Consider the following 72,089-nt stretch of genomic DNA (forward strand, 5'->3'; position numbering starts at 1 on the left):
AAATCTATGCCTGCGAGCAACTGGTTGCACTTTCAGGTCGAGGAGCAGGGCCATCGAGAGCTCCGCAGCGTGTTACAGTGTTCTACGTCATCATTTGTTGCCAGGAAGGTCCCTTGACCCTCCACAATCAGACCCAACCTAGGAACAGGAGCCGTAACAGTTCTTTCGCATTCAGTTTTTGACCAGTCTTGTCCCAATATTACTGCAAAGGGGGTCTCCGGCATCACCAGAACCAGCAACCGTTTAGGAGTTCCTTCCCAGGTTATGCAGCATTTCGCGGACTTATACCACCTGGTCTCCCCATGAACGCACCTTACGCTCATCTGATGAGCGACCCACTGTTGCAGTAAAACATAACGGCGAGCAACAATGGTAATGTTGCTCCTGGAGTCAAATAATGCCACCACCAAGTGCCCATTCAATAACACCACTCCCGTATTTGAGACCACCAGAGGGTTCGACAGCACACAATACCTCTCTCCTTTGGCCCAGCTGCAGTCCACTGCTTCCTCATTGAGAGGACAGGTGGGAAGTAGATGTCCCAGCTCACTACACTTAAAACAGCACGGCGGCATAGGTACCTGATCTCGCGGTTTGGCCAGAGCCTCCATGACGCGGTGAGTGGGTTCAGGGGTGGCGACCCGTCCCTGCCGGATCCTATGAGCTGGCTTCTCCGACCCCCCGAGTTGGTTGACTACCATTTGTCTCTCTAAAACCTCCAGAAGGCCGTTCATGTCCTGGAAGGGGTGCCTCCGGACCTCCTGGGCAAAGTAATCGGGCATCGCATAAATCAACCCCTCACATGCCACTTGCTCGACCACTTGGCAAGCCTGGTGTATATCTGGCCGTAGCCAGCGCCCCAGTTTGCCCCAGTATTCAAAAGCTTGGGCCCTAGGCGGGAGTACGGGGTAGAATTTCCAGTGCCTCCACGCCCTCTCCTGCTGGCCGGAGGTCACACCATATCGCCTACATATCTCGGCCCTCAGTAGGTCATTTTGGGCAGCATCCTCCTCGGGAAGGTCATGATAGGCCCGCTGCGCTGACCCCTTTAGGTAGGGAGCAAAGATGGACACCCACTCTGCCCACAGTCATTGGTTCTGTGTGGCGGTCTTCTCAAAAATGGAGAGGTATGCCTCTATGTCATCCACCTCAGTAAGAGCAATGATCGGAGGTGGAGGAGGTCTTGCGGGCTCCGTCCTTACTGCTTCCACTGCTTCCAGATGCCTCTTTGTGTTCTTGAGCTCCGTCTTCGTAGCCACCTGCTCAATCTTGATGGCTTGTAGTTCGTTGGCCAAGGTGTTTAGGGCAGTATTCAGATCCTGTCCTTCACTCATTCTCTCAGACTTCAATCCTGCTGACTACACCACTGTAAAGTGTACTGAAAGAATAGGCAGACACACTCATAAGGTTTTGGGGTGGTAGCCCCGTATACTGTAAACAATTATAGGTCAATTTGTTTTTCATAAAACACAAAAGACATTGAAGGTAGGGAAGACGGACAGTTTATAGGGGAGGACCGGAAATTAAACTGTGGGATGCTGGGTAAAGCGTGGTGCATTGTGGTAGGCTGATGTCATCAATGGGGAAGCAGAGGGAAGAAAGGAACCCGGAAGTGTTGTCTCTGTTTGAGTCATCCGGGTTGTTTTACAGCGGCGGCGTGTTTGTCTTTCTGAAGAAACAAAGAGTGAAAAGTAAGTATGCCGTTGTTGTCCCCCGACAGGACTTGTCGCGATGCAAATCGGGTCCTTAAGCTGCTCCCCAAGCGCTTGTGCATGATAATATATATATATATATATATAGTTTTACATATATTTTTTAAGTATAGATCTGTATATTCAAACAGTAATGACTATAATGAAATATCCAGAGCAAAAAAAGAATCTTGAAAAGTGAAAAATGTAAAGTTTTCTGTATTAGACAACTGAAAAAATATGGTAATAAAAAGAAATTTGCAATATGGGTTACCAAAAAATAAATTTCATATTAGCTGATATTGGAGTGGAGATGGCTTCATCATCTCTACTCTACAAGGCATGTAATGCAAATATTAACTACAATGAAAAATAAATGGAGCTGGCCTTTCCATGCAACATAGGATCATAAATAACTAAAGAAAAATCAATCTCAATGACTACAATCATCAACTGTATCATTCTGGCAGAAAGGCTTAATGTATGTCTTTGATTAGTTCACCATCAAATGAATGTATAGTGAGTGCTCTCAGCCTTGGCTTGCTCATTGCTTCATAAAAAAAAGTTACTGTAATTCTTTTCTGCTTCTAAATTGTAACTCATAATTAACTTTAATCCTTTAATTTTAAAAAGATTCTGAAATAATGTCTGTGCCATTTTGCATTAGGAAATGCAATAATGATAATTATGTCCCTTCTGTTTATTTCTACATTTACATCATTCATATAAAATAAATAAAACAAGTTAGTAAATAACCTAATTTAATTTTTGATGTATTGTTATAGCTTGTAAGTAGTTGTAGTTTAGCTACATTTACATGAATGGATCAACACGAGTTGGATTGACATCTCTAGTGTTTATACATGTACAGTGTTTGGTTCCACAAGATCAACGCCATCTGTAAACTGTGCCAAATGAAAGTCACCCAAGCCCTTGTACACTGAATGAACTCATCTTTCTTTATTTTAATGCTCACAAAAATTCTAAGCAACACATACATCAAAAGACTGTAATAAAAACAGTATAGGCCAATACATAAATATATGTGCAGAAGTCTTCAGCCACTCAAGAAAATGGTTTTCAAAGCTGGTCATCTGGGTAATAACTGTTGATTTGTTCATGAAAACAATATACAGTGCCTATAAAAAGCATTCATCCCTCAGAGGTTTTCACATTTAATTATTATAGGACATTGAATTACAGTGGATTTAGTTTGGCTCTTTGACACTGATCAACAAGAAAAAAAACTATTTAATGTCAAAGTGAAAACAGATATCTGCAAGGAAATCAAAACAACTACGAATTTAAAATACAAAATCATTTTTCACATAAAAATTCACCGTCATCAAGTCAATATTTAGTAGCTGCATCTTTGGCAGCCATGACACATGTAGTCATTTTCCCCTAGTCTTCTTTGAAAAACTGCTGAAGCTCGGTCAGGATGCATTTAGATTATGAGTGAACAGCCTTTTTTAAGTCCAGCCACACATTCTCAAATAACTTCGGACTTGGACTCTGACTTGGCCACACCAGAACATTAACATTGTTGTTTTGAAGCCATTGCTGGGTAGCTTTGGCTACACTTGGTACCATTATCTTGTTTGAAAACAAATCTTCTCTCAAGGTGCAGGTTTCTTGCAAACTACTTTAGGTTTTCCTTCAGGAATTCCTTGTATTTTTTTTTTTGACATTCATTTTACCTTCTACAAGTGATCAGTAAACTACATGGAGTTCTCTTCCTGTGAGTTTAGCAAAATCATGGAAACTTCACCAAACAAACGCATTGAATTAAATAGGGAAGGATGAACTGAACTAGTTTTGGGTGAATTATAATGGTGCAGTGTTTTTTAGTGTTCCTGATGGTTAAGGCAATTATGCTGAAAAGATTATTGAGCAAACAATATGACCTAACCTGTGAGGCAGCAGTGCTAACCACTGCGCTACTGTGCCTCAAGAATTAAAATACAGTAATCCCTCCTCGATCGCGGGGGTTGCGTTCCAGAACCCCCCCGCGTTAGATGAAAATCCGCGAAGTAGAAACCATATGTTTGAATGGTTATTTTTATATACTTTAAGCTCTTATAAACTCTGCCACACTGTTAACATTATTGGAGCCCTCTAGACATGAAATAACACCCTTTAGTCAAAAGTTTAAACTGTGCTTCATGACAAGACAGAGATGTCAGTTCTTTCTCACAATTAAAAAAATGCAAACATATCTTCCTCTTCAAGGTGCGCGTCAGGAGCGGAGATTGTCAGAGAGAGCGAGTAAATCAATAGGGCTGTTGTGCTTTTAAGTATGCAAGCACCGCGATAAAGCGGCGCAATGAAGGGATCAATGTGAAGGTAGCCTTTCAGCATTTTTTTACAGGCGCGTCCGTATCTTCTAAGCAAACAGCCACTGTGCAAACAGCCCCTCTGCTCACACCCCCTCCGTCAGGAACAGATAATGGGGCCAATCATACGCCTCCCTGATGGTATTTCATGATGAATAAGTATCTGCCTGTATTTCTCAGAGAGAGTGAGACACAGAGAAAAGCAAACAATGAAAAATCAATACTGGCTGTTAGAGCTTTTAAGTGTGCGAAGCAGCGCACGGGAAGCATATCGTATAACATCGAGGAGTTTTATTTAATATGCAATGTGTGCTCTGATTGGGTAGCTTCTCAGCCATCCGCCAATAGCATCCCTTGTATGAAATCAACTGGGCAAACAAACTGAGGAAGCATGTAACATAAACTGAAAGACCCATTGTCCGCAGAAATCCGCGAACCAGCGAAAAATCCGTGATATACATTTAGATATGCTTACATTTAAAATCCGCGATGGAGTGAAGCCTCAAAAGTCGAAGAGCGATATAGCGAGGGATCACTGTAAACAACATTTTGAAATTGCTATATGCTTAGACATAAATTTGCAGTAATTTACTGTATGTGTTTTTTGGATTAAAAGGTCCAAATATATTTTGAGTATAATGGTATGCAAACAGACAGTTCTGCATGATTGATTTTAAAATTATTTATGATTCAGTACTGTTTTTTAAGGTTTAACATTTCTGATTTACCCCTGTTTACACAAGATGTGAATGTTGTTCTTTCGGTTGTATCCATATTGACAAGATGGAAAATCACATAAAGGCACAATGGTGCAATTTCACAAAAGAAAGATATATTTACACCTCTGAAAATTGTATATTTATAATAATTCTTAAAGGTATATATATATATATATATATATATATATATTTTATATCCATCCATCCATTATCCAACCCGCTATATCCTAACTACAGGGTCATGGGGGTCTGCTTCTGCTGGAGCCAATCCCAGCCAACAGCAGGAAACAAACCCCGGGCAGGGTGCCAGCCCAACGCAGGGCACGCACACACCAAGCAAACACTAGGGACAATTTAGAATCGACAATGCACCTAACCTGCATGTCTGGACTGTGGGAGGAAACCGGAGTACCTGGAGGAAACCCATGCAGACACGGGGAGAGCATGCAAACTCCACACAGGGAAGACCTGGGAAGCGAACCCAGGTCTCCTGACTGCAAGGCCACTGCGCCACTGTGCCGCCCTATATATATATAGTGGACGCGGGCCTAGACACAGAGAGGTGGACACTTTGAATCACCCACCACACGTTTATTACACAAATCCATATTTACAAACAAGTGCACACACACCACAAAATCCCCAAAAGTCCAGGCCAACTACTGTATGAAATGCCTCACTCTCTTCAGGCTGCCTACTGGACTCTCCAAGACCTTGTCTTTCTCCTCACCTGACTCCAGCCCTTTTTATAATCACCCAGATGTGCTCCAGGTGCCTCCCAACAGTCTTCCACTGGAACTCCCCAGTGTGGTGGAAGTGCCGGCTGCGCACCCAGAAGCACTCCGGGTGTCCCCGATCCTCTTCCCCCAGCACTTCTGGGTGTGGTGGAAGTGCTGAGGTCCAGGGATCCCAAGGCATTGGGGCGCCCCCTGGCGGTGACCATGGGCACCTACAGGGCTGAGCTTCAAAACTCTGTACTTGTGGTCCCCATAACCACCAGGGCGGTCGCCACCCCAGCCATCGGTGACAATATATATATATATATATATATATATATATATATATATATATATACTGTACATACATACATATATAAAGCTATTTTTATCAGGTATGTCTATTTAAGGCTTATCTTAATCTAAGATCTATAAGTATTTTTTTCCTCATTTATGTAATGAAAACTTCAAACATAAAGTTCCAATTGTAAGTACAGTTGTTGGATGTGCTGCTTAGTGGTGCTTCATGGCACTTTCCCTTTTTAAAGATAAGCCAAGACAAACACAAATGAGAACTGTTATTGGAAGAGGCTTCAACTAAAGACATGAAGATTAACCTGTCACCTTTCTGTAATACACTTGTCTATTTCCCCTTGTTTACAGTCTCCCTGGAATCCAAGATACAGAAAAAATGTTTTAATTTCATATTGCTATTTTCAGGCAGAGACAGATCACAGCTTCTTTGTGGAATTGCTGCTACAATAAAGGCAAATGTTTAAATTTCAAGGAAAATGTGGCTCTGGTCCAAAGCAACATTAAAATGATTTAAGAATGATTAGATTAATAAACACTTACTGTGGGCTGACTAATGGGATCCTTTGTGGAAAACTGCAAAGCAGGCAAACATCAAAATGGTCCAAAGTCGTTATACTTTTGTTTGGGTTTAGAGCTGCTTCTATGACTGATCTATTAGGGAATAAACACAGTTCTGTGAATAGCATATCATAGTGATCTACCTTCAGCATTATTCACTGAATAATTTCTCTTCTAAGAGACCAGCATATTTTTTACAAAACTGAAAAGTTAACTTTTTTTTTTTTTTTAAGTTGGAGACCTTCCCTGTGAAAAAAGTGGATATCATATTATATTGCTCATATTGCATTCTTTGTACAAGCTTGACTTTAAATAAATTAGTTTGGAGAATACCAAAATGGTAATGAAACAGACGTAAGGAGTACATAAAGCAAGATGATAATTTATGTTTTCTGATAAAACATACTGTATGAGTTATAATTATTAATTACATTTGTAGTTGTGTTTGAGGAGGATTTTAAAATGGTTCAAAATTTCAAAATAGTTCAAATGCAGCTAGATAGTTAGATAGGTAGGCACTAGTATGACTAGTTGTACAAAAATTACTCCACAAGTGTCTTTGTTTTTAAGGATTTTAGTGAAGTTCAAAGCAAACAGTTCACACAAAAAATAAAGGGAATAAAGACAAACTTATGACATTCTGCTTAAATATCCTGGTTACATTTCTTAAGATTTCTATGCATTCTTCTACAGTCAGAAAACTATATACCCTTAATGTTAATATGATCACTCATGTTTCTTCCTAGCTGTCTAACTTCAAGCTATGGGTTATTCTACTATCTCTCAGAGTGAAGATTATGAACATTCCATTTTATATAACTTATAGGGGGTAAACTGAATATTCCATTATCTATGTTAAGCTTTATTATATTAAGAAGTCAAGCAAAATTACACCTTTTCTTGGCTGAAGAAGGGGCCTGAGTTGCCTCGAACGCTTGCATATTGTAATCTTTTTAGTTTGCCAATAAAAGGTGTCATTTTGCTTGACTTCTCACTACATTCATAATGGCTAACACTATACAACACCCTAGTGCTGCTTTATTATATTCATATTCAGGCTAAGCAGACTAAATAAAATGTACTATTAATCTTTATTTGACCCAGAAGTACTCCCAGGTCCAAGATAAAAGAGACTGCTCGACAATTTCCCGTCTGGAGTCAGGAGTGGAGGACAGACAAAGCTCATCTGGGTGCTGTGGAGAAGACAAAAGAGAGAGAGAGAATTGTGTTTGCTTTATGCCACTTTTGATGCCTTTTTGTAAGGAATTATTGTTAATAAAGTTTCTTTTAATACTGGGACTTGTGTCTCTAAAGTTGTGTCTGGGGTTTAGGGTGATGCAACGCTCACTATTGGTAATAACCGCTAGACAAAGTATGTTACAAATGTAACACCAATGTGTATGTGAATGATGTCACAACAGCCATTATTGCGACAGTACGCTCATCACACATTAGCTATTAGGTGGTAATGGTGTGAGAGAGTTAGCCAATTAGAGACAAGAGATGATTAGGGGGCCAGAATGGACAAGACCATAATGCAGACTTCTGGATAAATCGTACACTTTTTGAAAGACACCCAGGGATCTTTAATGACCACAAAGATTCGGGACCTTGGTTTTATGTCTCATCTGAAAGGTGCTGCCATATTTATAGCAAGGTGCACTGGGGCATTGGGATCCCCACACAGCCCACAGGGTAAGCGCTTCCTGCTGGCCTCACCAACACTTCTTCCAGAAGTTATGCATTTCAGTACATTCTTGTTTCTCATGGTGCTAGAGCTGCAACTTGATCAGACATGGAAATTTCACTGTACTCTGCCCTTACAAGTTATACACCATGACAATTAGAAAATTATGTTCCAATATGCAGATATGTCTACCAGTTTTTTGAAAACTGATTGCAAAATAAAAAAGCATCAGCTAATTTTAACATGACTACCCAACAAGTCTCAATGGATGTGCATGTGTGTGGTGTTGATCCTGACCAGATCAATACGGAGGACATGTAGACTCCCTATAAGAACAGTAGGAAATGTGGCTTTTCTATCAATGGACAGCACTACCTCCCCTTGTCCCCAATATGGACCAGAATGTGTTGCCACCTCTGCTGTTCCACCATCTTTTCTTTTCTATCACTCTTTCTTCGCTTGGAGGCTAGGCTCCTCTGACAACTGCTGGGTCCTAGTGAACAAGATCTGTTTCTTCTCAGGCTGCATCTTTCTTTCTCATATTTATGGTGGCATCCCTATTTAATATCATCCAGAGCCCCAGCACACATACAGTGAGAAACATAAGTATTTAAACACCCTTCGGTTTGCCCGGAATGCGATTGTTCTTCCAGGCAGCTCACAAGTTGACGGTTCCATGCCACGCAAGCCCTTCTTTGTTCTGGAGAATGATCTGTTGTATCGGGTGGCAACCCACGAGGGCGAGGTGCGGAAATTGTTTCTATTGCCGTGTACCTTACGGCGGGAGGTTTGTGAACTAGCGAAGTTTCACCTCCGAGGCGCCCACCTCGGGGCCGAAAAAACTTTGGAGAGAATCAAACTCCGCTTTTACTGGCCGGGATCAACGAGGAGGTCCGGCGCTTCTGTCAATCCTGTCCGAATGTCAGATTCGCCAGATTCCTAGGAGGGACTGCGCTCCTCTCGTCCCAATACCCCTGATAGATATCCCTTTTGACAGAATAGGGGTGGACTTAGTAGGACCCCTGGAACCCTCAAACCGTGGCCATAAGCACATATTGGTCATGGTGGATTACGCTACCCGATACCCAGAGGCGGTTCCCCTGCGCTCCGCTAACACCAAAAATATTGCACGGGAATTAGTCAACCTATTTTCTAGAGTGGGTATCCCCAAAGAAGTCCTCACTGACCAGGGTACACCCTTCACCTCAGATACGTTCAGGGAGGTTGCCAGATTACTGCGAATAAAGCACCTGAAGACGTCTGTCTACCACCCTCAAACAGACGGGCTGGTGGAGCGTTTTAATCAGATGCTTAAACAATGCTCCGCAAGGTAGTCAACGCCGATGGCAGAAATTGGGACCAGCTCCTACCGCTCGTGCTTTTTGCTTACCGGGAAGTGCCCCAGGCCTCTACGGGCTTCTCCCCTTTTGAATTATTGTACGGGCGACAACCCCGAGGACTTTTAGACATACTAAAAGAGGGCTGGGAGGCTGAGGCCCTTCCCTCCTCCAATATACTGGAGTATGTGGTGCAACTGCGTGACAGACTAGCTAAAATCAGGCCACTCCTAAAGGACCACGTGACTTGTGCGTAGGCAGCGCAGGCCCGGTGTTACAACCGCAACTCCGTCCTCCGGGAGTTCCACCCGGGGGATCAAGTGATGGTGCTCGTTCCTACCTCCCATTCCAAATTGCTAGCTCACTGGCAGGGGCCATACAAGGTTAAGGAAAGAAAGGGGCTTGTCGACTATTTAGTTAAACAACCTAATCATTGGCCGAGTGAGAGGATCTACCATGTCAATTTGTTAAAACCTTGGAAGGAGAGGGAGGAGTCTCCCGACACTCGTAGATCCCTCTCCCTATTCGCTAGCATGTCTGCCCTTAACCTCGGTGACGAGCTGACACCCTTACAGCGGCAGGAGATAACCCAGGCAATCTAGGCCGTCCCCCAAGTAGTGAGCGAGTCACCGGGCCGGACCTCGCTGATTGCGCACGATATAGTCATGGACCCCGGAGTAATCGTCTGGGAGAGGCCCTATAGACTCCCGGAGGCAAAACGCGCCGAAGTGGAACTGGAGGTGCAACGGATGTTGGATATGGACATTATTGAGGAAAGCCATAGTCCTTGGTCCAGTCCTATCGTCCTCGTTTCCAAGCCAGATGGCTCCTGGAGGTTCTGTAATGACTTTAGACATCTGAATCAGGTCTCCAAGTTCGAAGTCTACCCGATGCCCCGCATTGATGACCTGCTTGAGCGGCTGGGTGCGGCTCGATACTTGACTACTCTTGACATGACGAAAGGGTATTGGCAAATTCCCTTAACGGCATCTGCAAAAGAAAAAATGGCCTTTAGCACCCCTAGTGGACATTGGCAATACAAGGTCCTCCCATTTGGGCTGCACGGGGCCCCAGCGACATTTCAACGTCTGGTGGATAGAGTGCTGAAGCCCCACCAGTCCTATAGTGCTGCCTACCTGGATGACGTCATCATCTCCGGCACCTTGGAGGAGCATCTATTGCAGGTCTCTGCTGTCCTCGCAACACTGGCTAAAGCCGGCCTCCGCATTAACCCCCGTAAATGTTTTTTTGGCTTAAAGGAGGCCAAATATTTAGGCTACCTTGTGGGACGAGGACAGGTGAGACCCCAATGTTCCAAAGTCAAAGACATCCTGGAATGGCCCCGTCCAAATACCAAGAGACAGGTGCAGGCTTTCTTGGGGTTGGCGGGGTACTACCGCTGGTTCGTACCCTGTTTCTCCGAAAGGGCAGCACCCTTGACCAATTTAATGAAGAAGGGCACTCCCCTACACGTGGTATGGAACGACAAGGCGGAACACGCATTCAGTGACCTAAAAAAGGCCCTAACGTCGGCACCTGTATTAAGGTCCCCTGATTTTGGGCTCCCTTTTATCCTCCAGACAAACGCTTCGGACACAGGCCTGGACGCCGTGTTAAGCCAAAGCGTCGATGGTGTCGAACACCCCGTGATGTACTTAAGCTGGAAACTGCTGGACCAAGAGACCAGGTATGCGGCAGAGGAGAGGGAAGCCTTGGCCATTAAGTGGGCAGTAACCCATCTCCGTTACTACCTGTTGGGTCGCGAATTCACTCTAGTGACTGATCACGCTGCGCTTCAGTGGATGTCCCTGCACAAAGAGTCGAACCCGCGGGTCACCAGGAGGTTTCTGGACTTGCAACCCTATAAGTTCACGGTCACTTATCGTCACGGCAACCTTCAGGCCAATGCCGATGCCCTCTCTCGCGTCCACGACCTCTCGGCTAGGTCCGCCCGACCTGCCGGTCTTGGGCTAAGGGGGGGTCGTGTCACACAAGCGCGAATAGGAGACCGCGGACAGACCTTAACACGCTTCAGAAGACGTTCGCCAGCAGGGAGTGGCGGGGTACTAACCTTTCTCCTTTGCTTTCTTCCAGGAAAAAAGACGCTCCGCCACCACAAGCCTCATTCCCACAGTACGTTACTTCCGCCCTTCCTCCGCCATCTTTCTTGACGTCATCAGTCGGTTCCTCCCCAGCATTCCTCCACTTCCGGCTCCTCCCTTATAAAATGGCCGCCGACGCCTTGTATGGCGTTGCGCATATGAACTGTTTTGTTTATATCTTTTGACCAGATTTGCAGTGTGGATTTGTCTGCAATATACGGGGCCGGAAACCCCAAACCTTTATGTTGTCTCTTGTTAAGTCTTTTACAACTTGTATTTTAAAATAACTACTTTCAATGGCAGTTTTTTTCATTTCTTTTGGAAGAAACATTCATTTTCAACAACAACATTTATTTATATAGCACATTTTCATACAAAAAGTAGCTCAAAGTGCTTTACATAATGAAGAATAGAAAAATAAAAGACACAGTAAGAAAAATAAAATAAGTCAACATTAATTAACACAGAATAAGAGTAAGGTCCTATGGCCAGGGTGGACAGAAAAAACAAAAAAAAAAACCTCCAGACAGCTGGAGAAAAAAATAAAATCTGTAGGGATTCCAGACCATTAGACTGCCCAGTCACCTCTGGGCATTCTACCTAACATAAATGAAACAGTCCTCTTTGGATTTAGGGTTCTCACGGAAGGACTTGATGATGATGGTCATGTAGACTTCTGGCTTTTGATCCATCCATCATGATGCTTTGAGTAGGTGGTGGTGGTGCAGGCCACCACCACAAAGAAACCAGAAAAAGAAACAGAAGAGAGAGTAGGGGTCAGTATGGATTTTAGAGCCACCATTTTCATCTTTATTACCCCATTTTAAATACTTAAACAGTGTGGCAGTGAATTAAAAAACAATGTGTTCAATTCTATTTTAGATGGGTGTCTCATTCAGTATCTTGTTTACTGCACACACCACCCTAAGTGCTTACATTCTTTCCTTAAATTTAATCCTCCTGTGTCCTCAGCACACCAGCCTTTCCCGTTCTGCTCCGTACTTAGACAGACTGATGGGTAAAGCCATTTGATTTCCATCAGGAATACTGTGAGAGCATGCAGAGATATACATTTTAGCTGGGGCATAGAGTTTATCAGCTCTAATGGCTCTCCTCTCCGAGTCTTTTGTTTAGATGTATTATTCATTTCATGTAGGCACTTTGAGCAGCACAGTGGATGCTCTTAATTTTTCTCTGTGCTTCCGACTGTAGGAAGTTTTCCATGCATCCCTGTGTAACACAAACACTATCAGCCTGACAAATCTCAAAGAGGCAAGAGGGACATATAAAATGTCTTACTGGAGGGTTTCTGTAAATGGGTTACATATACAATTGTATATTTTATATTCTTGCTGGGATTCCCTTTGGAACTCTTAGCAGCATCTAACTACCTAATGTTACTGAGGGACAGATGCTTAATCAGAGTTTTACTGTAGATGGCATATGATATCCTCAACTTAAAGCATTACAAAATACATTTTTTAATTATAATGGTATTAGAAAACACAGTTTATCATGTTTTCCAAACTATTTTCTTATAACTGTACCATATATGACACGTTTATGAGATGCAAATAGACTGCTAACTTTTCTGAAGGCACAAAAGGGTGAGTAAATATGTAAAAATTTTTATTTGTGTGATCAAATTTATACTATTATTTTAGTGTATCTTATTAGGGAGCTGAGAATGAATGTAATGAACCTGTTGTGAACTATTAACACATAGCACAATCATGCACCAACTTATGGCCAACTGAGTTGAGGCGATTCATATGGCCAAGGGCCAAAGGAAAATAATAGAAACAATGGCTAAACCATCCACAGTAATAACTTTTTCATTATTATTACTATTGTTATTTCATAGGGTCTAATAAGTTTTCTGATTCTTGGCTGGTGCTTTAAGGTTTGTTTTGATTGGTGCTGTTTCACAATGCTAATTCTTATTCTTATCACCTTCTTTGCACTAGTTTTTCTCAAGCTTTACAGTCCCATGCCCCAGTTTTACCTTTTTAAATTTATTGATGACACAGAAGCAGCAATTGCCAACCACCCCTTTGGTAAAGCAAGTGCAATCAGGGGGGTCCCCCTTGAAACAAGGAAACACATTGTATAGCAATACTGACCACACAGGTGACCCACCACAACCCGCTCACGAACCAGTTACGGCAACTCACAACCCACCGGCAGCAACCCAAATTATAACACAGCAGTTAAGAAACACTGGCCTAGGCGACCCACCGCAACCCACTCACAAACTAACAACAGCAACCTGTGATTCATTTGTAGCGCAATCCAGTATTTGAGTTACGCTGCTTTATTAAAATTCACCATACAGCTGCCTAGACACAAAGATCAGTTTGTACCACTCCATGTGGAGAATTAAAGTATGTGTACCGGTGACCCACACCAGATCCACATGCGGCCAACGTAGCATATAGTCAGATGGCCAGTCCCAAAAGTAGCCGTAATTTGCTGCATTTCTTCCATTTACACCTATAAATGGTTTCATATAGGCTCCCAAAATCCAAATATTCATCTTCCTACTTGCAGGCTTCACATGATTAAGCCATTGATTGTTTATAGTTTTACTAGATACAAGTGGATACTGCTGTATAAATAACTAAATTGTTGAATTCACTAAAGCAGAAACATGTTGCAAGGACTGATTCACTGGCAGCCAATAAAATGACAAATGTGAAGATTGTAACATGAAATAATGGTAACTTGATGGTTGGTGACATTGAGTCCTGCCCTCTAAAATATTTTGCCTGCAGGGCAGACAAGATTTGGACTAACCAGGAAGAAGGTTGTGAAAGTATAAATGGTTCAAATGCAGGAGATCAAAGAAAACCATGTGTCAAGGCCACAAATGAAGAGCCAAATTCTACGTCAAGGGCACAAGTGAAAGGCTGATACACAAAAGAGCAAAGCACAAAGATTTTTAGCAATTGATTGAATAGGGTTTTTATCTGCAGTTTGGAAAGGGAAGGATTGCCTGAAGAACTTTTGCTCCATTGTATTGTAATACCCAGATCATAATCTCCTTGGACAGACCCATAACAACCATCCCATGTAACAATTGGCACCCAAAATTGTGGCAAATATGTGCAAAACGAAAAACCAAAATTAATTTGCAAATCAAATAGTCTGAAACAGCAAAAAATCAATGCTAGAAATTAATTTAGGGGCTCTAAAAAACAAAATTAGCTCTGGATCATAACATGTGATAATAATAATAATAATAAATTTTCTTTACATAGTTACCATGGTCAAAGTACTTCACAGAAACTCAAAATTAAAGACAAGGCGTATAGAACACTGGAAATAAATAATGTCTACATAAAACACTAAATAAAGATAAATACAGGAAACACAAGACTTTGAAATAAAACAAGAGACAATAACCCAGAAAAGAAATACATAATACAAATACAAAAAAAGTTTCTTATTTCATTTTTTAACAACTATTTCTCTTGCTTTTGTTATTATGTAAATGTTATTAATATTGTTGTGTCTATTAATTATTTAGTATTTATGTGTTGTTTATGCTTTCTATTTTTTTCACTGCTGAAGGATGACCCTCAGCCTTTATAATTCAGCCTGTCAAATACAGTGCATCCGGAAAGTATTCACAGCGCATCACTTTTTCCACATTTTGTTATGTTACAGCCTTATTCCAAAATGGATTAAATTCATTTTTTTCCTCAGAATTCTACACACAACATCCCATAATGACAACGTGAAAAAAGTTTACCTGAGATTTTTGTAAATTTATTAAAAATAAAAAAATTGAGAAAGCACATGTACATAAGTATTCACAGCCTTTGCCATGAAGCTCAAAATTGAGCTCAGGTGCATCCCGTTTCCCCTGATCATCCTTGAGATGTTTCTGCAATTTAATTGGAGTCCACCTGTGGTAAATTCAGTTGATTGGACATGATTTGGAAAGGCACACATCTGTCTATATAAGGTCCCACAGTTGACAGTTCATGTCAGAGCACAAACCAAGCATGAAGTCAAAGGAATTGTCTGTAGACCTCCGAGACAGGATTGTCTCAAGGCACAGATCTGGGGAAAGTTACAGAAAAATTTCTACAGCTTTGAAGGTCCCAATGAGCACAGTGGCCTCCATCATCTGTAAGTGGAAGAAGTTCAAAACCACCAGGACTCTTCCTAGAGCTGGCCGGCCATCTAAACTGAGTGATTGGGGGAGAAGGGACTTAGTCAGGGAGATGTCCAAGAACCCGATGGTCACTCTGTCAGAGCTCCAGAGGTCCTCTGTGGAGAGAGGAGAACCTTCCAGAAGGACAACCATCTCTGCAGCAATCCACCAATCAGGCCTTTATGGTAGAGTGGCCAGATGGAAGCCACTCCTTAGTAAAAAGCACATGGCAGCCCACCTGGAGTTTGCCAAAAGGCACCTGAAGGACTCTCGGACCATGAGAAACATAATTCTCTGGTCTGATGAGACATAGATTGAACTCTTTGGTGTGAATGCCAGGTGTCACGTTGGGAGGAAAGCAAGCACCGCTCATCACCAGGCCAATACCATCCCTACAGTGAAGCATGGTGGTGGTAGCATCATGTTGTGGGGATGTTTTTCAGCGGAGACTAGTCAGGATAAAGGGAAAGATTACTGCAGCAATGTACAGAGACATCCTGGATGAAAACCTGCTTCAGAGCGCTCTTGACCTCAGACTGGGGCGACGGTTCATCTTTCAGCAGGACACCGACCCTAAACACACAGCCAAGATATCAAACGAGTGGCTTCAGGACAACTCTGTAAATGTCCTTGAGTGGCCCAGCCAGAGCCCAGACTTGAATCCGATTGAACATCTCTGGAGAGATCTTAAAATGGCTGTGCACAATGTTTCCCATCCAACCTGATGGAGCTTGAGAGGTGCTGTAAAGAAGAATGGGCGAACCTGGCCAAGGATAGCTGTGCCAAGCTTGTGGCATCATATTCAAAAAGACCTGAGGCTGTAATTGCTGCCAAAGGTGTATCGACAAAGTATTGAGCAAAGGCTGTGAATACTTATGTACATGTGATTTCTCAGCTTTTTTTATTTTTAATAAATTTGCAAAAACCTCAAGTTTTTTTCACGTTGTCATTATGGGGTGTTTGTGTGTAGAATTCTGAGGAAAAAAATTAGTTTAATCCATTTGGGAATAAGGCTATGACATAACAAAATGTTGAAAAAGTCATGCGCTGTGAATACTTTCCGGATGCACTGTAGATCCTTCAGTGGTTCATTGATTGTTGAAGAATGAATTAATTGTAAGTATTGAGTTTTCTGGTTTCAGAAATTATTTCTTGCCTATATCTTTGGATTTTGGTGATTCGATTACAATTTACAACTTTTTTGCTCTGGGTTGCTTTACTTTTAGTAAACCTTTTTGGCTAATTTTTGCACTTCTTATGTTTATTTAAATAAAGCTCTTCTTGTATAAATATTCTTTATTTGGGCTTGATTCATAAACCAGAAGCTTGACAGTTCCTTTCCCTTTGAGCGTCATTTTTGCATATTTTGAGCTTTCCATGCCTGTTTCTGGCCAGTATGGCAAAGCCTGCCTATGTAGTTTGGGATCAGGCTGCCTGGAGTAAGGCCTATCTCTAAGCAGGTCAGTGGACTCCCTGGCATGGATTTGCAGGACTTCTTGGGAGCCTATCATGCTTTTGCTATTTTCTGTGCACTTGTTCATAGCATCATGCAATAAGCAGTGACTGATTTTTAGACAAATAAAGGAAAGCCAAGACCATATGTGTGAGCAAACAAAGAAATAATAATCTGACAATGACAGCACTTCAGTGGTCAACATTCTCCATTCATATAACATCATGGTAACAATAAGGTGAATATCAACAGAAAAAACACTAAGCGTTGAATCAGACTACAAAAGATAACGCTCCAAAGCACTAGTATCTTACAGCAAAGCATAACATTCAAGACAACGTTAAATTTGAATAGTGTAAAAAGTACTAATGGAAAACACTGCAACTTGGAAAATCTGAAAGTAAGTCCAAGGTCTAAATGGTAATTATAATTTTTAAAATAAATAGGAAGGTTCAACAATGGGAGGCTGTAACAAAGTGCAAATAAATAATACAATAAAGATAACTCTACAGGAACTGGTCTATTGAGCTTAATTATACAAGGATCTTGTTCTCCAACTGTTGAATTGCCTGCCTACCTGTGCTGAAACACACTGAGCACTATTGCCTGTCGCCTCCCATTCTCTCTTGTCAAACGCCCTGTGTGATATTTTATAGTAGATATTTCATCTTCTGATTCTTGGCAGAAAACGTTTGTGTATACTCTAACAAAATGGTAAGTGTAATGGTAAGTTTTGGGAATGTTGTGCATAGCCTTATGGTCATCCTTTGGTGGACTTGGGTTTTAGTGAGCTCTTTGTTTTTTTTAATAGGCCATACAATCAAAAATGCTCTGAGCAACTTGCCGTCTGGCATGAGGATCAGTCTAACTTTCCCTGAAGGAGCCTCCTTGCTACACATCAGCAACATCTCAGCCCGGATGACCTGTCTTAAGCTTACTGTAGCAACTGTGACAAACTGACTTCTGGAACAGCAACTGGAAATAACGAGACTACTAAAAGGTATTAAAATATATCAGTCCTTAACAGTTAGGGAGGGCCGCAAAGTGAAATAAAATATAAAACAGTAATGTTAGATTTAAAATTAAAAAATAGCATTTCATAAATAAATCATGCTAACAAATCCATGCTCTGAAATAGACAATATTAATTAAGAGACTAGAAATTGAGCATTTTAAAAAGTGAACCAAGGTAAGGATGTTTTGAACAGAGGCATGCTCTTCATTCATACACAATGCTTTTTCTAAGGAATTGCATGAGATTAGTGGAGACCTAGCATTAGAAAAACAAAAAGTCAGATCCTGGATTTCTCTTCTGAGACTCAAGGCATCAACACAGCTAGACAAACAAAAGTAACGTTTTTGTATGATAGACTGGCCCACACATGTTTTCTAAAAAGCTGTAAGTAATGCATTGTTTTTCCTATTTTAGGGCCAGGAATATATTTCATTACATTACATCTTGCCTGAAGAAGGAGCCTGAGTTGCCTTGAAAGCTTGAATATTGTAATCTTTTCAGTTATCCAATAAAAGGTGTCATTTTGCTTGACTTCTTACTACATCTTATACCAGTGAAAATGTTGAGAATGAGAACCCATTTGTCAAAAATCGAATGCTGAACCAAAAATAAACCATGCAACAGGAAACTAAACCAAAACATTGTACTAGAATCACAATAGAATGTCTTAAAAAGAAGAAATTGACAACTTGTGAGTAACTGTGACAAAGCCACGGTCGATATATCCTATTGAAATCTAACTTAAATTCTAGAGAGCCTGAAGTGAGATGGCGTTCTAGCAAGACAACCCTCATATATCATAGCGCTATAGAACTTCTGGGTAGAGGTAAAGGCAATGAGTCTGTCGGGCCACTGAAATCTGTACATTAAGTTATTTCTATCAAACTAGTTAGAACCAAGGACTGAACCCAGGGATGTACTTAGTTTTTTACCCGAGGACGTTGCAGTGTCATTGACATCTTTAAATGTATATTTGCCAAATGTGATCTTTAGCCTTAAATGTTAAGATTAAGTTACCTTTTTTTAGCATTGAAATGTGGGATGCATTTCATATGATTATGCATGATAAAAATGGGACTTACTTCTGCATGATACTGACTCAGCTAGAGAAACAGGTAAAGACACCTTTTTACAGCTTATGATTCATGTTAAAAAATAAAGAATGTGTTGATATGGATAAAAATTATGGTTCATATTACTCTTGCCTTGACTACTTTTCTAGTAGATCCAAATGAAAGGCCCTTGTTTTTTATGAAATTGTCTGTTTAACTGATTCAGATTTTGCATACATTGTTCTTTTTCACAGAAACGGCCTTAAAAACCCTGACTTGTTTTTAACCATATGGACTTTGAACATTTCAGTGACTTGATGACACATATGTTCCCTAATTAAGGTTACTTTTGCCATCTATTACAGTTTACTATTTAACATTTAGATTATCACAATGTCATCAGATTGATTTACCTTTCATATTAATCACCATAGCCATCACTATACAGATGGCTTTATTATTAACAAAATTTTCAAATGAGTTGTAATGATTGATGTTGGGGACACACTAATCAATGCAGGTTGTAGGATGATTGTTTATCACGCAGATAATAATGATACATCATTGCTAATGAGGTGGGTCGTCTCATTTTCTTTAAATTAAAAACAAATAATATTGCCAGATGTCTCTAGGGTTATACTGATTTTTTTTCTTAAATGAAATTGCACATATGCTCTGTTTATCAATAGATTTCTGTCAAGTTTCAAACATTTTATTTGCCTTTCAAAAGCTTCCAGAATGTCATCATTCATGACACACGAGAGGCAATAAAATGTATTTTTGATGGAACATATGGTTTAACTGCTATTTTAATTAAAAGATGAACATTACCCTAATGATACTATTTATTCTTAAACAAAGGATCTCATAAGAGTGCTAACTGTAAATATTCAAGTTATGTTACTTAAATCCTGACTGCAAACTACCTGTTTAAATCATTCACTTTTAATCTACAATGGCATTCAAATTACCAGCAAGTATGGTGGAGTTTTGCTTTATGAATAAAGTTATTAGACTGTAACTATTCCTGTAACGGAAATTAAGAAATCTTTTTTGGCATTTAAAAGAATAATGAGCGATAATTTAAATGCGTTTTTCGTCATGTGTCTTTAGATACAAATCACTTCTAGCCGCAAAACAAAAACAACCAGGTTTTAATGAATAACATTATACCAAAATGAATCATTTTGATGTTCATAATTAGGGCTGCATTTTGAAACAACATTTTTTTAATTAGCAGAATTGCTCCTGCCATAGTTTTGAAACAAGCAGAGTCCTGAGACTGCTCACTTTGTGTTCCATTATTTTGTCATCATTAGGATAGTTTTGGAATGTAATGATAGTTCTGCATCCTGACAGTTTTGATGGAAAGAGAAAGATAAAAATAGTTATGCACATTAACCCTTAGTTGGACATTGCAGCTGAGTTTCATAGTACCCTGAATATTTTAAAAATGAAAAATAAAGTTTCAGGTCAAACCAAGCCAGTATGTGCGGAGTGGTGGCTCTGAGGCTAGGGATCTGCACCAACAATCGGAAGGTTTGTCAGTTCAAATTTTGTAAACACCATAAATTACTCTACTCTAATTTTGGCCCTGAGCAAGGCCCTTAACCCTGCCATTGTCCCATCCTGGGTATGACGTTAATCTGCACCCAGCCCTGCATGGAGGTCCTCCAACTTGCTGGGAAAACTTGGGGGTTGGTGGCAGGATTGGCACTTCAGCCACTGTAAAGCGTGGTGCTGAGGTGTCACATGTTGCGTGATGTATCCAGCAGAGAGCGCTAGCTCCATAGGAATGAGTTCTTTTGTGATTGTGGCATGTTACATAACCAATTTCTATATAGATATAATATAAAAAGGTGATACCCCCCCCTTAGTGATATGGCGGTAAGAGATCACATAGGAGAAATAACTTACCTTTGTTTAATGATGGTTTACACTGCATAACAGACAAGGGAAGCACCCAGTTCAGGAGTGGGGGCCCGTTGTGTAGTGCCTGCCGTGGAAGGATTATCTCCCATTCGTCTTTTGGCTTCAAAGATGTGCCGGGCAATGTTCCAAGGCTTTATACTCTTTCTTCACGTGCAGGACCCCACTTCGGTGAATCATGCCATTCCAAAAAGAGCAAAAGAGGATACAGTTTCATGCTGACTTTGACAGACAAAAATAGTATACAACAGTCCTCAGTCCGACTGCCCATTTCCCAGTTGTGTCTATCTGTCTTGTCTTATAATGCTTGCCTAGCAGTTCTACAGTATATGGCGAACCCCTGTGCTAAATCTTGCTCTGTGTCCACTGTGCATGTGAGCAGAAAAAGGCAGATTTATAAGATATATTTGCACAGAGTACAGTAACATATTAAACTTATGTTTATTACGTACGGCTGCAATCAGATCTCTATCCGGGTGGTTTGACGTGTGATGGGAGCACCAGCGCACTGTAATCAGTGCATGCTCCCAACCTTTCAAGGCAGTATGGAATCTCTAGGTCGTTCTGTGCACATCACAATGAATTAAAAAGAGGAAATCAGGAAATGATTGTGATTTCTGGTTAAACCCTTTGACAGAGATAGGCTGAAACGAGGCATTCAATTGGTCAAGACCTCACAGAATTAAATATGGAACAAAAACAACAACACCTTGTCACATATAGTGATTTACACTGCAGACCAATAAATTCTCTGCTAGAAAATGCAGCAAAAAATATACAAGATGATGCATTCTCATCCCTAAATTACCCAAAGAAATTAACTAGACGCTAGACTGGTCCCCTCTACCATGCAGGTAGTATTTAAGCTGTCACCTTTGACCCTGATTTGGAATAGAATGTAATATTCTTCAACACCCATAATTCCATTCATGTTCATGAGGGTGAAAGCCTGTCCAGACAGTACTGGACTAAAAGCACAAAATAATCCTAGACAGGGTGTCCATCATAGGGCCCACTTATTTACACAGGCAAAAACTGGTATCACCAAACAACCTAAATACTATGTCTTTGGGGACATGCAGACATAGGGAGGATTTGTAAACTCAACATGAACAGTGGCAGGGCATGTAATTCAAACACAGGACAATACATCTGTGTGGTGGCAGCATGGCAGTGTGCCCCTCCAACTTGACACACCTGTGTTTAGAATATGCTAGTTAAGAAAATGAATAAACAAATGGTTACTTAGTAGATAATCCAGAGTGTTGTAGAGTTCATCAGTTTTCAAGTTTGTTACCATTCGTGTCTATGGTATTTCTGAAAGTGTGCAAGCAATGGGATTAAAGAATACTCACTTGTTTACAGAGTAAGGAAATGTAAATCACCAATTAAACATCAGGCAAACATACCTAACCAATCCACAACCAATGTATTCTGATTTCTAGAATCTATACATAAATGAATTCTTTTATTGATACCTTGTTATTCAAAGATAATTTACTTTACTTTATCTTTATATACATATATATATAATATAATATATAATATTAAGAAAGGAGGCAATGAATAAGAGCTACTGTCTGATTTAAAAATAGAACTTGTTATCAATAAATGTGTGTGCTAAATAAGGAAATAAACACCTTAAAATATTATAATTCAGTCAGTGGATGTGTATGTGGTACACTGTTACAAATACTTGGGGTCCACGTTTACATTTATTTGCTTAGTCACTTTTATCCAAAGCAACTTACAAAAGAGGTCAACATAATCAAGTAAACATCAGTTTGGGATCCACATCAATGTCAAGCTGAAAATGGTCTAATAACGCAGATGAACTACTCAAGAATGAGCAAGGCAGATGTTTTTGGTGACTGTGCTTCTTTAATTGGGTAGTGACATCCTTTACTTGTTCTACAGCTCTGTGATTGCCAGTGCCATGCTGTTGTGTGTTGGGTTGGTAACATCACTTCAAGAGAGGCCCATTAAATCAACAAGCTAATTAAATGGACAAGCTCGGTTATTGGGTGCACTCTTAACTCGCTGGAGGTAGAAGCACAGAAGAGGATTAAAACAAAACTTAGTGCCATTATGAACAATGCTGTACATCCTCTCTGCCTGACATGCTGACACTGAGAACTTTGACCAACAAATTATTTAACAAAGTGTGACACGAAATGCTACTGGGGCTCTTTCATACCTACAGCAATATACATTATAACACTTCATTGTGATTGCTCTCTTATTGTTAGTTATTACTTTCAGCCGACAAATTATTCGGCAAAAGTGTGACAAGAAACGCTACTGGGGCTCCTTTATACCAACAATAATAGATAGATAGACCTGTGACTAGGAAAACCAAGTCAGAAGTTTTCTTTATTTTTAAATTTCCGTCTGTTTCAGTTCATAGTGCTTCAACAACAGTGCTTATATGTATGTACAGTGTGGGCTTCTGTATGAAGCCAAATTCCCCATGAGAACAAACAAAGTTCTCTCTAAAATCTTTCTATCAAAAGCCTAAACAAAAACATGTCTTTATGGGAGGGTACACAAAATGTGATCTTTTTCAATAATTAAGTTCAGATCACCCCTTGAATGCATTAATTCTTTTGGAATATAATGTGTGGTGTGTACATGGACAACATTGTCTACTGTGAAAAACTCTGTGACTCAAGCCAGCTATGATGGAAAATTTCTGCAGCTCTAGCAATCATCACACCAGATATGATTGGCAAAAGAAAAAGAGAGCATTGAGAGAGAATTTTATGTCTGCTGAGTTACAAATGGTGCTTACACAGAGACATATTAAGGTAAGGCATGAGAAAAACTTTCATCATTGCTCTTCATTTCCATGTGCAAATTGCTTTTAAATAATACACTGCTCAGTGTGATGTGTTGTTTGGTGTGCAAAGGGGAGGTCAGTAAAGAAAAGGTTTGCACAGTGAAGAAATAGGAACATGCAGCGTTGAAAGAAAGAAAGAAAGAAACTCATACAATGGGGATGTAAACAAACATACAATTGCAGTAAGATGTGCTGTACCTGTAATGAGTGCCCATGATGGGCAATAATCAAGAACAGCAAAACAAATAAGGGAGAGTTGCTGCATGATGGACACTGTACAATGTTTCCTAGGAGGAAAAAAGGATTGAATATTAGAAATGGCAGCAAACCCTTTCTGGTAAACAGCATATGATCTCAGATATAAATGAGCCTTTGTGACTGTTCCCTTAGAGGGCAATTAAAGTTCAGAAGTGCATGGTCATCAACTGGAGTTCTAATCTGGTCTTCTGTGTACAAGTAGTACCACCATTATCCTAGAAGCAATGATGGGATTAGATCAAAAGAGACCACAAGAATGAGCCTAAATCCATCTCATGGCTAGAGTTTCATGTATCATGAAGTCAGGAGATGAGCTGAGATGAATGCTCATTTGACAGGAGGTAGAGATGCCAGGGCCAGAAAAATGATAGGCAAGTGACCAAGTGCAAAATAGTCAGAAAGTAACGTAAACTTGTGAAAGAATGCTGATAGAGATAGATTTTGTTTCAGCTTTGTAATAATTTTTTCCTTTTATTATAAAACAAGCGAAAGGTGAAATAAACCAATTATCATTTTAAAATTCAACCACTGCAGATTTACAAACTCTTTTATTCCTAGAGCTATATGCATTCTAAATTCTGTTACTTGTAGGGATGCTGCTAAATGTTAAATTCTCCATTATTATTTTGTATACCATTTAAAGTAATTATTATTTATTGAATTGATCTTGAGTGTGTGTTAATGCAATAACATTGTCAAATATTTTGTCCCTGTTTATCTATTGGATCTCTGTAACAATACTGTATGTTCTGTTTTTGTACTTTCCTGCTGCAAACAAATTTCCCTCTGGGATACTAAAGTCTACCTAAACAGCAGACCTTTTACCCATGCCCTCATATGTTACTTACCCCATTCGCAATGTAGTAGTGGCTGAGAAAAATTATTTATGTCATGTTTTCATACAGAATGGAGGGAGAGACATTTATGACATAATAGATGACCATACACCGGCAATTGACGTGAAAAAAAAAATTTCACATTATTCTTGTCACATACCATATACAGTAATCCCTCCTCGATCGCGGGGGTTGCGTTCCAGAACCCCCTGCGATAGGTAAAAATCCACGAAGTAGAAACCATATGTTGGTATGGTTATTTGTATATATTTTAAGCCCTTATAAACTCTCCCACAGTGTTAACATTACTAGAGCCCTCTAGACATGAAATAACACCCTTTAGTCAAAGGTTTAAACTGTGCTCCATGACAAGACAGAGATGACAGTTCTTTCTCACAATTAAAAGAATGCAAACATATCTTCCTCTTCAAAGAATGCGTGTCAGGAGCAGAGAGAGAGAAAGAGAGAGAGAGCGAGAAAAAAGCAAACAATCAAAAAATCAATACGTGCTTTTGGGCTTTTAAGTATGCCGAAGCACCACAATAAAGCGGTATTTTGTAGAGGAGCGTCCGTATCTTCTAGGCAAACAGCCTCTGTGCAAACAGCCCCTCTGCTCACACCCCCTCCGTCAGGCAGAGAGAGTGAGAGAGACAGAGAAAAGCAAACAAACAAGCACCGCACGGGAAGCACATCATATATCATTGAGGGGTTTTACTTAATACGTAATATATGCTCTGATTGGGTAGCTTCTAAGCCATCCGCCAATAGCATCCCTTGTATGAAATCAACTGGGTAAACAAATTGAGGAAGCATGTATCATAAATTAAAAGACCCATTGTCCGCAGAAATCTGTGAACCAACGAAAAATCCGTGATATATATTTAGATATGCTTACATATAAAATCCGCGATGGAGTGAAGCTGCGAAAGTCGAAGTGCGATATAGCGAGGGATCACTGTATACTCGCATATAAGCCAAGTCTTGAAACCTGAAAAATTGATCATTAAATCAGACCCCGACTTATACACCTGTTCAAAAATACAACACTTAATTTTTTTTACATCTTGTTTCATCCAATCTTGCACCAATTTCTCAGACACATCGAATTTTGTTGCAGCAGTGCAGTTACCAATTTCTTTCATCACTTCAACGACTTTTAATTTAAAACCAGCTTCATATTTTCTTCTGATTAAACGCTCCATCGTAGATAAGGGTTGCTCTTATGATAAAGGTGTATGAGGGTGTGAGATACAAAAAACACAAAACAGTGCAAATGTTGCTTCGGAATAATTCAGGTATTACCGTGTGGTCACGTAGGTACAATGCATAGAAAAAAAAGGCAGTTTGCTCCGTGGTTACTCTGTCAGGTGGACGTTAGCATATCATAATCTCCTGGAACAATAGCGTGAGTTTTCCGCATTCGACTTACACAATCAACATTACAAAATTATATTACTGGAAATTATATGGTAAAATCAAGCCCAGACTTATCCGCAGAAGATTTTAAACGCGAGAGTATAAACAGTAATACAGTTGTACATCCAAAACATGCAACACATTTGGTTTTTGCTAAACCACTGTTTAAATACTTTGAGGATTATCAATGGATATCATAAACAGGAAACCTAAAACCTCAAGGGAATGACTTTCTGAACTGAAGGCAGGTCTTTTGACCAATGAATGGACAGGAGGATCACTATTGGCTTCTATTATGTCATAAGTCTGCATGAAAACGTGAGATTAAAATGTTTTCTTGGCCACCAGCACCAAGTACATGGGGTATGTAACATATAAAAAAACATCAATTTTGGGTGGAGGAATTATAAAATAGCACTTGAAAAGTTGGTAATAAGCACTTTATAAGAATCCAGCTTGTAATTCTTCAGTGAATTAGTAACTACAGTAGGCAAACTGAGTAACTGAATTTGCCTATAATAAAAATAATAATGCAAATAAAATAATATACAGTATTTCAAAATCAAATAAAAAAATAACTCAGCCCCCTCACACAAAAAAGAGAGCAATACAAGTTTAATATAGCCCTTTATATAACTGGTAAAACAGCAGGGACAGTAAAAAAGTTAAGTTAAGGCTGGAGTACGTTATCTTTTTTTAGGATGTTCACTATAACCAACAGTTCTCCAGGTTATTGTTCAAAAAGAAAGATGTTTTATTTAAAAAAAACGAAGAGAAGTAATTGCAAAAAACCTGTGCAAAGTATCATTTGAAATCCACCTTTTGTTAACTTGCAGTCAATACTGTTTGAGTTCCAGACTTTTCATTATTGATTGTTTTTTTTTTTTTTTGAAGATGAAGAACAAGATTATCTGGAGGTGGCTGTCTGACAGCTGTTGGGAAAGCACAAGGGAGAAGATTGTAATTAGTGGGGAAAAACGAAAAAAATATATGTCTTTTGAGATGAGATCCCCCTTGATGAAGTGTGTGATATTGGATATGGTACAATTGCAGTTTTTAAACATGGTATAGCAGTAACTTGATTCCAAATGCTAGAAATGCATTTTTGGCCAAATGGGATGATATAAATGATAAACAAGAAGGCAAAATCAAAAAGGAAAAGCACAGCCATTACTCTCTATATAATGTTTATTAAAAAGAAATGTAATAAATGATGTAAGATATTTTCAGTGTGTTTAACAATAACCAAAATGTGATAAGAAAAGTTTAGTATGTGTGCATTCTGAGTTTTGAAACAGGAAGTTATAACTATTACATTCCAGTAGGTGCCAGCAAAGTCAAAACAGTTTTGCTGGCGTTTGTTGCATTATGATTACTATTTATCATAATTCATCTTATTTCATATGCTAACTTTAGGAAATGCACACATGTATCTATCTGTTTTTTTCTTTAATATACCCTGTGGGGAATTTATTCCTATCTATTATCTTCAATTATATTGGCCTTAGTAGAGAAAAAAATGTTGCATGATTGCATTCTAACAAAGAAAGTCTTTGTGGAAATCTTTGTAAATGCAAATTTAAAACTGTTTTAATTAATATGGATTATTTATATGTATTCTCAAATGAGAACTTGAAGTCACATGGGACATTACATGAACTTGAGAGAGTCTGGTTCTCATTGTAATTATCTGATTATCTAAATGTGTAAAAATATATTATTTATTCATCCATTTCTAATATGTTTTAAGCAGTTCAAGCTGGTGCAGGATGCAGTATATTAACAACATTCGGTGAAAATCAAGAACCAACCCTGAAAGGAGTTATATAATATAATACAGTACCATTTTCAATGCTATAGTAAAATAAAGGGTGGGAAAGTGGCAGACAGGTTGGTGCTTCCACCATGAAGGGTCAGCGTCAGTGTCTGTACAGAATGTGCACGTTCTTCCTGTTTTTGAATGGATTTTCCTCCGGGGCTTCATTTCCTTCTATATCCCTGAAGATGTACAGGTTTGGTTAGCTGGTATGAGTGAGTATTAACATGACTGTGTAGAGCGGGCACTGTGATGGCCTGGTCTCCTATCCATTCTTAGCTCCTGTCTTGGGGCTTCCCAGAATAGGCTCAAGCCTCCAGTGACCCTGAAGTGGATTTAACAAGCTGAAGTTATAATGTTAATATAATACTAGTGAAACATGTGGATCTCTGTTCACAAGCATTTATCTGTCTTTGTCATTCTTGTATTCTGCTTCTATCACTTGATGTTCATCTGATGGCACTGGTCTATTTCTTCTTATTATGGAGTTGTTTGGCACATCATCAGCCTCTGTAATTTGCTTGACAGTCAACAAATGTCGCTGGACCTCTTTTTCTTTCTGCCATGTTACTTTGTTTTCCAATAACTTTGCCGTAATAAACAACTGAAGGCATGTCAATTTGCAGAGGATGCCGCTACCTGAAATGTTTTGAATTTCTGGAATGGATCAGGTCTCAAGCTTTCAATCAAGACCAAGTTCAAGGTTGTAGCCCCAGCAGTTACATACATTCACATGCATTTCTTTGTGTTTATCATTCTTACATTGTGTATCTTGCGTTTAACGCTCAGTAAATAGTGTTGCACCACTTCTTCTTCTTCCTCTTCTTGTTACCATGTTCTTTATCATGTCACTGGCCTCTGTGATTTGCTTGTCACTCAGCAGATGTTGGTTATCTTCTTTACCTTTCTACTTTCATTTGCAAATTATTTGACCATTAGAAACCAATTAGCAGAGGTCAGTTTGCCAACATTGCCATTGGCTGAATTTTTTTGAATTACCAGAATATATCTACTGTTGAGAACTTTCGACCAAAACCAAGATCAAAGTTCTTGCCCCATTAATTCATGAGTAATCATATGGTATATTGGAGTCCCAGTAGCTTTTCTTGACCCATTTCTGCAGAATTATTTGCTGGCTGAAAGTCCTCAATGTTAGTGTGTTAGAGAGAGGATGTGCAGCTTTGTTCATAATGGCACTCAGTTTTGTTTTAATTCCCTCCTTTGCTCTTGCCTCTAGGGGGTCCGGAGTTTGTCCTTTAACTGATCCTTCCTTTTTAATTAGCTTGTTGATTCAGTAAGCATCTCTTATAGTGATGTTAATAGCCCACCACAGAGTTGTAGAAGATGTGAAGGACATCAGTTCTCATATTAAAGGAATGCAATCTTCTAAGGAAAAAGAGCCTGTTCTGCTCTTTCTTATATAATTCCTGTGTGTTTTCCGAGACCAGTGTAATCTGTCTTTGATGTGGACCCCGAAGTACTTGTGGGAGTGCGCCATCTTTATGGCCAATCCATGAAAAGTCACCGGGTGTTGAGGCCCTTTGGTCGAGCAAAACTCAACAACCAGTTTCTTGGTTTTGCTGATCTTAAGTTGCAGACAATTTTCTTTGCACCAAGAATCAAAGTTCTCCACCTGACTGCTATACTCATAAATGAGGTCACCAATGAAAAAGAAAATAAAAACAAGAAACAAAATGAACAGCAAAATGAATGCAGAAGGTCATGACTAGAGAGAAAGTTTAAAAACTGGCCTTGTTGCATATGTATCCACTGCCTATAAAAAGTATTCATCCCCTTACAAGTTTTTATATTTTATTGCTAATTAACATTGAATTGCAGAGGATGTTTTTTAGACATTCATCAACATAAAAAACTCTTCAATTCCAAAGTAAAAATATATCTCTGTAAAGTGTTTAAATTTAATTAAAAATATAAAATAGACATAAATTTCTTGCTTGGAACTCTTTTACATTTTATTGATTACAACACTGAATAAGGATACATTTAATTTGTCTCTTTTGACAATGATCAACAAAAAAAACTCTTTAATGTCACGCCACTGTAAAGTGAACTAAATTAATTACACATATAAAATACAAAATAGCTGACTGTGTAAGTATTCACCCCCTTCAATGTAACACATCTAAATCAGGACTAGTGCTTCCAATTAGAAGTCACACCATTAGTTCAGTGGAGTTCACCTTTTAGTGTATTTCAGGGGTTTTAATTAATTGTAGTCTAAACGCACCTTATCTGGAAGGTCCAACTTGTGTTGAGACAGTATCATCATAAGAACATAAGTCATAAGAACCAGGGACGTGTGGTCAGGGGACTGGAAAAAAAAAAGTAAAAAAACTAATAATGATAACATAAAATACATTTGTCCAGTGGTCTATGCTATAAATTTGTTTTCTGTATGATTCCAATAATTTACTGTAGATCATTTTTATAGTTAAAATCGCTGAATTTGTGCATTTTCTGTTCAAATACAGGGGAGAAACGTGAGATATTGCAGTGACTAGACAAGCTGAGCCTCACCTTGGACTGAGCTCTCCCTCACGCGCTTGGTTTATGCCTGCAATTGACGTGTGTCTGTTGCTGTCTCTCTGTATATCACCAATATAATGTTTGCAGACACATTTATTATACACCCTGACATTCCACAGTCTGGCTAATATCTTTAATAAATGTGTGTGACATATCTAGTCTTGCTGATTGGATATAAAACCACAGTGAAAAGGCAAAAGGTGAGGCAGACAGTACCATGCCGCACCAAAGGGGGCAGATGTGATTCCAACAGGTGCTTGTTGCTGCTGTTCTTTTTGGCAATAATCGCCACTGAGGCAGAGAGACATTTAAAACTAAATGAAAATAAAGAGGACTTTAACAAGAAAGTGATGGAGATTTTCGTAGAGAAGGATAGGCACATGGACTTCATTTACAAATAAAGGTAAGACCATAAATCAATTTTCTAAAAAATTAGATCAGACTAAGAAAAAAAAATCCAATACTTAAAAACTTAATTTTGACCTAAAATAAAATATTCTTTTGTTTTTCTTGTTATCCTTTTGTTGAACAGTCTGTATTAAAATTGATGAAAGCATCAGAATTAAAAGCTTTTAAAAACAACTAAATATTTTAGCTAAGGTCAAAATTGAAATCTGATTTTTTTGTGTGACCCGACATTTGCGCGATAGACATATGCGTGCAACAAAATAGCGCCAATTAAAACGCGCCGACAAAATAGCCTCGACAAAATCGCGAAAGTTTCATTAAATATGAATTACTAGTTTAAAGCATATATAATAATGTTTATTTTAGAAGTCAATATTATGAGTCGTGGCATGCCATCAGCACGGCACGCAGATAGTCCTTAAGATCACGTCCTGCATATGTAGGAAGAATTGCAGCAAAGGTGTCTCCCTCTTTCTTGGCCTCTCTCGCCATTTTGTCGGCGCGCATTTGTCGAAAACCAGTTAGCGGGTTTGTTGGCGCTCATTTGTCTGTTGCGGTTTTGTTGGGGCACATATGTCTATCGCGCTTTTATAGGTGAAACATTTTTTTGTACATCTCTGTACTGTACTTTTATTTGTATTGCATGAGTATGAACTGTGGAATTGCAACAGCAAATTTAGAATGCATGGAGGGTGAGGAGCAAATGCTCTCTCTCGCCACTAGAAATGTATTGTTCTTTCTTATCCAAACATGTACCTTACCTATGTGTGTGTAAAGAATGCTGATGAGATATGAAACATAACCAGTAGTCAATGTGCATGCTGCCAAATGAATAGTGAATAAGCTACTCTTTTGGGTTCATATATTTGAAAATCTGACTCTGAAGGAGTCCGTGCCTCACCAGCCATGAACCTCACCGCACGTCACTGATAAGAACACTTCAAGCAACTCTTTAAAAGGTGATTGGAAAGCACAAGTCAGGGGACAGAGTCAAGAATACATCCAAGTCACTGAATATTGCTTAGAGTCCAGTTAAATTTATCTTCAAAAAATGGAGAAAGTGTGGCGCAGCTATAAATCTGGCTAAAACAACATTTATTTATATAGCATGTTTTCATACAAATGATGTAGCTTAAAGTGCTTTACAAGATGAAAAAAAAATATATAAAAATAAGATTAGGCAATACTAAGTAACAAAAAATAAAGTAAGGTCCAATGGCCTAGAGAACACAAAAAAATTTACAAAACTGGAAAATAAAACAAAATCTGCAGGGGTTCCAAGGCCACAAGACCACCCAGCCCCCACTGGACTAGGGCAGGCAATCCACAAAACACTGAGTGATTGTGTAAGAAGACAACAACTGACGAGACCTGTGATAACTCTAAATGAATCACAAGCTACAGAGACTGTGCAGACAGCAACCACAGTTTTATGACAGGGTGGCAAGCAAAAAGTCATGTTAAAAGGTGTTTGGTAGAAGACACATGGGAGATAATAAAGTCAGCTGGAGGAAGGTTCTGTGGTCTTATGAGACCTAAATCGAACTTTCTGACTATAGAAGTAAATGACATATGTGAGCTAAGTTATACTCTGCACATCAATAAAAACACACCTTCCCCACCGTGAAGCCTGGTGGTGGCAGTAGAATGCCACGGAGATGCTTCCCTGAAGCAGGCCCTGGAAGGCTTGTGAAGGATGGAGGGTTAAATGAGTGCAGAAAAATACAGGGACATCCTGGAGGAAAACCCTTTGTAGTCTGCCAGTAATTTGCACCTTGGAAGAACATTTATTTTTCAGCAAGGCAACGACCCCACTCATAAAGACAAATCTACACAGGAATGTCTTAGAAACAACAATGTTAATGTCCTGGATTTGAAAAAGGCTGTTTACTAATGATTCTCATGCAACACAAAATAGTCTGAGCAGTTTTGCAAAGAAGAGTGTGGAAAGTTGCAGTGTCCACATATGACAGAGACCCTTGTACACAGACTCAAGGTTGTCATGTCCACCAAAGATACTGACTTGAAGAAGGTGACCATTTATATATATTTATATTTAGTCCATTTTGCAGAAATCAGTTTTCATTTTAAAATTAGAGTATTTCTTCAATTAAATCCACTGGGATTAATGTTGCATAACAATAATGTGAAAACTTCTAAATGGGGGTGTTGGTAAATACTTTTTATAGGCACTTTAAAAAGGAAGCAACTTTACTTATACCTAACATTTACAAATCTGAAGAAACAGATACCATCATAATTCAGGGGATAAAAAGAACATTGCAGAGAAACGCTTTGGACTAAATCAGTGACTGCTGAGACTGTTAACATGGTGACCTCAATAAACTTATGGAGCTTACTGCTAGTCAGGGCTGAAGAACCAGTTATGGCTGCATTTTAAACTGATTTTAAATTGCATGCGATTTTTAAAAGATGAGGACAAGTAGGGGATAATAATTGAACAAATTAATGTTACTGTGACTGAGGCAGTAGATCTTTTTTAAAAGAAACGGGACAGCAGTTTATTCAGTCAAGTAAAATGATGAGGAATTTGTTACTGAATATTTAAATCAATAATGAAGAACTTTTGAAAATAGCAGCCAAGGAAATGGCCTGTTACCTTATCAAATATTATGTGAGTTTGGAGTTGAATGGCAGATGTCTATCCATGTACAGTATATTCTAGGCTAGTAAGGACCTATTATATGACAAGAAACAGGTGACACATTGTCTTAACAATAAAATGATTCACTCTTTCTTTCTGGCAGGACACATCTACTGCTGAAACAATATATGATCAAGTAAGAAAACATTTTAAACATTTATCCTATCTAAGAATGAACTAATTGATCTGTTGTCATTGCAAGTTCACCAGTATAGCCATAAGACACTACACAGGTATTGATTGTAGATCTCATATTAATGTTGCGCTTCATTTCTATTGTAGAATACCCTCTAATTGAAATGATTCAGGAATAAAAGAAATTTTTACCACGTTTAACATTATCATGGGAATATTAGTTTGCATTTATTAAATCAGTTGTTTACTTATACAGTTTATGAGTGTTTTGCAAGACGAGCAAAAATTTTTAATAAATTTTGACTTGATAAACGAGCGATGTCTTGCAATACGAGTAGTATGTATACGCTTTGTCTGTTGTCTTTATACAACTGAGCTGATGGTTCTTCTCTCTCTCTCTTGCTGCGGGATTGTGGGCAATCGTCTCCTATTCTCCATCTGAGTCGGCGTGCCTCACTCATATAGTCAACATCCATACGAGCGTATACTGTTTACTACAGCATTGTGACTGTGTGTGTGCGCGTGTGCGTGTGTGTGCTGTGACGAATCCCCGTCTTGCACCACCAGCATTATTCAGCTTGAAACAGCAACAGCGTGGTTATTTATTGTAGCGGGATCTTCCACTCTCCTATACACAGACACAGCAGTCAGGCATGGTCGTGGCCAAGCAGTACTGTGCCCTGTGCATTTATAATGTTCCTTGTATCACCCTTCAACAGCAGGTGCTTATAGCATGTCCGCGATCTTTTCGGATTTGCTTTTACGGCGAACTGCTACAGCACTGGGAGACTGCGATTGCTTTGGGACGCTCTTCCGCGTGTCATCCTGTTGGGTGGAATCCCACAAGAGTTTAGAAACTCACTCACACCAGCCACGATTCTTTTCAAAAGTAAAGTGCAGGTTAATTTGTTTTATGTATTTTTACTTTATATTTTGTATTAATCATTTTTATATGAATAGTTTTGGGTTGTGGAACGAATCATCTGAGTTTCCATTATTTCTTATAGGGAAATTCACTTTGATATACGAGTGCTTTGGACTGCGAGCATGTTTCCGGAATGAATTATGTTCACAAACCGAGGTTCCACTTTATATAACTGTAAGTTTGTTTATTTAGAACACACAAAAAACGTATATAGAAAAAGACAATTTTGTAAAGATCCGAAGCAGTGGGGTCACGGTAGTACCTAATTTCCAGTTTTATTGCTTAGTCAATAATGTACATACATTGAAACTATGGAAGGTAACAGAAAGTAATGAAATTGCACCTTCCTGGTTAGGGATAGAAAAAAAACTACTGTGCATCCTTTGTTCTATGCAACTGTTCCATTGATCACCAGTTAACCAGTAATCCAGTTGTTCATCACTCACTCAAAACATGGTACCAATGTAGAAGAGACTAAAAGACCATGATATTACTCTCATTTGCTCCCGTGAATGATAATAATTTATTTCTGTCATCCTTAACCTACATAGTATTTACTTTATGGGAGACATTTGGTATTGACACCTTTAGAGAGCTATATCTTAACAATTTGTTTGAATGCTTTGAACAAATACTTCTCAAGTGCAGTCTTTAAGTAATACAGCTCTTTCACTTTGTACAAGTTAAAACTGTGCTAAATTAAACCTGCCCAGCTTTCCAGATTTTCCATAAATATATTTAGAGGAAACTACATATTACATAGCAATGTGGAATTTATGACCAGTACCTGCAGACTTTACTAACTTGTTTGAAAAATTTCACACTTAGGTGATCTAAGGCAATGGTCCTCAAAAGTTTTTTGGGCAAAGAATCGCTTCACTAAAGTCAAATCTAACTGCAGTCCACTTTAGTTTGACAGTCACATATTAGCATTGAAGAATATTAATTCAAATCCAGTGTTGCTGTATTTGCATTTCAACATCCCAGACTTCAGCTAGTGATCCACAGTAACCATTTAGCTATGAAGAGCGATTAACAGCATGAGCCTTTTAGCACTGATACGCACATCACCAACAGCATGGAGTTAAAGGGATGCCTTAACCGGACATAAGCTCTCCATGCTGATGTCAAAGAAAGTTTAGAAGAGAGATCTCTGCTGTCTCTGATTGGCTGAGTTGGACACAGACAGAGTTGTAAGAAGCGTTGCATGTGAGAATGAAAGGAGACCACAACAAAAACACAGGAGTGAAGTAGGAAGGAATGGGATTGAAGCAAAAGTTATTACCATCCACAAGAAAGTTAGACTGTTTGTTCCATGGTGATAGTTTTAGACCCATATCTACGTATCTAAATATATCATTTTAGTAGCTGAAGTCAGCTAACAGCCTTGCTTGTTACAAATAAATGCTTATGTAAGTACATAAATCTAAAAGAGTAACCATATATGGTCAATTTCTAACTAATGAGTTTGCCTTGATGGTTGTCAGCTTGTGGACCATTTGACTCACACTAAAAATCCACTGGTGGTTTGTGATGCACACTTTGAGAACCAATGATCCAAGGCAACTCTGGGAAAAGAACATTTTAATTAGAATCTAAGACATTAAGTGGAAGTTGTCCCCCATCAAGAAACACTCTTCAACGATTTGTAAGAAGAATAGAGTAATTCAGCCAAAAATTATACATTGCAAATAGCTATCCAAAATATACATCCAGCAAAATTTTGAAAAATTTCATTAAGCTTTCACTATGCCAGGTCCTATGTTCTGGGTATGTAACTTTGCTTAGTTCATATTCATTTTTTTGCACTATTGTGTTCATTATTATCATTGATTTTCCTTTCAGCTTAAGGGTGAGTCACATGCTCAAGAACATCAGTGGAAGTTAAGGTGAAGTGCATTTATATCTAAAGCTATGAAGAACTTCTTCATGCAAAAAGTTGTGAGTATCTGGAACAGACTACCAAGACATGTAGTTAACTTAGAAACCTTGACAATATTTATGAAGTATCTAGATGAAATATTGGGACAGCTTAGTTTTTAGATAAACAAATGGGCTCGATGGACTGAAAGGTCTCCTCTCGTTTGTTAAATTTCTTATATTCTTAGAATTTTTCTGTTTTCTTTTTTTTACTAACAACTTCAAAGATGACTGTGATATTGTAAAGACTTGAGAGTGTGGTCACATGAGACAATGGCCTTGCAACCTGAGATGAAATCTACTACCTCAGCAGTCATTTTAATCATTCTAAAAAGCAGACCTGGACAAATGATAAGATTCTTCTTATCATAAAAATTCCAGAATGCATCATTTTGGTGCTCTTTTAGTAATGGCTGTAGCTGCTTTTGGCTTTGCTAATACTTTGTGTTTTGACCAACTTTTTTGTGTGCTTAAATTTTCATTTCTTGTACAAGTGTATTTTTCCATTTTCATTTGCTGTTTGGACACATTGATGATAAGCTTAAAAAAGCAAAATTCCACAAGTAGTAACCCAAAATCAGAAACAGGCAGAGGTACAGTCTTGAACTCTAGTTTTCTCAGGTTCTTGTCCTATTAATAGAGTATTATTTACATTATCAATATTTTTTACACAGATTTTCCTATTACCATTCACCAGGGGCCACATGTATAACCCTGTGCGCAGAAGTCACACTAAAACTCAGCGTACGGAAAAAAATAGAAATGTGCGCATGCACAAAAAAATCCAGATGCATAAATGTGTGTGTATGCCAACTTCCACGTTCTTCTGCTACATAAATTCCGGTCAGCATGAAATGTAACGCACATAAACGCACCTGAATGATGCTTCTTTGAATAAGCAAATCAATATAAATAGACCTGTAAGTTCAGCATTCTGTGAAAAGACATTGGTAAAAGCATGGGGAAAATAGAAGAATTTCAGCAAATTCCAAGTGGAGGCAATGAAAAACTTACTATTTGTTGGTTTAAGCAGTGGTATAAACAACAAAAAAAAGTTAATCAGGTGATATAGAGTGGCAGAGACAAAGTCACACAGTGCTCGAAATAAAAAGGAAGTGTTCAGATACCAAAGTCGGCGTGAAAAAGCGAGTTGTAGCCCACCGTCTGAGTGTCATATGGAAACACTTTCACTTACGCCAACAGGACACAGAATACATTACATTCATGATATTACAGCTCTCTGAACAATTTAAATACTAAGATGTATACGTGATATAATTTTCATGATAATAGAAATTAAAGCATGTATTAAAAATGGGGCATGGTGGCGCAATGGTAGCAATGAGCTGGCACCCCATCCAGAGTTTGTTCCTGCCTCCCACAAGATGCTTGCTGCACTGTGCGCGACCCTTGAGGAAATAATTATTGCAGCAGTACTGTCTCTTTAAAATATACTAACCCCCAATTCCTGTCCTTCCTTTTATTTCAAAGTAACCAATTGCCACATAAGCTCTGTAATAAATGTCATGCCATCTGCAAGTTTAGAATGCCGATTCTACAAAACTTTTAAGAAAAATTGCAATATCTTTATAATACATGTTTAATTATTCCATCCATCTATCCATCCAGGGTCACGCTAGTCCCAGAAAAAATACAGCGCAACAATCCCTGGACGTGTTTAATTATTAACAACATACGTTATTTAAAGTAAGTTAAACATTTATCTGTATAATATACATACTTTACTGCATTTCATCTTAAAAAATATCTAGAGTTCCAAGAAGACAATTCTTGGAAATCTAAATTGACTTCGAAGCCAGTTGTCATTATCTATAAATACAAGCTCTCATCTGTTGAATTAAATTCCTTTATTGTTATTGTATGGCACAATGAAATTCAATATGCAAATCCTCCATAAACTTACTTTCCTATAAAATGTTAAAATAATAATAATAATACGATAAAAAAATGAAAAATATACCATATGAAAGCATAAGAATAATATATATGTACATATAGTGGAAATTGTGAAATGGTTCATAAAGTGGCTTAGGTTGTGCAATATTATAACTGTAGTGCAAGTTTACAGGGAGGTAATTGAACTTATAAGTACACACAGTTCTACCGGGAGCAGTTGATGGACTGATTGAGTGCTTTTAGAGCTTTTGGGATAAAATTGTTTCTGAACTGTGAGGTCCCTACAAGAAAGGCTCTGATGCATTTGCCGTATGGGAAAGTTTAAATAGACTGTGCACAAAGGCAGAGGGAACGTGTGCTAAATGCTGTATCCCGATAATCCTCTTTCCAATCAGCTGCTGTAGAGCTGTGATTCCACACTCGGATACAGTGGGTTAAAATACTCTGAGTGGTGCAGTGAGAGTAATAACGTTAAAGCAGCTATGGTATTTGGAATAGTTTGGCGATTCTGTGGACCATTATAATGCTACAGGTTGAGTACAATCAGATGCCTTAAATTTATAAACGATATGTAGTTATTTTCAGTGTATTTTCATAGTAAAGAAGCGTCAGGGTTGTGACTCTAAAAAAAAGGGAAGCCACACAGGAACAGCAGCACTGCCTCGACGCTGGGTGCCACCAGTTTGCAAAACCAAGCCAAAAACTACGTAATGGTTTGAGCTGGCGTGAGAATGTCCGTGGCTTCACGGCAAGTTGAGTTTTTATACATTGCGATGTGAGTGTGGAAATGGGCGTATGCAACATTTTTGTATGCACCATTATACATGAGGTCCCAGGTAACAACTTCTTCGCTTCCCTTTTCCAGAAAATTCTTACCAATAACCTTGGAAAGGAATGACATTCACAATAGTGAGTTTACACTTTCAGTTTCTCTTGCAGCTGAGAAAAGAATTATCACTGAACATCTGATAATTTGTTTTGACCTGGATTTGTTAGAGGGATATTTTCTAAATAAAACATTTCTGTATAAAAGTCTGTTGATGAAAATTTGTAGCATAGAGCCTTAGTCTAATCAGGTGACTCTTTAAGCATGTACGCTAACCTATCTACTAAGCTGTTAGAGGTTGGGTGGCAGTATGTTGACTGTGTATGTTTCTCTCTGTTAAGCTCAAAAAAGTTTTAAAACACTTTAATTACTGACTGGTGGGACAGGCTCTACCCACAGTAGCCCTGAATTGGATTAAGCAGGTATGAGAATGTTATGTTGAAATATGGTCAGCTTCTTCAGTTAGCTGTTACTATCTATATCAAGTATGATCTGAAGTGAGCATTTTGTGTAAAGTGCCAAGCCTTGAAGGATACCATACGTGGTTTGTATTGATGTGTTCATGGAGAACAGAGGTCAACTTTCTGATAGAATGTGCATCTATACAGACCAACCCTGGACAAGAGAAAACAATACAAAAATGTCCATTAAAAAAAATCTCACATTTCTCTCGTTGCATAATCCATATGTCAAGTCGTCCAGTCACATGTTCAAAATTGGCCCAACACAAAATCTTTGTTGCTAAAATATTATCTAATAAATACTTCCAGAACATTAGAGCAGAGCACGCAGAGGAAGCATGTTCACATGGGAACACACTTTTAAATTTAAGACCCGCCTCTTCTCCCATTCATTCGTCAAGAGTCTTGTCTTAAGTTCAATTCAAGTCATCTTTCCAGTATCTAAGACTCGTGGAAGTGGCCTAATCCACAGTTTTGTGTTTGCTTGTAGCTTGCCAATAGCACCGTCCCTTGTTCCCTTTGTCTTGCCGTGGCCTAAGCTTTAAATTATTATGACCTTTTTGACAATGATGTGATCAAGCCTTCATTAAAAGAACAGCTAAAAAGCTTTACTGTATTTGGCAAGTTGCTGTGCCTCACCTCAAATGCCGGATTGCCAGTCAGAAGGCCAAAACAAATTAATATAATTTTGTGAAAGTAAACAAGTTAGAACTGAAGTTTTCTTATCCTGTAAAATGTTGAATTTCTTTTTTCCCTCAGTATATACTGTGATCATTTACAAAAAGACACCAACCTGAAATGGAGTCATAATTGTGTCACGTTAACATTCAAACCATCTTATTGTGTTATATTGAAGGGGCTAGGCTTGACTTTGCAGCATAGCTTTGTTTGCAGTTCTGCAGGAGAGGGGCCGTTTTTGTGTAGTCTTTGACCTGGAAAGACCTTTTTGATACACTAAGTCTAATTGTGCGCATCACATCTGTATTTTAAATCTGTGCACTTATTATGAATGCCTAATTACTTTTGACCAACTTCATGGGCTATATGTACTGTAAGTGTTGTCTCCTAAATGTGCTGGTTTTGCCCTCTAGATATTGCTTTTATGCATGTATCCTAGGCACTCATGACGCTGCTTCAACTTTCAAGTTGGGAAATTCTCCAGGAGTCAAATAAGAATAAAGACATTATAATAAATGTATCTATATTGCACTTACAGTTGTTTCAGCATCCACACATACACACGCAGTCATTTTTAATGTGGGCAGAAGGACTGAAAAATAGTTGGAAGCTCTTCAAACTACTAAACATGCTGTAATTAATAATAATGGATACCGTTACCAATAAAACGGGAACGTCATAATCACCATGGAACTGAGACTGGTTAGTAATCTATACTAATAAAAGGCAAAGCCCTCACTCACTCACTCATCACTAATTCTCCGACTTCCCGTGTAGGTAGAAGGCTGAAATTTGGCAGGCTCATTCCTTACAGCTTACTTACAAAAGTTGGGCAGGTTTCATTTCGAAATTCTACGCGTAATGGTCATAACTTTAACTTATTTTTCTCCATATACTGTAATGGACGTTAGCTCGATGGCCGTGGGGGTTGGAGCTGCGTGTGACATCATCACGCCTCCCACGTAATCACGTGAACTGACTGTGACCGCAGTACGTAGAAAAGAAGGAAGAGCTCCCAAAGAGTGCTGAAGAAAAACGCTGAATACTTTATTTGTGAGATACAAGTTTAATGAAAAGACACGAGGTATAAACGAGACTTTGGATCACTTTGTAACAGAGTTAAAATTGCTGTAGCGAGAAACTTTTAAGTGCCGGGTCTTAGCTAACATTAAGTAAAGCCGTGGACATCGCAACATCACATAAGAGAGCAGTTCACATGAACTGACTGAACGCAGTACGAGTGATCACTTCCATGCATCAAACCTGTTCAAAAAACGCATTACACAATTAACAAGGTAGGAAAAGAATATGCTCCGAGTTGAGCTCCACAGCTAACGCGGTCTTGCGGAAGCAACTTCGTCACACTGCCACCAAATACAGAAAAATTCACAAGTTAATACACACGCTGTCTCTAGAGTTTCTCCACACTCAAAGTATTCCTAGCATCCCCTTTATACCCTCTCATCTCCCATTTCAATTCAGATGCCTCCAATTTTCAGTAAGGCTCTGCATCGCGATGACAAGTAATAAGTCTCAGGGACAGACCCTACAAAAGGATGCCACTGATTTCAGGCAAGATTGCTTTTCTCCTGGACAACTATATGTTGCATTCTCGAGTGAGCTCGCGCAGCTTCATCATATTACAACCAGAGTGCTGAAGTGACAACGTGATATATAAATAAAACTATAATAATCGTAATAAATGAACAATAAAATAGCGGAGAACCCGTGGATTAAATAAAAAGGCAGCTTCCTTGGCAAAGCAAGGAAAAAGGATGGCTTTATATGTCATTCATTTATAAAACAGCGGAGAAGCTGTGTAAAGGCTGCTTCACAAAAAACCAGCGGAGCGCCTTATATGAGCAGGCAGTCAGCTAAAGAAGGGAATCAATAAATATCTATAATCGTAATAAATGAACAAAAAATAGCATACAAGCCGCGGATTAAATAAAAGAAATGGGTACCTGAACAGTAAAGTAAGTCTCCAATAGCTACACAATAACTATAAGAATCGTAATAAACGAACAATAAAACAGTACAGAACTGCGAAGCAAGGAGAAACGACAGCCTTATATGGCGTTCGTTTATAAAGCATGGGAGAAGCTGTGTGAAGGCAGCTACAGAAAAAAACAGCAGAGTGCCACACTCTGAATGTATTCCTGGCATCACCGTTATACGCTCTGATCTCCCATTTCAATTCAAATGCCTCAAATTTCCAGTAAGGCTCTGCTTCGCGATGACAATTAATAAGTCTCAGGGACACACCCTACAAAAGGTTGCCATTGATTTGAGGCAACATTGCTTTCCTCCTGGACAAAACTATATGTTGCATTCTCAAAAGTAATCTCAGTGCACAGCTTGGTCATATTACAACCGGACTGCTGAACTAACAACGTGGTATACAAAGAGATCCTTAACAGATAGTTATTAGTATATTTTCCCTCAATTTAAAAAGGTTTTCTTTTCTTCTTAATAAAAATTTAAAAGCAGTTCTTTGTCGCTGCGAAGTGCGGGGATTTTGCTATATACAGTATATATATATGTAGATATATATGTATGTATGTAGGTAGGTATGTATGTATGTGTATACTAGCAAAATACCCGCGCTTCGCAGTGGCGAAGTACTGCCTTAAAATCTGTATTAAGAAGAAAATTAAACCTTTTTAAACTGAGGGAAAATATACCAATAATTATTTGATAAGGATCTCTTTGTATACCATATTATGAGTTCGGCCCTCCGGTTGTAAAATGACCAACCTGTGTGCTGAGCTTACTCTTGAGCATGCAATGTGCAGTTGGCCATGTGAACAGTAATCTTGTTTCAAATCTCACAGCTTGGATTGCTGCTGTCATAATCGGTTTGAGTTTCATGGTTTGCTTCAATTACGACAGTATTTGTAGGACTTGTGTTGAAGAGACATTCGGCATCTGTCAAGCGTTGTAAGTATACAACCGGTTTCATCGATAACTTCACATCCAGCTTTTGAGAGTTTAAACATGCATAAACATCAAAGTGTCCACTACTGAATTTGTCACCTGTGAATCTAAGATGTTTAAGAGGCATTGGTGGTTGTCGAAAGGTGTAAAATATTTGGCCATTTCGGTACACTTGAATGCGACAACCGAACAATTCAGCGGCAGCCATCAACTCACATGCAGATCCATAGGTTAAGGGCTTAAGCATTTCACTCTTATAGTGCTCCTGTGTAGTATAATTATCTCCTGTACCGTCATCAGTCCACACCTTCAACCTGTCCCAGTCATTCAATACATAAGACACAATGTTCCTCCGGATATCAAGAGTGAGCCTGATATGGCCGTGCAATATGTAACAAAGAGAATGGAAAAGGTAGGTGCTATCTCCGGGCATGGAAACCACTCGGTAAGTGACAGTTCTTTGATCAATGGTGATTATCTCGATAGACATGTTAATGGGGGTACGGTTGGAACGATAAAGGAAATGGGTACCTGAAAAATGTAAAGTAAGTCTTAAATGCCTACACAATAACTATAATCGTAATAAATGAACAATGAAACAGCGGATAAGCTGTGGATTAAATAAAAAGGCTGTAGTTATCAGCAGGGAGACGTGAATCCCGTGGCGAAGCAAGGAAGGGAATGTAGAGACTGGAGCGACGGAGGGCCTTATATAGGCAGGCAGCCAATAACGTGGGAGGCGTTGGGATGGGGGACCCAACGCCTCCTCACACAGTGACCGAGCTACAGGCTATGGATGTATATATGTACGTAAGTAGGATTCAGTTAGGGTTGGGAACCCGCGTACCAAATTTCTTGAAGATGGGCCCATAACTAACAAAGACCGTTGAAAAGTTCATTATTGCGGCCGACAGTCTCATAATACCACTGAAATAAGTACATACATTGGTTTTGGTTAGTGCAGGGAAGCCGCCTACCAAATTTCATGAAGATTGGGCCATAAATAAGAAAGTTCAACATGGCGGACGTTGTCAACCGTTATGACCGTTACGCGTAGAATTTCGAAATGAAACCTGCTTAATTTTTGTAAGTTAGCTGTAAGGAATGAGCCTGCCAAATTTCAGCCTTCTACCTACACGGGAAGTCGGAGAATTAGTGACATTGGAAACTTCAGTATCGCGGCCGACAGTGGCATCATAACACTGAAATAAGTACATACATCGGTTTTGGTTAGCGCTGGGAAGCCACCTACCAAATTTTGTGAAGATGGGGTCAGCCTTCTACCTACGCTGGAAGTTGGAGAATTAGTGACTTTGGAAAGTTCTATATGGCGTCCGACAGTGGCGTCATACCATCGAAATACTGTAAGTACGTACATCGGTTTCAGTTAGCGCAAGGAAGCCGCCTACCAAATTTCGTGAAGATGGGGCCATAAATAAGAAAGTTCAGCATGGCGGACATTGTTGACTGTTATGACCGTTACGCGTAGAATTTTGAAATGAAACCTGCTTAACTTTTGTAAATAAGCTGTAAGGAATGAGCATGCCAAATTTCAGCCTTCTACCTACATGGGAAGTTGGAGAATTAGTGACGTTAGAAAGTTCAATATGGCGACCGACAGTGGTGTCATACCACTGAAATAAGTATGTACATCGGTTTCGGTTAGTGCAGGGAAGCCGCCTACCAAATTTCGTGAAGATGGGGTTAGCCTTCTACCTACACGGGAAGTTGGAGAATTAGTGATGAGTGAGTCAGTGAGGGCTTTGCCTTTTATTAGTATAGATATGTATATTTATATATATATATATATATATATGTGGATATGTATATATACAGTATATATGTGTTTAGATATGTATATATATGTAGATCTGTATATATATGTGTCTGTGTGTATATATATATATGTGTGTGCATGTATGTATGTATCTATGTGTATATATGTTTATATGTGTGCGTGTATATATATATATATATATATATATACAGTATATATATATATATGTGACAGCAACACTTATAACAGTGACAAAACAATTACATTGACAATCATGTTGTTATTTTTAAAATGTTTCCTTTTCTTTTTCATAACTTCTTTAACACACTACTCTGCTGCGAAGCGCAGGTATTTTGCTAGTCTATACATATAAAGGAGAGTTTGGATCCGAGAGACTGTGTCTGTATGTTTGTGGAGGGCTGGAGAGTTAAGGCGGGTGTGAGAGTCACGTGATCATCTCCCCTCCCATTCACCTCATTTCATTCACTTCATTTCGCTCCGAGCTGAGCTGCGTTCTTTTTCCTTAGAGTTTAGTCCTCTCTCCTTTACTGATTTACTGTTTACTAAACACAGTACTTACTGAATAGTATCATATCCTTTAGTGTTTCTACTGAGTGTTTAGTAGACGCGGTGTGTTGGTGTTCCCGTCGGTGTTGCGGTTTACTGTTACTTTCTACTTTGTTTTTGTACTTTAGTGTTTAGTATACTTTTACTTGATCTCATTTACTGTTGCTTTTTACTGTTGTTCCCGGCGCTGTTGTCGTTTTTCACTTTATCTCATTTAGTGTTTGGTAGACTTTTACTTTATCTCATTTACTGTTGTTCCCGGTGGTGTTGCCATTTTTTCCGTTTCTATTTTTTATGTAGCATGTTCACGAATGAGTCATAGAGAAAATTTACATATTTTGGCTCCAGGAGGACAAACCAAAAATGTTGTATATAAACAAGCTCTATAAGTCGCATGTAGATACATAATTATTCCAACTACAGCGACGCGCATGTGGTCTGCTAGTAAATGATATAACATTCAGCATTTTATAATGTAGGCTCATGCATTGTGAATTTAGCAGAGTATTTCTCTATTATAAAAAAAAATCCTGGAGAGAAACACTAGGGATACGAGACGTGATCTTCATGTGACAATCACGGAAGACACTTAAAAGACCCGCGAGACGAAAGAGATTGCTCCAGGGCTCTCAGCGCATATAAAGCATATAAGGATAATACGTTATAAATGAAACGTAGACGACTAAGCGAAGAAGAAAGCAGCGCAGAAAAAAGAGACTCAAAAGCGATAGAAAGAAAAAAAAAGAAAAACAATAATTTAAGTGCAAATTCAGAAAATAAGGAAAGCAATTATCAGCCAGGAACAAGTGGAATTGAAAAAAATCACATCTAATCGGGCTCAGAATTAAAAGACAGAGTAAAAGACAAAGTAGAACTTTATAAAGACGTTCACAAACGTTGGCGCTATACACATACAGAGCAGGTTAGAGAATATGAAAGCAATGGAATTCGAAAGACTCAAGAAAAAAAGGCATGATACACGTGGAGAAAGTTAAAGAATGTGAAAGTAGGAAATTTAGAAAATATAAAAAAAGAAAGTAAAGATCACAGTAGTGCAAACAAATGGAAATTATTACTTGAAAAAGGGAAAATAATAACCATGGACATAGGTGATATGTGTCAGTTTGCAAAACCGAGCGGAGAACTTGCGTTCACCAGGGTTGGAGCTACCGTGAAAATGTGCGTGGCTTTATGGCAAGGTTAGGTTTTATACATCGCATGTAAAAATTGTAAGGCTTTGAAGTTTAAGTCAGAGAATTTAAAATACAGAGTTTACCTCACATGCATTTATTGGTTACTTTGCAAAAAAATAATTAACTGCTGTTGATGTAGATGGTTTTGTCTGTGCTAAAATACCAAACTGAAACCTATCCTGAATTATGGTCCAAAGGCACATGTCTCACTGACCTCATTTAAAAGATTTAGCATATTTGTACACGAAAGATTCCACATATTATTTTTACAGAAGTTCTGAAATAAAAGTGAAACTAATGAAATAGCAACAATTCAAAGCGAAAAAAATCCTAAAAGTGTGTATCCGGAAAACCAAAAACTGGGGTTGGCGAGCGAAGCAAAAAAGCAGGGGGCAAAGTTTTAACATCTTAGTGAATATACAGGGAGCTTTACTCTGTTTATAGTTGCATTATTGTTATCAAATGATAATACACTTTAGGTTAGCAAAATTCCTTCAGTGTCAGTGCCAGCATTTTAACCCAGATTATCTATGCTTTTTGAAATTGATTTTCAGTCAGACTCTTAATTACCATCTTTTGGCTTAACCTGTCTTTTTGAAAAACGAATTATGCTGCGTTGCCTGTTTCTACTTGGAAGTATATTTAATGCACTATTTAAGGTAAGTCAAGGTATACTGCATTGTCTTTCCATTCATTCATTTTCTGAACTCAGTTTTTCTTTTCAGAGCAGCAAATGCTAGAAGCTGCACTTGGAATAACTAGGAACAATGGAAAAATTAACCACAAACAGGATGTTAGTGCATCAAATACTCCAATTTACTGTGACCATTTAAATGAACACTTGCACATTTGGAATCTGGACGTGCGGTGAATATGCAAACCCAAATGACAATGGAGGCAGCAGAGTTCTCCAGTGTGCCACCATGCCAGACATACAGTATATTGCACAGTAATATTCTAAACCAGTAACAGCGGACTGCACGATAACATGCAGTGAACACACTTGACTTATAATTTTCATACTCTTTCTCTGTCTCTGTTTAGCATTCATTTGCTCAGAGGTTGATGCACTTGCTGCATCCTGAGCAGCTCTTGTTTTCTCCACCCTAGCAGCCCATTTCTTCCCTTCTTCTGTCGGCATCTTTTCGCATTAAAAGTGATTAAGTCAGTGTTTGTGTTGCAATTACTTAGTATGTTTTTCTTAATTTTTCACTTAAGCTGGCACTTAAGTATGCAATCTGCCTCAAGAATGATTTAAGATATGAAGAGGCAGTGGAAGTGACGGCGAAGAGAGCAGGGAATGAGAATGGCGCCCGTACACATTCGCCACATGACCTCCCTGCTGGCCACTGCCAAGAGTTGACTCTACAATAAAATAAAAATAAAAAGTGGAATAACCTTGGAGGTCAATTATCACCCCACAAACGGATAGTAGACGTCACATAGTATATGTGTACCAAATTTCATGTCAATAGTTCAAACGGTTTGTGAGCTACAGGTGATGTAAAATCGTGGACAGACAAACGGAAAGCCACGGTAGCGTATTATATAAGTTCACTTCAAAAAAGTTAATTTTTGAAGTTTGTGAAAGGATTCTGGCTAGGTCTTCAAATTTAGATAAGCAGGTTTGAAAATGGATGAACAGATGGACGCCTTTCAGCTGAATAATGAATCATGCATCAAGGACATTGGCAGAAATTAAACTGACGTGAAAATCGAAATGGAAACCGGGAGACATATTTATATGCAAACGATTAAGGAAATATGGAGACATTTAGTTCAAACATAAACTATGATGGCTTTTAAAAGATATCTGAAGAAAATGTTGGCACAACGTAGTTATTAGCCAACCAAGCCAGCTTGATGGATTAAATGTCCCCACTCTTTTTAAAAATATTTTACATTTTATGAATTTACTGATTGAGCTGGGAAATCAATAACAGGATTTTCACATTTTGTATGAAGTACATTATTGTTTTTTGTCCCGCACTTACTTTTTTTTTTTTACTGTTGATACCCATTTTCATGATACGCTATGCCATCTGGTGCCATTGTGACAAGTAATTTAATCCAGTTGTAGTAGTGCAAGGAAGTGTATCTGACCTGTTTGGTGAAGCACACACTCAGATGCAGGTAAGCACTTGACGTTAGGTCTTCAAGAATAACTGAGAACTATGATGCAACATCTGAATCAGAAGCTAACCGCATTCACAGCATATCGTAAGATTTTTAGATCACAGCAATATGTTACTATTCCCACACTCAGTCTCTCTCACGCACACACACACACACACGAACAGCGGGAACTCAATAAAGCCAGCTTACTCCCAAAGCACATCTTTTGCAAAACCACAAGGTGGAGGAAGTACAGACTAAAGTGAACACAGAGGGAAATCAGTTAAAGAAGCTTAGATTTTTGAAATGCTAACCTCTGTGCCATCCAAAAAAAATAATTATTAATACCACATTTTAATATTCTAATTATACAAATTGTGTTTTAATTTCAAGAGCTGACATAGAAAGGAAACTAGTAGTCTACATTGCTGGCCAGAGCTAGATATGCTTCCTTTTATACATCCATTTTCTGCAATAGAAAGTGGTGGGAGGCAAAGGCTGTCCCAGCAGCAAGCACAGGATGAAAGAAAGGGTCCAGCCTACTATAGGTGAAAGGACAATGCATGGCACACCATCTCACACCAGTAACAATATAAAATTAATAATTAGTCTAGCATGTACAGTATGACTTCAGGAATGTATAGCCTCCACAGAATGTGGCCTGGTTGAAAATCTGGTTCTGGGAACTGCACCATACAGTACAGATGATGATATAATACATATCAAATGTAAAAATGGAGCCTATGGAAAGTAATCACCACCTGGGTAGTTTTTTCTGTTTTCTTTACTATACAATATTGAATCAAGTGGATTAATTCTGGCTTTTTTGACATGATCAACAGATAAAGACTCTTTCATGTCAAAGTGATAACAGAACTTTATAAAGTGGTATAAATTAATTAGAAATGTAAAACACAAAGTAATTGGTTGCAAAGTACTCATCCCATCAAGTCACTTTATAAGAGATGCACCTTCATCCTCCCTCAGAAGTCGTCAGTTTTTGTGGAATTTGTCCCATACTCTTTCTATTTCTTAATGGTTGATTTAATTGAACTCCAAGGGATATTCAGTGACTTGGGCATTTTCTTGTTTCCCCTGAGTTGTGTTTTTCAATTGGTGTGGAACATTTCACAAATATTTCTGTATTTTTATACATTTTCCTTGACCACAAAAAAAAAAAAAACTTCATTGTGAGGGGTTTTAAAATCAAGGAATCATGTGATGCATTTTTAGCATAATCATAGTTAAATCATGTTTTCCCATGATACCATTTTGTAGAATTTGTTTTGACGGTAGTGACACATAACATCATTATAGGGCTAGTATAAAATGTCAGTGTTGTGCATCTGGTTTGTCAAAGTTTGTAGACTCAACTTCAAACGTCTCTAACATTATTTTTTGCACATCATTTTGATCCTTGGTTATGAACTTTTTGTGTTTCTTTGACCAAATCTTTTGGCTTACAGTTTGGCACATTTTACAGGCCTCACCCTAAGTAGCTTGACCTCAAACCCTACCTAATGGCTTTGGCCTGCACAGGCCTGAAATAGGTTTTGGAATCAAAAGTTCAAAATACACTTTAATATCCCAAAAATGCATTTGGAAGGACAAGGCCAAACTAGAATCTTTAAAGTATATTTATTTAAGTATCACAAAAGGAAAACTAAAATACACAAAATAAAGGCAAAAAGGATTTGCCTCAAATGGCAATCCAAAGCAAAGAAGTCTAAGCTGCACTCCACTACATATGAGAACCAAAAACATCCATCCATTATCCAACCCGTTATATCCTAAGTACAGGGTTACGGGGATCTGCTGGAGCCAATCCCAGCCAACAATACAAATCAATCTAGAAAACAGAATTAACAAAGATTCCCAATGAGGTTTCAAAGTTTGTGTCACTATAATGAAGTACACTGTCAAAGCAGTGTACCAAAGTGCATTTCATTTAAACACTGAGAGCAGTTTGACTGCTTTGTACTATCAACAATGGAGACAATATTAAACTGAAAATGGAGTCGAGACCTGGAAAAACACCACCACAACTATAGGAACATTTTAACTTTAATCCAATAATAACACAAATACTATACTATTTATCTGTAGTGAAACTTATGACGTGTCATTAATACTGTAGGCTTATTACATAAACCACCTTCTAAACTGTCCCTTTCACTTTACCCTATTTCATAAGAACAGGCAAACCCTGTTGTAACAGATAAATACATAGATAGTGTAAACGGTAAAGGTCGCTGTTGCCCCTTTAACCCCAACAGACAGATGCTCTTGACAAAAGGGAAAAGCAACAAGAAGTATTTTAAAACTTTTTAAAAAAAGTAGTGCCTCCAACGCACCCCAGCCACAATAAACAGGCAAGCAAACATACAATAATAATAATAAACATAACTTCTCTTCCACACCTCCCTGCAAGCTCTGTCCTACTCCTCCCGATTCTGGCTCCTGTGCTGGGTCTCCAGTAGTCCTTTTTATAGTCCTTGACCCGGAAGTGCTTCTGTTCTTCCTGCCACGTGACTTGCCAGTACTTTCAGGTCAGATGGGAAATTCCAATTCTTTAATCTTTGGGGCTTCTGTCCACATGACTTCCTAGTACTTCTGGGCTGCGAGGGAAGCATGACTCCCCAGGTCCTTTTACAGGTCCCCCTGGCAGCAACCACGGCACCCAAAACAGCTGATAAACCAGACTCCAAGTCCCAGGAGGCCCTGCGGGAATCTGGGGCACCGCTACACTCCAGGGGCCTCATGCATAATGGCATGCATAGAATTCACACTATAACATGGCATACGGACAAAAGCGGAAATGTGCTTATGCACAAAAAATCCAGATGCATAAATCTGTGTGTTCGCCAACTTACACGTTCTTACGCTGCATAAATCCCGGTCAGCATGAAAAGTAACGCACATGCACGCGCCTGCTGCCCCCTTCTCAGCTCCTCCCAGAATTACGCCTCTTTGAATATGCAAATCAACATAAATAGCACTTAAGCTCAGCGTTCTGTGAAAAGGCAATGGCAAAAGCACTAGGGGAAATAGAAGAATTTCAGCGGAATTCAAGTGGAGGCAAGGAAAAATATACTATTTGTTGGTTTAAACAGTGGTATAAACAACAAAAGGAAGTTGATCGAATGACATAGAGTGTCGGAGAAACTTGAAAGCTCAAGTTCACAAAGTCGCACAGTGCCCAAAATAAAAAAGAAGTTGTCAGATATCAAAGTTGTCATGAAAAGGCGAGTTGTAGCTCACCGCCTGAGTGTCATTTGAAAGCTTATTAGGGTACAGAGAAAAAAAAGAGGCACACAGTGTGAAATATCATAAACTTTTTCTTAAAATCGTTTAATTTACTATAGTTTCTCAAATCCCATCATAACTAAAGTAACACGTTAAATGCTTTGTTTTGTATGTTCTTCAAAGTGCTCTATGTGTGTGAATCACTACGTGCTTCTTAAACCGGCTTTCACTTCCTCCGACAGGACACAGAATCCATTACATTTGTGATATTACAGCTCTGTGAATAATTAAAATACTGAGATGTATACTTTATATCATTTTCATGATGATAGGAGTTATTAAACATTGGAACACGGTGGCACAGTGATTGTTCATGCCTTACGCAAGATGCTTTCTGCGCCATGCGCGGCCCTCAATGAAATAATTTATTGCAGCAGTACTGTCTCTTTCAAATGTACTAACCTCCAATTCCTGTCCTTCCTTTTCTTTCTCCAAGTAACCAATCACCACACAATCAGCTCTGTAATAGACGTTAAGCCATCTGTAAGCTTAGAATGCAGATTCTTCAAAACTTTTAAGGAACATTGAAATATCTTTGTAGTACATGTTTCATTAGATAGATAGATAGATAGATAGATAGATAGATAGATAGATAGATAGATAGATAGATACTTTATTAATCCCAAGGGGAAATACATTACTTCATCCATCTATCCTTCCCTTGTCGTGCCAGCCCCAGCAAGAATACAGCACGAGGCAGAAACTAACCGTGAATGGAGTGGCAGCTCCTCGCTAGTGCTGCTGCACCGTGTCCTCACATGTTTAATTATTAACAATATAGATTATTTAAATGAAGTTAAAGTTTTATCTGTATAATATAATAAACATATTTTGCTGCACTTCATCTTTAAAATGATATTGTCATTTGTAAATACACGCTTTATAAAGTGGCTCAGGTTGTGTAGTATTATAACTGTATCGCAAGTGTACAGTGAGGTAATTGTACTTATAAGAACAAAGCTTTCTACAAGGAGCAATTGATGGACTGATTGAGTGTGTTTATAATTCTTGGGATGAAACTGTTTCTGAACTGCGAGGAAAGGCACTGAAGTGTTTGCCGTATGAGAGCAGTTCAATAGACAGCATGGCTGAGGCAGTGTGTGCTTGATGCTGTATACCAATAATTCTCTTTCCAGTCATCTGCTGTAGAGCTGTGATTCCCCACTCAGATACAGTGATATAAATACTCCAAGTGGTGCAGTGAGAGTAAAAAAGATTATCCGTTGTGGCAACCCCTAACGGGAGGTGCTGAACGAAGAAGAAGAAAAAGGTGCAGTCAGAGTAACAATGCTAAAGCAGCTATGGTATTTAGAATAGTTTGACCATTCTGTGGACCATTATATTGTTACAGGTTAATTACAATCAGATGCATTAAATTAATAAAAGGTATGCGGTTAATTTCAGTGTATTTATAAAGCCGCGTCAGGGATGTGGATCTAAAAAAGAAAGGGAAACTACACAGGAACAGTAGAACTGCTTTGACGCTGAGTACCGCCAGTTTGCAAAACCGAGTGGAGAACTTGCGTTCACCAGGGTTGGAGCTACCGTGAAAATGTGCGTGGCTTTATGGCAAGGTTAGGTTTTATACATTGCAATTTGAGCATGGAAATGTTTGTACGCAACATTTTTGTGCGTTCCACCATTTATACATGAAGCTGCAGGGGAGCTGCCATCTAACGTTTTGGGAGAGGCAGTGTCCTGGAAAAGCTGCTTTCCCCCATCTTTCCATCCTTTGGCCATCCTGGCCAGGTTGAGCTGCTGGCCGTGCCTCACAATAGATAGATGCTTCATTAGTCCCCCAAGGAGAAATTTGGCTTTTAACAAAATCTCACCTCACACTGTTATTGTAGAAGATTGTCAAACATATTAACATACATCTACTACAATATTTTAATGACAGCATGATTATCATATGATCAAAATATGAACACAGGGCATTCTTAGTGTTTTGGTGTACATGTTGGATTGAAACAATGCAATCAACAACAGTTGTAAGTGAGGGTCTTTCGCTGAATGTCTGGTATGGTTTTCCGCAAGATGTTATGATGTTCAAATCTCCAAAATTTAGGATCATTTTCCGACAGAGTCAGGAAGAAGCCTCAGAATCTTAACAGGGCTTTGTCTTCTCATCACTGTTTTTTAAATGATTTGTCACAGAATTGTTTGTTGTGTTCAATTTGTGTTCTTTATATACGTAAGGCTACCATCCTGACTCACCACAAGCTGGCCCATCCTGAAAACAGTGCATGTATACCACAATCATCTGAAAGCCTTTGACTACAGACAAGCGATCTCCATTGATCTAATTATTTGAGTCCATATAACTGGCTACACCAGTGATCATTTAATTCAAATGATATATACTTTCATGATTAGCTAATTTGTGTTTTATATTTGTGATTAATTTATATCACTTTATTGTGATCTGATTTCTCTTTGACATTAAAGGGTTTTCCTGTTGATCATTGTCAAAAGAGACAACTGGGTGTTTCTATTTATTGTCCAAAGTCAGAAAAAGACAAAACAAAAGGACCGCCTTTCGCCTGTGCTAGGAGAGCTCCACACAGCGAGTCATGCCAGTAATAATGCCTCCTTCCATGAGGCCAGAGTTTTTATAGTGTCTTAACCAGAAGGGGCAGGGTCAGTTGCTCTCACTGGGTGGCTTTTTGGTACTGTGGAAAAAGAAGGAGATGACAGTATAACCAATAGTGCTCCATCCTGTCCCGTTGGGTTATTTCATATCTCAACTGAGCCTGTGAGGTGGTCCTTCGACATGCATAATAGACCTGCTAGACATGCATTTTGTGACATGTTATTCAATGCTGAATATCAATAAAATGTGAAAACTTCCAAGAGCTGAATACTTTTTTGGACACTATACTAATCAAGATGATTGAATTTTAGTTGTCTTTGATGGTATTGAAAACTAGCAGCCAACACTGTTGTGCTGATTTAATTTCAATAGCATGTCTGGTTTTCCCTTTACTAGAATGTTACAAATAAATCTCCACCTGTACCTTAATGGATTGTCATTTTCCATTTGCCACTGCAGAGCAGCTCACTGTTGTGCCTGTGCCTGTGACTGATGCACTTTGCACATTACTGCAGTATGTCATGAGTGCATTTGCCTGATTTTATTCACTCCTTAGTGGGTGGGGCCAGTAATCCTATTTAGACCCAATTTCAATTTTCTTCTGACTGTGAAGACCAATTTCCTTTGATGATTTTTGAATGAAACAATTAGTAATGACAACAGGATGCCGATGACACACAAAATCTCACAGAGAGACTCTAGCGACATCACTTTCAACAGTGATTAGCATACAGCAAAAAGGCTTGTGAAACTGTACTGAGCCCCTAGACACTTTAATTCTTCATTTCTGTGAGAACAAGCAGTACAATAAATAAATAAACTTTATTACTTTGAGAGAAAAAAATATAGTATTAGCAATAACTTTTATGTTGTAAGAACCCATTAGCAGTGCAAACAAACTTGAAACTGCCAAGAATTAAAAAACAATAACGGATACATTACAATTACCTTCGGGAGAAAGAAAGACATTAAACTCCATTTGCTTCAGTTCAATAATGAATTAAACTAAATTAAATGTTAAGACAATAATAATGAAACATATTACAATTTAATGAGAAAATTAGCTCCTTTCAAATTAATAATGTTTTTTTTTACATTACATGCAAGGTATGTTATAACCCCAGGACATTGTTTTTATTTTATATAGTACTTTTCAAGGTGAATGCCATCATAAAGTGTATGACAAAAACTGCATTATACTATTTTTCGTGTAGAGCTGGAGCAAAGAAGGGGAACACAAGCTATTCAGTTCCACCGAGTTTGAATAGTGGAGTGTGTTCCATTGATCTTATGACTTCAAGTTCAGCACTTTAACCTATGCAGCACATTCACGCTTCTGAATATGCTGCAGAGCAAACCCTAAACCCCAAAACGATTATACAAAATGTCATGTTCAAGCCAAGGTTCCTATGGATTGGTCACTATGGACTACCTTGTAGACAAAAGTTTTTAACTTTTTATACTGTATTTTTATATGTTTTGTGTATATGGTTAATTACATTTGCTAAATACTTTTTTTAATAAGGATATTTTCATTGTCCTTTCTTAGACAAAGCTGGGGTTAACAGTAATCCCCTCCCTTGTAAGATATTTTGAATATTTCTTTGGAATTTATTTTATTTCTTTGCCATTATTTTAGAATATTTGAAGCAAAGGCCTCTTTTGGCCTTGTATGAAATGAAGACATTGGAGAAGGCACTCATGCTTCCTGGGAGTGACCCTTATCTGGGCAGGTTAGTAGAGAGTATGGCCTGCTTTTTGGTTCTTTTTTACAGGCCTCACAACTTTTTTTTTTTATATTGTTTTGTGCTTTGAAGAGTATTTTGTTGACAAAATAAAATTGCAACTAAGGATTTACCCTCAAAGGAGAACACAAATGAGCAAATAAACAAAAGAAAATGAACCTAATGCCCTGCTGTGCCTGCATGTACAAGGTGCATCTGACAGATGGGGGGACTAATGCATTTACCCAGTCCCAAAACAATAGAAATAATGCTGTCTCTTCTAAATTGTGCACTTTAAAATTCAAACAATCAAACAGTCCACTCCTGTGTACAATTAGATAACAGATCAAATATAATTAAAAAAAAGAGTCCCAAACAACACACATCCTTCAGTTTTAAAAAACGTCATACAAGGCCAAGTAACTGGACCAAGACCAGAAGTATCATCCCATTTCAAGCATGAGTGGTTCCACACCTCCCTCACATGGCGGTCAGTCCAATCCTGAAACAAGGTGTCTTCACCCATGTCTTACCATCCCTGATCTCCATGTTACTTTTCTTTTCTTGTTGTTTACCCTTTCCCTCAGATCACGTGCTCATTGCCCAGCCCTCATGCTGCTCAGGGACTGAATTTTGCCTTCTCCTCCCTGATCATTCTCTCGTAGTAAGCAGTTCAGAATACTGTGCTGCGGAAACTCCTCCTCATCCTCACCCCCCATCCTTACCTTCACCCTCAACCTCCTCACTCTAATACTCTGTGGTAACCGCAGTCATCAAAGAGAACCACAGTCCTCCTACTCTAGCAGTTATCAATTATCAATTCTTAACTCCAGCCCATCGCACTTACTTCTCACTGGCATTCCTCTCCCCAAGGCCCCTTTCTTAACAACTCCAGAAAGCCAACACTCGCACACATGCATCTATGCTGCTCACAGCATCATACCTGAAGCACCCACCTCACTTGGTACTTATGGGTACATAGAGCAAGCTAATTAAATACAGGAATTTGGGGTACATCCTGCCACAGTGACATCTTGCTGTCCCCACTGACTACAATTATAGCATTGCTTGTTTTCCAGGTTCTTGATTTCCCAGTAGTTGACCTTGGGTAGTTTGAACTGTTCCTTTTATCCTGATTCTAATTCTTTTCAAAACAAGTGCTAACCTGTGTAGTCATTGCACCTCACTCCCATGTTGTCTACCAACCTGTATTCATACTAGATTATATTATTATTATTATTATTATTAAGCCTCCCCAATTCCTCTTTCATTATCTTATGTCATCCTTTAAGAAGTCACTTTCATGTATCAGCATTACCACACCTGGCATCTCAGCCAGGAAGTATGCCAAAAGGCTTCCTGGCCAGGACAGCATAAAGCACACTGCAGTCCTAATCTTACTTATGCCTGACTTTATAAGCTTCATCAAATTAACTTCAGACATATGTAGTAAGATACCTGATGAAGTTATGCTGTGATGAATGAATGTGCTGTCTAATGGACATGATCAAAATTTTAGTTTTTACCTAGTTATTTTGCATAAAAGTGTAAAGCCATGCAATTGATGGTGCATATTATACAGCAGGACTATAATCAAGAAACAGCTGGTTTTCAATTTCTTTGAATTATTTGGTCATTGAGTGGGATGTCCCACCTCCCCATTCAGGTGGGCTCTTTACAGATGTTTAATATAAACAGAAACAGAAAGGTAGCATAATAATTAGTATTATTGTCCCAAATCTTCAAGGATCTGGGTTCAGTTCCCAGCCATGGTTATTGTCTTTCATTGGATTGGCTGGCCCAGGGCTGACTCAGATTGGAATGGCCAATAGGGGGAGGCAGCTTGATGGCTGAGGTCTCCAGGACTCTGAACAAATCCAAATCATATTATGTAATATCTGCGGTGGGTTGGCACCCTGCCCAGGATTGGTTCCTGCCTTGTGCCCTGTGTTGGCTGGGATTGGCTCCAGCGGACCCCCGTGACCCTGTATTCGGATTCAGCGGGTTAGAAATTGGATGGATGGATGGATTATGTAATATCAGCTACTGTTGAATTTTGCTCTGTACTTGTAGTATTTCTTAGTATATCTATTGCACTATTACATTGTATGGAGGATTACTTGTTTTCTTTTACAGGTATGTGTATTGTATTGACCCCCTTTTTTGACACCCACTGCACGCCCAACATACATAGAAAGCGGTCCCTTTTTGAACTGCCTTTCCCAAGGTTTCTTGCAGTTTTTCCCTACTAGGGTTTTTTTTTTTTTTTAGTTTTTCCTTGTCTTATTAGAGAGTGAAGGCTGAGGGGCTGTCAAAAGGCAGGTCATGTTAAAGCCCATTGGAGCACTCCTTGTGTGATTTTGGGCTACACAAAAATTAATTGTTTTGTATTTTATTGTATTGTATTATGTTAGTTTGATCATCCTCACTGTGATGTTTGTTTTCATGATTTATATCAAAGATATATTTGTTATGTCAACTGATGGTCATGTATGTGAATAAGTGTGACCTGTGACTGGTACAGAATATTCTAACTCCTATCCACACTGTAATGGAGAAACTGATTCAGAAAATCTGGATGGATGGATTTTTATCAGCTTCAGATCCTGCAATTAATTGAGTCTACTCAGCTATTTTGGTCCAGAGTTGCGTACATGTTTATCAGTTGAGAAGAAGATCAACATTTTACATTGGAACTGAGCAGATAATACTGAAGGGCAGGGAAAAGGAATATAATTATATTTTTGTTTGTCTCTTAGTTCTACATCAGTACAGCTTTTCACATGATGTAACCTTTGAACTGACACTAACAAATGTTGCATTAAAGTAATGAAATATTGATGAAGCCAAGGCATGAATGAGTTTTTATTGAGTCAGGCAAGAATGAAGAGAGTCTCAGATGAGTAATATTCCGAAGATGGAAAAAAGACACATTGTAGATATTATTGATGTGAACATCAAAAAAGTTTTATTTTAAATGCAAATTTAGTTAAGGACATTTCTTGTTTGTTAACAGGATAACAGCCCAGAATTCATATGCAGCAGGTGATGAAATAATCAGATCAGTTATAGTAATTGAGTGGCTAGGATGGAATGGAAGCTGAAAGACGCCGAAACCCCAAGGACTTAAACTGAATAGGCCTGATTGAAAGAGGTGCCTTCTCACATGAACATAATTGTAGATTCAGAAATTCATGGGGTTTTTTAATATTGTCAAATGAGGCAGATGTTTTTTTTATCTTTCAACCTGTCTTAGTCATTCTATATGTTTTTTGTTCTCTTACTGTATATTAAAGAACAAAACAATGTCATTTATTGACACTGAATTTTTAAGTAAGGAGGTTGTAATGCCTAGGGTTTGCAGCTGCTTGGGAAAAGCTCTGAAAATTCAAAGACAACTATAGATAGTAATAATAATGGTGCCCTTCACATACCAGTTAGGAGAGGCCATTCAGCCCATCATTACTTTTCCATCTCTGTTCACTCAAGTTGTGCATTATAAAGTTCAATTTTGAAAGTGTCCAAAATATTATTAATGTATACTATTCAAATGCACCATTGAGCTACTCATTCCTTGTATCTGTTATGCTTTGTACTGTGAAAACAGCTGGACTCTTCATAATTTTAAACATTTCTGTGGTGTCACCACTTAATTTATGTTTACACAGGTTATCCATGTTGAAATTCTCTACTCTTTCCTCATAGCTCATTTCACTAGGATCATTGTAGTAGCTCGCCTCCAAACTCTATCTGGTGTTGTTACATCTTTAATGTATGGAGACTAAAGCTGCACACAATACTTCAGATGAGGTCTCAAATGTGATTTAAAAAATAACCTCCCTTGATGCGTACAGCCTATCATGAGCTGTGTGCGACCGAACGTCCTGCTAGCCTTTTTAGTCACTTGATCTGTACATACTGTAAGGTTGTGGAGTGTGATGAGTCTACCAGGACTTCAAAATCCTCCTCTTAAGCCATAAATTGTATTTATTATCTTTATATTTTTGTATATCAACATTTATATTTATTTGCACAAACCTAATTGTCAAATATCTGCCAATACTAAATTCTTTTCATGTCTATCTGTAATGATTTTGATGACTCCTGGGTGTACGTCAGTTCACCTAGTTTAATGTCATTTGAAAATTTCATCACTTTATTGATGACCATTTTAATGTAGGTCATTTATATCAGTTGGAAAGTGTACCAGTCCCAAACCTGCTCCCCAAGGTACCCCGCATCTAAGATTACCTAATTCTGAAAAGCTGTATTGCTTTTAACTCATTGCTAAGCAGATGGTTAACAACTCTGAATTGCTCTCTCCTATAAGGACAGAAGAAATAAAGGATAAACAAAGACAAGATTCATTATTATTTAGTTTCTAATCAATGTTTTATATTACCAGAAAATGTATTTATTTTTCAAATGAAATAAAAAGAAGTAAAATGCCGTCAATAGTCATTTTCCAATGTAAATTTCCCAGCTCTGAGAAGTCTTAGATTGAACTTTAGTATGCAGTGGGATTGTCATAAAAATTAGTATTATTTGTGGACAATCTCCTACTTGCTAGACCATTATTCTTAAATTGAGGTAATGGTGACTGTCTGTGATATATAGATAGAATGAACAAACGAACAAAGTTTACTTGTCCACACGGGTAAATTGAAACTTTAGCTCAAGAAAAAAATTAGTAAGGAATGATCCATCAAGTACTTCAATGTAAATTAAACTTTACTGATATCACAGAATATATTTTACAATGTATTGTAATACAACCAGTTGTAAAGTATGACAATATAGAATCAAGAACATTGACTTATATAACATTTAATATGAACAGAAATAAATGTAGAGTAAAATGAACAGGAAAGTCAACTTAAACATTTTAAATAGTTTTCAATTTCAGACTAAACACACATTGTCAAACAAAGTAAACAAGCTGCACCAATACACAAATTGGTATGGAGTGGTTTAATGCATCTGTACACATTTTTAGCGGTCCAGTGCCACTAAGATTCACACCGTCAATAACACAGTGATTTATTTATTTTTTTTGGTGGAGATTCCAGGGACACACCCAGCCTTGACCCCATCCTTAAACACTCTCAAGCAGAGACAAAAAAGCAACCAGTAATAAAACAACAATTAAAGAATGTATTAAACACTAATAAACAAAATATAACTACATGCTAAACGATTCCACCTCAATTCCCCTTACGGCAATGTGCAATAAACACAAACAAACCACAAACAAAAACCACTGACTATTAAGTCCATGGAAAACTGATGAAATGCAATGATGGAGGTAGATAGTCCTGAGATCAGCATGCTGAATGGGAATATAAAGATAGTCCTACTGGTATTTCTTGATGAAATGAAGATGGGTGAATGGGATCAGGAGTGCTCCTTTCTTTACAGGATGACAACAAATCCTCGGACAGTCCTCATGTGCAGGAAGACACCAGACAGACCATAGCCCAGAACAAGAGGCGATCCAGGACAAAACAAGAATCCACAGGTATCAGAATGGAAGGTAGACAGACAGGAAACTTCAGACACAAAACACAAAAGACTTTTAAATGTCATGCCAGCTTCCTTGTACCCAACAGCCCCTGCACCCTCAGAAGATGACCAATCAGAGCCACTGCAGGGACTGTTTCAATCCCCAGTAGCACTGCTACATGTTGACCTTTGCAGTTCTACTGTGGTGTGTGTGTGTGTGTGTGTGTGTGTGATTGTTAATTTCTTCCTATTCAACATGCAGCTTAAGCTGTGCTTTGGCAAACAACCTTTCAGCTCTATTCACTTATAAACTTCTTTGAGTGTGTGTATGTGTATGTGCATGTGTCTCTAATGTGTATGTACACATTCCTGTATATTTAAATTAATTACATATCTTAAAACTACTCATGCAAACATTTGCAAATCAATAACCCTGGCAGTCATCATCCGACATAAGCCAAACAGGATTTGAAGCATATGGAAAAAGTACTGAACTAAACTAGATCAAAAATATTAGGCTTGGAGCCCATGACAAGAAAAACACAATGCAGCTTGTTTGAAGAAGTTAGTTCAATTTTAAGTTATTGTTATACATAGATCACTGCATTCAGGGCAGATAATTCAGAAACCACATACTCTAAAATGTCATTCCTTTGCTGGGATGTATAATTTTCTGACAAGAATTGTAATTTTAAGGCATGAAAATCAATTTAAATTTTCAACAGACACATACACAATCACACATGCAGACATCATACCAAAAGTAGCTTTTTTTGACATGTTCAACAAAATAAGAATCTGCACTTAATAGTGAATTTTTGACCCCATTACCAAGATTCCATTTACATGGCAGTAATATAAATATTATAATAACCCACAACCCTTCAACAAACACATCTGGCTTGGATAATAAAAGAGCTGCTGCTGCCAATAACAGGTGTATAGGTGACAATAAGATGTGGTTAGATGTACCCAGTTATGTCACTGGTTTACATTAAAAGGCATTAATATCTGAATAGAGCAGTTCATGCTTGTTGTGTCTGTAAATGGGATATGCTGATATTATATTGTTCCTACAAAATTTCCCTGGTTAAAATCACCAGCATTCTAGGGTCAAAATAATTTGACATTAGAGCATTGGTAAAAGTGTAAACCATTTTTGTTTCTGAGTTAACAAACACTATTTTTTTTTCTTTATTTCGCCTTATACAATTTCTTGTATAAGGAATTTGTTAGTTTTTGCATACCCCTTGGGGTCAGAGCACAGGGCCAGCCATTGTACAGCGCCCCTGGAGTAATTGAATGTTAAGGGCCTTGCTCAAGAGCCCTGCAGAGTAAGATTTCTTTTGGCAGTGACAGGGATTCGAACCAGCAACCTTCAGGACACCAGAGCAGATCCTTAGCCTCAGAGCCACCACTCCGCCCATATCCCTGATGATGTAAATTATCTCTTGAGGCTGTTCTTTCCAAACCATTTTTCTATGGTGGCACACTTTTTGTAGCCAAAAACACCCCAAGGAACAGCACTATTTTGCTAACCACAAGCACATTATATCTACCTCAGAGGCAAATTGTATGCTCACTATCCACTAGCCTTGTGAGATTTGTTGGTGACCACACACCCAGGCAGACGGACTCTAGTAGCTAGGAGACACGTTTGTAGTGCACTAAGTGCTGTGTCTGCAAAGGGAACTGCTTTTATTCCAGCTTCTCCCAGTAGTTCTCTGCTCTCCAGAAAGGTCTCAAGTATGCTTGTGGTTGGTCCATAGGACGAAACACGTTTCGTGTAATTTTTGCATTATTTGGCAGGTACTACACATCGTGTCTATGATCTGCTTCTTGCAACTGAGAGAGCATGATAAATGTATGCAAATCGGCCAACCAACCACAAGAGTTACCTGGTGGGTAATCACCCAAATATCAGATTGTGATCACACCTATGCATGCAATACTCTGATCTACACCCTGTCAAGTAAGCAATTAGCCGCCGTTTTGCCTCAGGCACTGACGTTTAAGGTTTGATCCCTGGAGGCAAAGTGCATACACCCGATGAGCCCCAATTATGGCGAAACAGGTGTTGTGTACTGTTTGTATTATTTGATTGGTACTATATAAACTGCTCAAAAAATTAAAGGAACACTTTGAAAACACATCAGTTCTCAATGGGAAAAAGAAATCCTCCTGGATATCTATACTGATATAGACTGGGTAATGTGTTAGGAACGAAAGGATGCCACATCGTTTGATGGAAATGAAAATGATCAACCTACAGAGCCCTGAATTCAAAGACGCCCCAAAAATCAAAGTGAAAAAATTATGTGGCAGGCTAGTCCATTTTGCCAAAATTTAATTGCAGCAACTCAAAATTGTACGCAGCACTTTGTATGGCCCCTGTGTTCTTGTATACATGCCTGACAACATCGGTGCATGCTTCTAATGAGATGACAGATGGTGTTGTGGGGGATCTCCTCCCAGATCTGGACCAGGGCATCACTGAGCTCCTAGACAGTCTGAGGTGCAACCTGGTGGCATCGGATGGACCAAAACATAATGTCCCAGAGGTGTTCTCTTGGATTTAGGTCAGGAAAGTGTGGTGGCCAGTCAATGGTATCAATTCCTTCATCCTCCAGGAACTGCCTGCATACTCTCACCACATGAGGCCAGGAATTGTCGTGCACCAGGAGCCACTGTACCAGCATAGGGTCTGACAATGGGTCCAAGGACTTCATCCTGATACCTAATGGCAGCCAAGGTGCCTTTGTCAAGCCTGTAGCGGTCTGTGTGACCCTCTGTTGATATGCCTCCCCAGACAATCATTAACCCACCACCAAACTGCTCATGCTGAATGATGTTACAGGCAGCATAATGTTCTCCATGGCTTCTCCAGACCCTTTCACTTCTGTCACGTGCTCAGGGTGAACCTGCTCTCATCTGTAAAAAGCACAGGGCACCAGTGGTGCATCTGCCAATTCTGGTATTCTATGGCGAATGCCAATCGAGCTGCATGCTGCTGGGCAGTGAGCCCAGGGCCCATTAGAGGACATGGGGCCCTTGGGTCACCCTCATGAAGTCTTTCTGGTTGTTTGGTCAGAGACATTCACACCAGTGGCCTGCTGGAGGTCATTTTGTAGGGCTCTGGCAGTGCCCATCCTGTTCCTCCTTGCCCAAAGGAGCAGATACTGGTCCTGCTGATGGGCTATGGACCTTCTATGGCCCTCTCCAGCTCTCCTAGAGTAACTGCTTGTCTCCTAGTATCTCCTCCATGCCCTTGAGACTGTGCAGGGAGACACAGCAAACCTTCTGGCAATGACACGTATTGATGTGCCATCCTGGAGAAGTTGGACTACCTGTGAAAACTCTGTAGGGTCCAGGTATCGCCTCATGCTACCAGTAGTGACACTGACTGTAGCCAAATGCAAAACTAGTGAAGAAACAGTCAGAAAAGATGAGGAGGGAAAAATGTCAGTGGCCTCCACCTGTTAAACCATTCCTGTTTTGGGGGTCATCTCATTGTTGCCCCTCTAGTGCATCTGTTGTTAATTTCATTAACACCACAGCAGCTGAAACTGATTAACAACCCCCTCTGCTACTTAACTGACCAGATTAATATCCCATAAGTTTCATTGACTTTATGCTATACTCTGATTAAAAAGTGTTCCTTTAATTCTTTTGAGCAGTATATATATATATACTGTATTGTGGAGGCTGGCCCGGACACAGACAGGCAGACACGTACATTTCACCCAACACACATTTATGTACACTATTATATACAAGTCCTTAAGTGCCACACGACTGCCCTGGTTGTATTGGGAGCCAGCAGCTGGAGCCCATCCAGGTTCCTATATAAGCGGCCGCCTTCCTTCATTCAGGAGCGGAAGTCGGGTGGAAGAAGGACAGAGCTGGAGAGAGGACTGGAGGCGGCCAGGAGAAAGGCTTTTGGACTATGAGGCCTGGACTTTGGGGGATCGGTGCTGGAGGCACTGGGGGTGCACGTAACGTATAGTGTAAATATTGTATATAATAAATAAGTGTGTGGGGTGAACAAATGATGTCCGTCTGTCTGTGTCCGGGCCATCTGCCACAGTGGCGTAGTCGGCAGGATGCTCCGTCTGGTGCAAGACAGGAACCTGCATCAATAAAACATTTTTCTGTGGATGGCCTGGCGCAGTAGCGGACCCCACACACTCGCCGCAGGAGCGGCGCGTGCACAACCCCGCAGGAGATGTTCACCCCACGGACCGCCGTATGGCCATGTTCCCCGGGTACGGAGGAAGGAAACCGGCCGTTGCCAGAGTGCAGCGGGCTCCGAGAGTCGCACTGTCAGGAAGGACGGCCCGGCCGGCGTTGCAACGCAGAAGGCCACACCGAGGCAGGGGCCTCGGAATGACGGGATCCGGGAGGTAAGTGCCCTGCCCTATGGTAATCGGCCTTGCGGGGTCGGCTTTACCTTGTTTTCCACAGGCAGGGATGATCCGGATCCGCATCCGTGGCAGGAACACGCCGGTCCACAGGCTGTCGGCAGCGCGAGGGCGGCAGCAGAGAAGGCTGCGAAATCGGAGCCGCTGCAGCTCAAAAACGCACAGCAGCTGCGAGGCTGCCGGGAGGCATGCCACCGCACCCGGAGAAGGGGAGACAAGATGGCTGCGGACCGGAAGTCCCACCCGCTGACAGGCACGGGATTGGCCGGTGTGTCTTTTGTGCCCGCCAATGACTGTACAGAGGCGGGACCAAGGAATGCCAGTCTCGTGCCTGGAAGCAACCCGATTGGGCCAGAGGGAGTGGCCCACAGGAGGCAGACGACGAATGTGGCTGATGGACAGGTAAGCCCACCAACGTCTGTCTCCCTGTTCTCGCCAGTGGCTCTGCGCGAGCCGGAGGAGTCCCTTCGGTCTGCAGAGTCATCTTTATTACAGGTGCTACATGCTCTCGCCGTCGGGTTGGAGAAGCTGAAGGGGAAGGCGGTCGCGTCATCGGAGATGCCGTGTGATACGGAGGAACGGCGCGACGCTGGAGCCTTTGGCCGGGAGAGTACGGCGGGAAAGGTGAGTCTTGCCCTCCTCGTACAGCATGAGGGGGAATTCACCGAAAACGTCCGTGGCTGTAATAAGAGTGACCGGCAACAATTAGGCAATTCCCCAACAGCGGACGCGGCAGTGCAGACTGCCTGCGGAGCGAGGAGAGCGAGATCGCACGGGTTGGCAGGAGAAGGGCTGATGAGTGCCCTGGGTCCTAGCGCCCTGCGCTCCAAGCCCGCAGCAGTCTCCTGTTGCTCTGCAGGAATGCAGACAGGGTTGGATTTGAGCTTTCACCATGCACAGACCCAGAGCGTCCAAGAGGAGAAGGAGGAACTGAGGGGTGAATGCCGGTTCCTCCGATAGGATGGGACGTGTTGCTGGGTGTGCGCGTCCAATGAAGGGCTGTCCTCTGCGGAGCCACTGTACGGCCATGGAACCTGCGGCGGAGGAGCCGAACAGGCAAGTCGCGGGCTGTCGGTAGGGGTTGAGAGCACTGCCGGTACAGAGCCCGGTGGGACACTCGGTGCGAGTGTTCAGGCAGTGCTTCTGGCCCTTCCTTTTGTCTTTTTGTAGGACCGAAGCCCCGACAAGCACAAGGACCGGCACCGTTGGCAACCTGCCCTCCTGGAACGGGCTGCTCCACGGGAGGACTCTCCACCGGAGAGCGGATGGTGCCTCGGCTGGCGGAGACTGTGCAGGAGAGAGCAGCGCAGACCAGAGGGGTGCGTCGGCCTCAGAGGGGGTGACGAAATGGGGTGTCCCAGGGTGCAGTGATGGACCCTGGGTACATAGTAGGAACCACTCTGGGGACGTGCTGCCCTCTCGGGATGTGCCGTTCGGACCGACATGTCTTCGCTGGCACTGGGACACTGTGGCATCCGGCTGGGGGTGGAGCCCAGCTGGGATGCCCAGGAGGACCGGAGGAGGACTTGTTCCTCCTCCAGACCGCGAGGGGGCGACCACCCTGGTTGTATTGGGGGCCACGGGTAGAGGGCTTGGAAGCCCAACCCTGTAGGGGCCCGTGGCCACCGCTAGGTGGCGCCCCAGTGCCTGAAGAAACCTGGAGCCCAGCACTTCCACCACACCAGGAAGTGCCGGGAGGAAGAAGACAGGGGACATCCGGAGGGCTTCCGGGTGCGCAGCCGGCATTTCCGCCACACTGGGGCGTGTCTGCGGAGGAATGCCGGAAGCAGCTGGAGCCCATCCAGGTTCCTATATAAGGGGCCGCCTCCCTTCATTCAGGAGCGGAAGTCGGGTGGAAGAAGGATGGAGCTGGAGAGAGGACTGGAGGTTATTTTTATATATTTTAAGCCCTTATAAACTTTCCCACACTCTTATAAAGATTTTCCGCAAAGTTATACAGTATAAACCCTTTGTATTCTCTTAGATATTAGGTAAGATTCGTTGAAATTATGTATGTAAACACACTATTTATATACAGTAAAACCTAAATATTATTTTAAAGATATCGAGAGTCTCCGATATCACATGTTACAGCCATTACGATAGACAGGCCACCAGCATTAAATACGTACAATGCAAGAAAAATTGTATACAGTAAAATGTGTGTATAGTCACACTAATCGTACATACATGTACTAAGTACTGTACGTAGAAATTTAATTATGGTTGCTCACCAACAATGACACAACAAATTGTCCGATAATGATGAGTTTAATTTTACTGCACAAGAAATGAGAGCGTTACAGCTCTTCTAAAGGAGCCTCTTCAGGCAACTGTGTAGCACCGGCATTGTTTTTCTTCTTTTAGTCTTCAATCCAAATCCCTAAAGCAGATTCCATCCGGACTACCACCTTATTACGTCCACTTACAACTCATTTTGTGCCCTGGTTAAAGGACACTGCGACCATAGATCAGTTATTATTTTCCTCCTTTTAAATAAAAAGAATCGTGGACTCATTGATGCCATAATGGAGTCCTACAGCGGTGTAGCTGTTCCCTTCCTTCAACATATCCAAAACTTTTACCTTTTTGGCAATCGTTAGCATCTTCCCTTGGTGCCTGGGCACGGCCCCTGAAGCAATAGCAGGAGCAGATTGTTTTGGAGCCATAACGAAGGGCTTGATTATGCACAAAGATAAACACAAAAGAGAACAAAAGTTAACTCTTTAAACAGCGAAACACTTTGATGCTGAATGAGAGAGACAAGATTTCCTGGTTAACGCAGCAGAATCGAATTTGGCGCTCCGTCACTGAGCCAATCATCACATAGGAACTTAACTGCATGCTCTGATTGGGTAGCTTCTCAGCCATCCGACAATAGCGTTCCTTGTATGAAATCAACTGGGCAAACCAACTGAGGAAGCATGTACCAGAAGTAAAAAGACCCATTGTCCGCAGAAACCCACGAAGAGCGAAAAATCCGTGTTATATATTTAGATATGCTTGCAAATAAAATCCGCGATAAAGTGAAGCCGTGAAAGTCGAAGCACGATATAGCGAGGGATTACTGTATATATACAGTATAAGACAAGGTAAGACAAAATGTAGTTGACTCTGAATCAGGAATCAACATGGATGAAGACACAAAGAATGATATTGGCCTTCTTTGGGATAGCCACTAAAAAAAAAAAATAAAACTAAATAAGCTGGCAAAGCTAGCAGAAGCAAAATGTTTTTATTTTATGTAACAGTAATTACATAAATGTTTTGTTAGGAATTTTCTTTTTTGGTGTTTGTTCTTTTCAAATAACTCACAGTGTCAAAATATTCTGACACAAACGCAATATAGAAAGTGACATCCTTCATGAAAGCTAATGTTATACCAATTTGCAAAGCCGCAAGCACTAAGAAGCAATTAAGAAAAAAAAAAAATCAGAACTGCCAAGTGCTGTATGCGTAAGACATACGGTACGTTTTTTTCTTAATGAATTCTTTTTAAATTAAATTTTCATTTTCTAAAATTTTTTTCATCTTGATTTCCTTATTTCACTTTAAATTATTCTATTCTAAATGTTGTCAAAGATGGCAGTGATTTGCCATACTTTCATAAGACAATGATCTAATAGAGAAAGTACTGCTCACCAAGTGCTTCACAAACAAAATGGCACCCAGCTGGACTTTGGTATGGGCTAACTTAGGCTGAAGTCCTAGGCCCCATGGGCTGCAGGAGCCTCAAAATTAATCAACTAGTATAAAACATATTTGTCCTTTGTTTTTCAAAGAAATATTCCTTCCTCTAGACTGGGTGATCATGTCTTCTTTATTCTCATTACTGTTATTCCTGAGGCAATTTGTCCAAGGCTAGCCATACGCACACTGTTGTCTTTGAGTTAACTTGTTTCCAGGGAACAGCTGCATTTGAGATGGTGTTTTCAGCAGTGGGGTAGGCAGATAGGCCCTTCAAAATATGAAGCACGTGAAGAAGAAAGTGATTTGTCATGTTACTGACAGTTTTTTAGAGCTGGCCAGTGACCTCATTATACAGTATATTCCAGGTCTAGTGATGGTGAAGCACACAGAGATGACAACCATGTTCAAGTGATGAACTCTAATGCCATTTCTGAATATATGTGGAGAAACAAGAGCTTTGGGTGTCTTTCCAAACTGATCTCCAGCGTGCAAGACATATGTGTCAGATGATGATAATCCCTTACAGAATTTTAATCTATTTTTAAGCAAGCACCAGTTAGAAGTAATTGTGACTAAGCCCAGAAGTGCACATACAGCAGCTGATTCAGCGGTACACGCTGAGCTCAAAATACAGGTGCGCATATGGACTGATGTCAGTTGGGACAGGCTACTAGTTTTCTTTCCAATTAGTGTATATAATTCAAAATGTTGAGGTTGAGATGTACTATTCAATGAAACTATCATTTGAAATACCTTATGGTCAGCAGATCCTGAGTGAAAACACGTCAACTTATTTCTCAGGTGTTTACAATTTTTTACCTTTTATTTCACATACTAGTGAGAAACACCATTTGAAAATAAAATCTCTGTGCACTGGCAGAGAGATTCACTAGGTCTACATCTCTGAGCAGAATGTTGTTGTAGACAAATCATTTATAGTTTGGAAGGTTATTTGGGGTTGAAGCGAAATAAACTGTGCAATTATGGAGTTGGATGCGTCTCTGCTGAACAGCAGGTAAAGTTTATTGGGGGCTTGACAAAAGAGTATGCAAACTGGCAAAAAAAGCCTGCTGATGTGTTTTTATTTTTAATTTATCTAATTTTTTAAACTTATTTTTTTTCTTAGTTTTACCATAATAGCTGAAAATTTCTGATATTATGAAAATAAATGGTTGCCAGAATAACATTTTTAAAGTTTTCCCTTCTACTCTCCTTCGCTTTCTGTCTCCAAAAAGATGGTTGAAGGAACAGACTCTCAGTGTTTTTAATATTTGACATGGCATAATGTGTTCTGACTATCCAGAATCATGATCAGGTAAAACTTGCCCCTTTGGTACATTTTATTGCTAAATTTTGTGAGGTCTTCTCATTTGAAGCAATTGGTCATCCATTTGAAAATATTATGGCTGCCTCACAAACTTCCATAAAGATGTGTCTCTGAAGACTACAAACTGCCTTTCATTTAATTTGTGTAATGAATGTGTTTAAAACTTCAGACAATCATTCATCATCATCACATATGCTTTGAGAACATGCTATAAATAA

The sequence above is a fragment of the Polypterus senegalus genome, chromosome 17, assembly GCF_016835505.1.
Source record: "Polypterus senegalus isolate Bchr_013 chromosome 17, ASM1683550v1, whole genome shotgun sequence".
NCBI classification, from domain to species: domain Eukaryota; kingdom Metazoa; phylum Chordata; class Cladistia; order Polypteriformes; family Polypteridae; genus Polypterus; species Polypterus senegalus.